Source organism: Hippopotamus amphibius, chromosome 9 (assembly GCF_030028045.1).
Source record: "Hippopotamus amphibius kiboko isolate mHipAmp2 chromosome 9, mHipAmp2.hap2, whole genome shotgun sequence".
NCBI lineage: Eukaryota > Metazoa > Chordata > Mammalia > Artiodactyla > Hippopotamidae > Hippopotamus > Hippopotamus amphibius.
The window spans coordinates 18,350,998-18,423,086 of record NC_080194.1 but is presented as its reverse complement, the minus strand read 5'-3'; the positions used below and the strand labels follow the sequence as shown (position 1 = coordinate 18,423,086).

The 72,089-nt window shown below is 37.6% G+C and overlaps 1 protein-coding gene across 2 annotated transcripts; it reads right to left on the bottom strand.

The window, feature by feature from the left end:
- Positions 1–35,695: 35,695 nt before the first annotated feature.
- On the bottom strand, positions 35,696–71,496 carry CCDC34 (coiled-coil domain containing 34). 2 transcript variants are annotated; one of them, XM_057695588.1, is made up of 7 exons: positions 71,109–71,491; positions 65,420–65,555; positions 49,396–49,503; positions 41,116–41,160; positions 38,234–38,392; positions 37,526–37,667; positions 35,696–36,093 (listed from the first exon to the last, which is right to left on the bottom strand). In XM_057695588.1, exons 1-7 carry the CDS (start codon positions 71,447–71,449, stop codon positions 35,879–35,881), a joined length of 1,146 nt encoding a protein of 381 aa, XP_057551571.1. In that variant the 5' UTR covers positions 71,450–71,491; the 3' UTR covers positions 35,696–35,878. The 2 variants fall into 2 exon arrangements, with proteins under 2 accessions (XP_057551571.1, XP_057551570.1); XM_057695587.1 differs by lacking the exon at positions 41,116–41,160 and having other exon boundaries at positions 71,109–71,496.
- Between the last annotated feature and the right edge of the window lie 593 nt (positions 71,497–72,089).

Sequence of the window (72,089 nt, the reverse complement as noted above, 5' to 3'; positions counted from 1 at the left end):
CTTTGAGGTTTGATTAAGAGCTGACTTCCTTCAGAAAGGATTTATATTGCTTTTGTCAGTGACTTGGAAACACTGTCGGTTGAAGACTATTTTTAAATTAAGTTCTTCACTTGAGTTGTGCAAACAGGTATGTACTTATAAATTCTCAGGGAGTATTCCCTGCTTCCACTCAGCACAGCTGTTGAGAGAAGAAAGGAAATGCCTCCTTCTGCATGGCAAGGTTCATTTCTTGTTCACCTTTATACCGAGTTTTTTGCCTTTGGAGTCCCAACTTTATGCGTGTTTTTCTACTGGGAATGCTGCGTAGGCAGGACCTAGGTGTTCTGCCTTGTACCCCACACCCCATGCAGGCATCAAAAGAGAAACTCAGTGCCTCCAGGGTACAGAAAACCTTAGGACAAAAGCCAGCTTTGGGGCTGATTTATAACCCAGGGTTCCTTTTTTCATATTTTTAGGTTCCTGTAGATTCCCTAATTCCATGTCACTTCAGCAATTTGTTTTTAAAAATTTCACTGTTGAATTTTATCTATTTCAGCTTCAGGATGTCTATTCTGACCTGCTGATGCAAACAGGGCTCTCACTTGTATCTACAGCCTCTTTTTTTCTACTGCGTCATTCTCATCAGCCAATAACACATTAAAGTATCTATCACTCTTCAAAAGCCCTGGCTCAGCAATGGAAGGGAAAAGCATTAAAAAAAAAAAAAAATGCTCTGCAATGATTTCCCCCTGGTTTTCTCTTTGTGGCATCATCTTTCACCAAGCCTCATGAACCATATGCTATATATTTAGGTGGCAACCCCAGAACCATCCTTCCTCTCTTCCTCCCTTATAAGTAAAAGTCCCATTTTTAATGTGGTACCACACTGCTCAGAATTACTTATTTCCCAGTCTTCCTAGCATTTAAATAGAGCCACATGACTACATGATGACCCATGATGTAGAAATGTTCCTGGGATTTCCAGGGAGACTCCTTAAAGAAAACTGATGTAGCTGGGAGGGGCTCATCTCTGTGCTTCTGTCTCTCCTCCATCTTCAGTCTTGAAATGTGGGCATAACGATGCCTGGAGGTCCAGTATCCATCTTGGAACAAGAGGTAACTTTGAGGTTGGAAGCTATGCAGTAAGAGAATAGAGCAGAAGGATTGGTACATGGGTCCCTACTAACCACATGGAGCCGTATCAGCCTAAACTGCTAGGCTGGACTCCTCTGAAGGAGAGAAGTAAACCTCGGTGTTTCATCCTCCGTTATCCTGGAGGACCGGGGGAGTGTTACACACAGCATCTCTAGGCCTAGGTAATACATCTGCCAACTCTGAAACCTCAGTCATCCTAAATTCTTTTCTTGCCTTTCCATCAAATAAATTCTGCTGATTTTTGACCCCTAAATATCTCCCAAATCTTCCCTTACAAACATAGTGACTATTGAAGTAACTTTTCTAAAACATAAGCCTAGCTTGTCCCTGAACCATTTAAAACCTACACAAGTTCATTATCTATGGAAAAAGTCTAAACCCCTTAGCACTGCTTCCTTGGCCCTTCACAGATAGCTACTTTCTTTTCCTTTTCCACTTCAAACTTTATTGCCAATAATATATATTATATGATGGATTCTTATTTATTAAACATACTGAGTGGGTCCATGCCTTTAGGCCTTGCTTCGCATTGTACATGTGGGATGCCTTTTGCCTTTTCCTCATCTGACTACTTCTTTTAGTCCTTTAATTCCCAATTGGTATATAAGCTCATTCAGCCCCTCTTCTTTGCACTGCATCCCTCTCCCACATTTCCTCCTCTCTGCCATCTCTATATCTTGCACATATCTCTATCACTGCATTTACTATGCAATAATTTTTTGTTTACCTTTTTACCTTCCCTCCTATGTAAAGAGTTCTGAGGATGGGGAAAATACCCCACTGATCTCTGTATGCCCAGTAAACAGTATTGTGAAATTCTTAGCTCATAACATTAGTCTAAAACTATGTACTGAAGAAATGAAAGTGTTTTATGAAAGTTAGCAGAAATTAATAAGCAAAGCATGATAATTGTGATGACTCTCAAGAAAAGACGTTTCCTCTAAAAACTAAAGAGGCAGGTCATGGCGTCCTAATGAATTTGATACAAACAAAAACAACCAGTAAGATAAATAAAAGAAAAGCACCTACCTAGAGGTGGTGTTGAATGAATTTTGTCAGCTCTGCTCATAAAGGACTTAGCATGGTGCTTGCAACACAGTCAGCTCCCATTAACGAGCTATCACAACCGTGATTATCATTCATGTGTAATTCTGTCATTGAGAACCAAAAAAATGTTATGAATGTTAGAGAAATCTTCATAGGGTAGGAAGACATCTAAGACACCTTTACGACGCTGTTGGGAAATTAGTTTCACAAATGTAAAAAAAAAAAAAAAAAGGCGGGGGGTGCTTTTCTTCCTAAACAGAGTTTACTACGTAGCTTCTTGAAGTGGTAGTTATTGCTTGGGAATAGAAAGTAACCATCTATATGCATGAGATCGTTTGGTTGTTGAAATCGAAGCCTTAAACCAATTATGTGACCTGCCTTTGTTTTTCAACCTGCATGAAGAGCCAAAACGCTGAATCAACTTTAAGAACTCAAACCATATTTCCAAGAAGTTGAGCTTGGGTGTTTGCTTGCCTTTTATATAAATGTATGTACGTATAAACAAAGCAATGTTTTAGCAGGATATGGGAGGAGTATGCGTGGGAATTTAAACAACAGACATATTGTCTAGGTTTTCTCTGGTATGAGAGATTAAAGGAATGATCATAGCTTCACACATACTGCATGTTTGTGCAGTAATTATGCTTTACAATTGGTTCTGGTTTCTCCATTAATGCCAAAGGTTCTTTTTTAGAATGTGATAAACCTTTTTGGCTCCAGCATACCAGTTCCAAACATTCCTTGGCCTTCTTATGCTTAATGGTGGAGTTTTAAAAGCTATACTTTGTATAACTCTGAAGTGTGTGTGTGTGCGTGTGTGTGTGTGTGTGTGTTTGTGTTAGAACCACAGGTACGACTGGAGAGAGGGAAGAGGAAAAGAGAAAATGGAGTTTGGAGGATGGACCACATTTTAAAAGTCAACTCAGGGGCTTCCTAGGTGGCGCAGTGGTTAAGAATCTGCCTGCCAGTGCAGAGGACACAGGTTCGATCCCTGCTCCAGGAAGATCCCACATGCCGCAGAGCAACTAAGCTCGTGCGCCCAAAAAAAAAAAAGTCAACTCACACGACAGTCATTCATAGTCCAAAAAAAAAGATAGATTAAAAAACATGCAAAAGAGGGACTTCCCTGGTGGTCCAGTGGTCGAGACTCTGTGCTCCCAATGCAGGGGCCTGGGGTTCAATTCCTGGTCGGGGAAGAAAGATCCCACATGCTGCATAGCATGGCGTAAAAAAAAAAAGAAAAAAAGAAAAAAAAAACTGCAAAAGAAAAGCAGTCCCAAAACATAATTTTAAGATTCTTAATTACTAAGTTCATTTAGGTGACAACAAAACCTGGTTACACACAAACATGTGGATACATGTCTAGGTCCGATTGTCTGTTGTTCTCCCTAGTTTGACTAGGTACGTCCACTTAATTGGCCCAGATGAGGAAAAAGTAGCAGCAATTGTTTTCTGTTTGTTTGTTTTTTAAGTATTTATTTACTTATTGGCTGCATTGGGTCTTTGTTGCTGTGTGCAGGCTTTCTCTAGTTGCGTGAGCTGGGGCTACTCTTTGTTGCAGTGCACGGGCTTCTATTGTGGTGACTTCTCTTGTTGCTGAGCACAGGCTCTAGGCCCGCGGGCTTTCAGTAGTTACAGCCCATGGGCTCAGTAGTTGTGGCACACGGGCTTAGTTGCTCAGTGGCATGTGGGATCTTCCCGGACCAAGGACCAAACCCGTGTCCCTTGCATTGGCAGGTGGATTCTTAACTACTGTGCTACGAGGGAAGTCCCACAGCAATTGTTTTGATGTATTGTATGCAACTGGGTTAAAATTGGATTTGCTCAAAATTAGTTTACTTCTTTTTTATTTCAGTTTGATGCTTAGGTTTAGGTTACCCTCAATAGGCCCCATGAACCTGGCATTTTTTTTTAACTCTTGTCCTTCTCCAGTATTTATTAGTAAAGGCATCATGATAAACAGGAAGCATTACTGATATTCTGATTCTTTGCCAACATTTCCCTTTCTCTAGGTACAAATATCCTAATATTATCAACGCCTATTATACGTCAGGTGTTATGCTAGGTATTTTTAAACCCAGTTCAACTATTAACTAGCAAGTTAGCTTCTCTACACTAATGTTTCCTTGAGCATAAAATTGGGGATGATAACAGTACCTACATAATGGAGTTGTAAAAATTAAATTAACATAAAGTGCTAGAATAATGCCTGGTATGTGGTAAACACCCAATTAATGTTCATCGTTATTATTATTTACTGTTATTTAAATTAATCCTCAAAACACCTTTTGAAGCAGATATTATAATCCCATTTTACAGATAAGGATATTGTGGCTCAGAAGCTAAGAAATGTGCTCAAAGTTACTCAGCTAATAAGCCTCAGAGCTGGACTATGAACCCATTTCTGCATGCCTTTGAAGCCCACGCGCCATATTATCCTACCTTGCCTCCTCAATCTGCTAACTTTTTACTCTTCCCTTGGGCATATGGTCTTAACCCCTCTGTGCCTCAGTTTCCTCATCTGTAAAATGGGGGATATAATAGTGCCTACTTCCCAGGGTTGTTAGAGTAAGCCCTCAATAAACATTATTATTCCCGTGTTTGTCCTAGTGATGACATTCCTTGCTAAAACTTAGGGCTACCTTGAGACTTTCTAAGCAAGTTAAGGAAATAAACGTAACTGGCTTCACAGTAAAGTGATGGCCAATTTTAACCTCATCTTTCACTCAGTGACATGATCATTATACTAAAGGTCCTTTTAATCTGCTTTACATTTTATTCTTAAATTTCTCTTTGAACCTCTCTTGGAAGAACCCTAACATCTTTATGTAAGAATAACAGACTCAAACCACCTGAAATAACAAAAGTGGGGACTTTTTTAAAGGGGATCTGTTTGTTCTGGAATACCATGAAAGAAGTCCGCTAATTCAGCAGATTACTAGCTTCAAAGCAGTTCATCTTGACCAGCTTGGAAGCCCAAACAGTCCTCACGGTCAGCATACAAATGTAAATTTAACGACTGGCCTGACAAGTACATTATAAAAGTTGTATGAAAGAGAAAAGAGTGAAGTGGGGGGCTGGGGTAAGAGTGAGGGCTTCGTTTTGACGGGAGTCTAGTTTATGATTGCTAACTTCTTATTTCAACAGCCATAGTTAATATTTTCTGCTGTCCACTCTGGTTTAAGTTGTTACTCCTGTTTGGAATTTTTTTTTTTCCTGAAACATGACTTCATCTTCCTTTTTCTTAAATGGCTAAAACTATTTCAAATGATATTCTAAAACCCAGAGGACTGAACAGGGCAGTCTTCAAAAATAGGCTTGTCACAACTAAAACTTGTAAAAACAAAAACTAAACTCCTACAAGAAATTAAGTATTGAATTTTTCATCAAAGAATTACTTATCATATGTGGCATCATCAGCTCTTGATTATACACATTAGTGGAGGGGACCAGTGACCCAGAAAATCCAAAACTCATTAATCATTTATTTGATTTTGAGGTGCTTTTTTATTTTTATTTTTTTGTATTTACATTTGATCCAGGGTATATCTAGAGTTCTTGGGATTGGAAGTGGAAAAAAAATAAGCAGGTCACACTATTTGACTCAAAGAACCAGGAAAAGCCATCCAGATTATTGACCTTGAACTTGTCTCCAGGTCTGCTTTCAGTTCTACCATGAGTTAAGATTTCTTTGACAGACTACCAACTTTCCATTTTTCAGCCTGCAATGCTTGTGGCTTCTATCTTTCATTAAGTAAATGAGAAAATAGTGTTTGGAAGCAGAGAAGCCTCCCTTTCTAGTGCCAGTAAAAGGACCACACAAGGTATGAAATAAGAAAAAAAACAGATACTGGATGATCTTACATGGGTTACTGCGCTCTGTACTCTGTTTCCTTCCTGCACAAGCTGATTCTAACAAGGGTTAAACACAAAGCCCTCAGCCTAGTCCCTGATACACACTTAGTTCTGTATAAATGACAGCTCCATTTTATTACTTTGACGTTGAAGGAAGCTCTACTTCTCCCAAATCACAGGGTGAATTATCAATCTATAAGAGAAGAATTAAATATAATCCTACAGGAAAAATGTAAACATTTTTGCAGAATAAAATGAAAAACACCATTGTACCACTACCCAAGTAAAACATTTAAAAGTGATACATTTAAAAAGTGCAAAACATCAAAAGGTCAAGAGGAAGAAAATGTTGAAATACAGATGAAAAACACACCCAGAAAACTCCTGGTTTTTCTAACAAAAAGTCCTCTCTCAGTTGCTTGTAATTATCCCCTTTGTTATCCAAAATATAACAAATTGTTTCAATTTAATTACTCACTACCAGCAAGCAATGTACTGTGTCACTTTTGTTTGGTGATTGTTTCATTATACTGATGGATTACATATTAATGGTTTGTTTATTTAACTCCCAGGACACAAATGTCTGCATTATCTGAATGCAATACTTCTGCTCAGCCCAGAGAACTTCTTCACAATACCAATAAATGATGCAGGGTTTTTAATATATCCATAAACATTAACTATACACTGGAGGGTGCCATGCAGTAATTCTTCTTCAACTGCATTTTCTGCTTTTGGAAAAGAAAGTAGCATTTTATTATCTAATTAGGTCTTAGGAGTAATGCAAGTGTTGATCATAGACAGTGGTGTTTTTCGATAATTTTATTGTTTCACCTCACTAATTCTCAGGTTAGTTGGGATTTGTTACACTTGTAGGATTTTAATTCCATGCCATTAAAACTATACAACTGTATTATTCATTTGTAGACTTGTGCCAAAAAAACGAACTTCCCAGGTATCAAATTGAAATGATCATTCATTAACGATGTGATTTCATTGTATATTGTCCCTGTATCCAACTTAAGTTGAACTTCCAAATCAACTTGAATTATTCCAAATGAAGGTACTAGCTTCTTGTCAAAAAATCCCAGTAGTTCTCAAAATTTAGAGTACATAACCCTCCAGGAGAGCTTGTTTATAAGGCAGATTCCTGCATTATATACCATCAGACTATATTAGTATATAAATTCAGGGGTGAGGAGCAAGGGTCTCTTTTTTTTCTTAACCAATACCATAGGCAATTCTCATTCAGATGGTTTGCAACACATTTTTAGAATCACCAACTTATACTAATGCATTGATTAGATATGAAAAGGAACTTAGTTGCCATAACTATAACACAAAACTTTTTTTCAATTTGCTTTCTCTTAATCCTAAGGATAAGCATTATACTGAAAAATGAATTTAAACACTTATAAACTTGTTCAACTTAATAATACTGAGAAGTTAGCTATACTTAAAGGGATTTTTTTTTTACTTCGTGAGTCACTACTTCGAATACTTACTGCACGCTTATTACATATGCTCTGCACTGAAGCATATAAAAAATAAACAAAACTAGATTCTGTTCAGCAGGGCTTTATAATCTAGTTAGGGAGGCAAGATACAACCATAAAGAAGTTAAATTACTTAGAGTGAATGATTAAATGGCAAATAAAGGGAAATCAGAGGGGCACTGATAGGCATTGAAGTGGTGGGGGGAAAAAAAGGCCTTCCCATGAGTGCAGGGGCGGGGAGAAGGAGGTAACAGACCTTGAGGTTAAAGTCAGAGGAGTGACTATACACTGGAGTGACGACACTCTTGTACTGCCAGAAACACATGGCATCTCAGCAATGCATATTTTGCTTCAGAGTTCAGAGATGCCCACCATAATTAAACCCAGATGCATATATCAAGTCACTGCTTACTGTAAAAGGGGCAAAACTCTACCCCCAACTTTAAATTTTCTTGATCTGCCCAATTTTTTAATGTCAAGAAAAGACGAAAACAAGCCTCACCCATAATCAATATTTATCAGAGAATGAACAAAATTGAGGAAGAAAAGGCCAAGAAGTCTAGTATAGAGGCACATTCTTAAGAAAAATGAAGAAAGGTTTTTATTAATTAGTTCAAGTTTCGTGCCAGAACTAAGTACAAGAATGGAGGGAAGAAGGATATTCCCACCCCCGTGACACAGACCCGAAAAGTAACTGCAAAATCCATTGGGAACAGTGTGAGAAAGCAAATGAGTGAAGCAGGCCAGTGTGGGGGGCAACAGGCAGTGTTAAGACCTGTGGCTGAAACAACCCTAATGTCCATAGAAAATATCAAAAATGTAGTATTCATTTGAACAAAACCCTGTACACAAATGTTCATGGCAGCAATATTCATAATAGTCAAAAGGTTAGAAATAGGCAAATGTCCACAACAACAACCTATGAATGGATAAACAAATGTGGTATGCCCATACAATGGAATATTACTCAGCCAGAAAAAAGGAAACATTGAAGCATGCTACAACATAACCTTGAAAAATTATGCTATGTGAAAGAAGCCAAACATAAAAGGCTATACATTATATGATTCCACTTACATGAAATATCCAGAATAGGTGAAGCCAAGGAAACAGAAGGCAGATTGGCAGATGCTGGGGGCTGGGGAGAAGGGGAAAATGAAGAGCGATGGCTTAATTGGAACAGTTTTACTTTGGGGTGATAAAAAGTTTTTTGGATATAGAGGTGGTAGTTACACACCATTATGAGTTTGGCACAATGTGAATGTACTAAATGCCACTGAATTGTTCACTTTGAAATGGTTGATTTTGCCATGTGAATTTCATCTCAAATTTAAAGATCTGTATACAACCACAACAACAACCCGGGCACTGTGGCACACGTCTCAATAGTCATCTACCTCCCAGTCCTTGCCAAGTGCTGCCATGTCACAATGTCTGCTTGGTGCTGTCAGATATTACTGTTTCAGAGAGAATGGAAACTCAGATTTTTATGTAAAAACTCATTATGTTAAATATTGGCAAGTAATTCAAAAAAACTTAAACTGTGCCGGCCAGTGAAAACATACCCCAGAGCTAAATGCAGTCTGTGGATCACTAATTTGTAAATTCTGGCATTGCACACCCCAATTTAAATCAAGACATTTTTAATAGTCTATAAACTCACTATATTGTTTCATGATTTAAATTATTAGAGATGGATTGATTTAAAAAACAGTTTAGCCTTCCAAATATATGTATAAATATACATGGACTTTTTTAATAGAAGACACTATCACATTCAAAAATGCTTTTTTTTCTCCCAAAGATGCCATGAAATGACAGTTCCCTTTCATGTATTTATCTGAAATTACTCATTTTTTCTTCTGTGGATAATATTCTGTTGGAAATATCCCAAACACAAGTTTTTCTCTGCTCAGCAAAAGCATTATGTTGACTGAAATGCAACCATCCATGTGCACTCACAACGTAACTTCCTTAGCCTTGACCATTATTCAGTTTGATCTTAGTTCTGTTTAAGACCTACAAATAAAGTAGAGTAAAAGCCCTCATATTAAATAAATTCCAGATATTTATAACCATGTTTAACTCCTCTCCTACCAAATGACAAGTTATCATGTTAAAATAGAAGAATAACAAAACATACAATGTTTATAAGAATAAACCAAAAAACTCAAAAGCTCTGAGTTTATAAGTATGAATTTCAGAAGCAGCAAATATTTTAACTTCTTATGTTAAAATAATTTTGGGGGGCTTCCTAGGTGGTGCAGTGGTTGAGAATCTGCCTACCAATGCAGGGGACACGGGTTCGATCCCTGCTCCAGGAATATCCCACATGCCGTGGAGCAACTAAGCCTGTGTGCCACAACTGTTAAGCCTGTGCTTTAGAGCCCGTGAGCCACAACTATTGAGCCCATGTGCTGCAACTACTGAAGCCCACGTGCCTAGAACCCATGCTCCGCAACAAGAGAAGCCACGGCAATGAGGAGCCCGTGCACCACAACGAAGAGTAGCCCCCACTCATAGCAACTAAAAAGAAAGCCCATGCACAGCAAAAAAGACCCAACACAGCCAATAAAATTAATTAATTAATTAATTAATTTTAAAAAAAGAACAATTTTGGGTTTACAAAAGAGTTGAAAACACAGCATTGAGGGTTTCCATATACCCTTCACCTATCTTTTCTTAGATATAACCATGGTATATTTATCCAACCATTTTAAACATTTATATAGTCAAGGTACATTTACCAAAACTAAAATATTAACGTTGGTACAATACCATGAACTCAACTAGAGATTTTATTCAGATTTATGTTCCAGGATCCAAATCTAGCAAACTGCCTTGCATTTGGTTTTTTCCTTAGTCTCCTCAGTCTGTGATGGTTTCTCTGTCTTCCTTGTCTTTTATAACTTTGACCATTTTGAGAAGTGGTCAGGTTTTTGTACCATGTCCCTCCATGAAGGTTTGTCTGATGTTTTATCATGAATAGACTGCAGTTATGGGTTTGGGAGGAGGATCCCACAGAGGTCATATCCCCTTCCAGATGCATCATATCAGGGAGTCCATGATGTCAACTCGTATTATTACTGTTGATACTAACTTTGGTCACTTGGTTAAGGTGCTGTCAGGTGTCTTTATATTCTCTTCCTCAAAAGTAAGACACTAAGTCCAGCTCACACTCAATGGGAGAGGAATTAAGCTCCACCTCCTAGAAGGAAGAGTATCAAAACGTTTTTAACTGTATGAAACCACTACAGTAACGAATGATAGTTTGATGGGAAGTAGTGTGAAAGTATGCAAATATCCTGTTTCTCCTTAAAGTTTCATCTGCTGACATTAGAACGTAGCACTGGATCTTGCCTGCAGTAATCACTACTGTGGTGTTCTAACAAGGATTTTGTTTCCCTCATTCCTTCTACATTTATTAACTGGCATTCTTTTTTTTTTCTAGCACTTTTTTAATTGAAGTGTATTTGATACATAATATTATATGTTATAGGTATACAATATAGTGATTCACAATTTTTAAAGGTTATATACTCCATTTATAGCTATTATAAAAGATTTGCTGTATTCCTAGTGTGGTCCCTATGTTGTATCCTTGCAGCTTATTTTATACCTAATAGTTTGTACCTCTTAATCCCCTACCCTTATATTGCCCTCCCACCTTCCTTCTACCCCCTAGGAACCACTAGTTTGTTCTCTATATCTGTGAGTCTGCTTCTTTTTTGTTATAGTCACTAGTTTGTTTTTAGATTCCACATATAAGTGATATCATACAGTATTTGTCTTTCTCTGTCTGACTTATTTCACTTAGCATAATGCCCTCCAAATCCATCCATGGACACTTAGGTTGCTTCCATATCTTGGCAATTATAAATAATGCTACTGTGAACATTGGGGTGCATATAAATTTTTGAATTTGTGTTTTTGGATTTTTTGGATATATACCCATGTGTAGAATTGCTGAGTCATATGGTGGTCCTATTTTTAGTTTTTTGAGAAACCTCCATACTGTTTTCCACAGTGGCTGCACCAATTTACATTCCCACCAAAAGTGTATGAGGGTTCCCTTTTCTCCACAACCTCATCGACATTTGTTATTTGTGTTCTTCTGATGATAGCTATTCAGACAGGCATGAGGCGATATCTCATTGTGGTTTTGATTTGCATTTCCCTGATGATGAGTGAGTGATGTTGAGCATCTTTTCATGTACATGTTGGCCATCTGCATGTCATCTTTGGAAAAATGTTTATTCAGTGTTTCTGTGCATTTTTTAATCAGTTTGTTTGTTTGTTTTGAGGTTGAATTGTATGAGCTGTTACATATGTTGGATATTAAACCCTTATTGGGTATATCACTTGCAAATATTTTCTCCCATTTGGTAGGTTGTCTTTTCATGCTTTCAAGCTTTTGTCGATGCTTTCCTTTGCTGTGTAAAAGCTTTTTAGTTTAATTAGGTTCCATTTGTTTATTTTTGCTTTTGTTTCCTTTGTTTTAGGAGATGGATCCAAAAAAAATATTGCTACAACTTCTGTCAAAGAGTGTTCTTCCTATGTTTTCCTCTAGGAGTTTTATGGTTTCTGATCTTACATTTAGGTCTTTAATCCATTTTGAGCTTATTTTTGTATATAGTGTTAGCAAATGTTCTAATTTCATTCTTTTATATGTAACTGTCCAGTTTTCCCAGTACCACTTATTGAAGAGACTGTGTTTTCTCCATTGTATATTTTTGCCTCCTTTGTCATAGACTAACTGGCCATAAAATGTGTGGGTTTATTTCTGGGCTCCCTGTTCTGTCCCATTGATCTATGTGTCTGTTTTTGTGTCTGTACCATATTGTTTTGATTACTGTAGCTTTGTAGTATAGTCTGAAGTCAGAGAACTTGATTCCTCCAGCTCTGTTCTTCCTTCTCAAGATTGACTTGGATATTCAGGGTCTTTTGTGTTTCTATACAAATTTTAAAATTGTTCTAGTTCTGTGAAAAATGCCATTGGTATTTTGATAGGGATTGCATTGACTCTGTAGATTGCCTTGGGTGGTGTGGTCATTTCAACAGTATTAATTCTTCCAGTCTAAGAACATGGTATAACTTTTCAACTGCTTCTGTCATCTTCAGTTTCTTTCATCTATATCTTACACTTTTCTGAGCATAGATCTTTTACCTCCTTAGGTAGGTTTGTTCCTGGGTATTTTATTCTTTTTGATGTGATAGTAAATGGGATTGTTTCCTTAATTTCTGTTTCTGGTAGTTCATTGTTAGTGTGTTGAAATATGACAGATTACTGTATATTAATTTTGTATCCTGCATCACTCATTGATGAGCTCTAGTAGTTTTCTGGTGGTATTTTTAGGATTTTCTGTGTATAGTAGCATGCCATATACAAAGAATGACAGTTTTACTTCTTTTCCAATTTGGGTTCCCTTTTTTTTTTCTTCTCTGATTGCTATAACTAGGACTTCCAAAACTACATCGAATAAAAGTGGTGAGAGTGAGCATCCTTGTTTTGATCTTAGAGAGAATGCTTTTAGCTTCTCACTATTGAGTATGATGTTAGCTGTGGGTTTGTCATATTATGGCCTTTATTATATTGAGGTAGATTCCCTCTATGCCCACTTTCTGGAGGTTTTATCATAAATGAATTTTTTAATTTTGTCAATAGCTTCTCCTGCATCTATTGAGATAATACGAGTTTTAGTCTTCAGTTTGTTAATGTGGTGTATCACATTGATTGATGCAAGAATATTAAAAAATCTTTGGATCCCTAGAATAAATCCCACTTGATCATGGTGTATGATCTTTTTAATGTATTATTGGATTCAGTTTGCTAATTTTTTGTTGAGGATTTCTGAATATATGTTCATCAGTGATATTGACTGGTAATTTTCTCTTTTTTTGTTATCTTTGTCTGGTTTTGGTATCAGAGTGATACTGGCCTTGTAGAAGTTTAGAAGTGTTTCTTCCTCTGCAATTTTTTGGAATAGTTTGAGAAGGATAGGTGTTAACTATTCTCTAAATGTTTGGTAGAATTCACCTGTGAAGTCATCTGGTCCTGGACTTTCATTTGTTGGGAGTTTTAAAATTACTGATTCAAGTACATTACCGGTAATTGGCCTGTTCATATTTTCTATTTCTTCCTGGTTCAATCTTGGAAGATTGCACCTTTTTAAGAATTTGTCCATTTCTTCCAGATTGTCCATTTTATTGTCATATACTTGCTTGTCATAGTCTTATGATCCTTTGTATTTCTGTGGTGTCAGTTGTAACTCCTCCTTTTTCATTTCTGATTTTATTGATTTGGGCCTGCTCCCTTATTTCTTGATGAGTCTGACTAAATGTTTATCAGTTTTGTTTATCTTCTCAAAGAACCAGCTTTTAGTTTCATTGATTTTTTTTTTCCCAGTCTCTATTTCTGCTCTGATCTATGGGTTCTTTTTACTAACGTTAGGTGGTGTTCTTTTTTTCTCTAGTTCCTTTAGGTGTAAGTTTATGTTGTTTATTTGAGATTTTCTTGTTTCCTAGGTAAGCTTGTATTGATATAAACTTTCCTCTTAGAACTGCTTTTGCTGCATCCCATAGGTTTTGGATCATCATGTTTTTGTTTCCATTTGTCTCTAGGTATTTTTTTATTTCCCCTTTGATTTCTTCAGTGATCCATTGGTTGTTTAGTAGCATATTATTTAGTCTCCATATGTTGGTGTTTTTTTGTGGTTATTTTCTCATAGTTGATTTTTAGTCTCATAGCATTGTGGTTGGAGAAGATGCTTGATATGATTTCATCTTAATGATTTAAAATGAAATCTTAAATTTATGGAGGCTTGTTTTGTGGCCTAGCATGTGATCTCTCCTGGAGAATGTGCCATGTGCACTTGAAAAGGATGTGTATTCTGCTGTTTTTGGATAGAATGTTCTATTATATATCAGTTAAGTCTATCTGATCTAATGGGTCATTTAAGACCTGTGTTTCCTTGTTAATTTTCTGTCAATGATTTGCCCATTTGTATAAGTGGGGTGTTAAAGTCCCCTACTATTATTGTGTTGCTGTCAATTTCTCCTTTATGTCCATTAATATTTATTTGTAACTGGAATTCTTTTATAAAGAAGATTTCTACCTCCCCACCCAGAACATTTATTTACTTAGTAATTTATTTTAACCTGTTGTATATATGGATCCATGGATATTTATTCTTTAGATCATAACCCATTGTTATTTTTATTTATTTTATCACTCACATTCCAGTTTTGGCCATCAGCAGCTCTTTCAGGTTGGCCCCTGTGTCCTTTTGACATGCTCTCATCTCCTCCTCACCCCCTTACTTTCTGATACTATATGATGTCCAAGCTTATCTTATATTTTTCCTGCCCCAGGCCTAGAATCAAACAGCCATTTCTACAAGGAAATCTGGCTTCCTTTATTGTTGAATGGCATATACAAACCAAGATCTTGGGTGTGTTCATTGCTACTGGGTACCAGTGCTTCTCAGCCCTCTCAAGGAATGGGGCTGGGAATTACATGTGTTATACTAACCATTGTAAACACACCTATCAACATTTATATCTGTACCTACCTGTTTGTATAGTAAACCCTAATTCCCACCTCCATCCCACTTATTTGTCACTTCTTTCTCTGATGGTGAAAAACCTGGCACCTTGCTCCCATTATCTACATTATCTATATTTACTTATTGGCCCAATCCTGGCAAATATGTAAGGCATCAGAATTGCTAAACTGTACCCCCAAGAAAAGAAGTTTTACTAGTGTTTTTGTACAGTTATTTTTGTCTTTATCCTTACAGGCTCTAGGCAAAACACTGTTTTCCATAGTTATTTAGGTCAACTCCTTTCTTTCCCTTCCCCTTCAGAGAGATTCTGTCCTGTATTTGTAATATAGTTGAATTCATTTGTCACAGTATGCATTCCATCCTGGATTCCCCTGGCATTCTGAGTTTTTTGTTTTGGGTTGTTTTTTTTTTCCCATGCAGTAGAAGTTATTCTTGTAGTGTATAATTCTGTGAGCTTTGAAAAATGCATAGTTATATAACTCAACACCACAGTACCATATAGACCAGGGCCATCATCCTAAAAATTCTATTGTGTTGTGGGGGCAGCATTTTTAATTCTTTATTCAGATTTGTATACCTTTAAAAGTCAAATATGCAGTTAACTAAAATAATCAGTTCTAGACTAATATTCTTTCACACTCTTTTTACTGTTTTTCACCCAAAGTTCATGTTTTACTTTAAGAAATCTCCATTATTTATCAAACTCTAAAATTCTCTCTTGGAGAGATATCAAGTCTCAATTACTGATAACACATATGGATCAACCAAAGCACATTTTTGTAGCCCAAGTCCATTTCCCAATGCACCTGGTCCATTCTCCATACATTCATTGCAAAAACATTTCTATGGTAAGCCAAAGAAAATCAGAAAAATAGATACAAAAATAACTTTATAAATTACAAATACAGTATTTTAAAAAATTCTCCAGTGCTTTGAATTCGAGTTTCCATGTTGCTGCTCTCCTTTGGGGCTGAGATTGGCAAAAGTTGACTGTAATTATGCTCCCTTTTCCCAGAAAAATTTAACAACCATTTTTCTACTTCTGAAAGTCAGAATGTTTTCATTGCTATCCTAAATTCTTTAATTTGAAGAAGGAATAAATGAGGGTGAGTCATTTAACAGAAGCAGAAGTCAGAAGCCAGACAGGTGGAAATGAGGTTAAGTCATGGTTGCTGGTTAAAATTCTGAAGGAGGCCTTTTCAGAAGGCAAGGTACAGAGAAGCAAAGTGGCTAGCAGGCCTAAATTAGTGACTTGGTTAGTCAACTAACAGGAATCCAGAAAACATTCAATTCTTTAGACTGGGCAAATTGAAAGCACCAAGGAATACCTCTCCTCAGCCTATTGCTCCTTTTTTTTTTTAATTGTCAACACCACACGGCATGTTGGATCTTAATTCCCCAACCAGGGATCAAAACCCATGCCCCTGCAGCTGGAAGCTCATCGTCTTAATCACTGGACCATCAGGGAAGTCCCAGACTCTTGCTCCTTAGAAGGGTGAAGTAAAAATAGAAGATTTCTACTAGAAATCTTAAACTAGCTAAGATTTGTGCAGGGGTGAAATAGCTTTTAATCTTAAAGTATATCACTTGTCCTCATCACCCAAGCAAGATTTGGTACCTGAGAGTGGAACTATGCATGATAATCTAGGGGGTTCATATATAGGGTTGAGTGGGGATGGGTGTGGGGAGGTGGTAGAATGAACCAGGAGAAATTGTATGTAAAATTGTATGTGTCTGTATGCCAATGTGTGTTTTTCTGAGGACAGAATCAATAAATTTCATCAGATTATCAAAAGTTCCTGAGTCATATAAAAAGGTCAAGAACTACGTGGATTTAGGTTCTAGTTGGAGGGTTTGGGGTCTCCATAAATGTGTCCAATCTGATTCCTCCTGGGATGCTGCTTCCCAAGAGCAGCTGTCCCACCTGAGAAGAGCATTACAGGACCACTGTGGTTTGAGCCTCATTGGAGTACTGGCCCCACGGTCACACTCTGCTTCTTAAAACACTCCTGGCTCTGATTTTTATAACACTCCTTCTGCAAAACTTCTGTCTCCTAAACTGGCATCTCTCAATCACTTCATGTTTCCTGAAGACTGATGTTGTCTAGTGATGGGTTGTCTGTCCTTTGTTTTCTTTCTACACTCTTTCCCTTGGATGTTTTAATCTATCCTTTTCTGTCAATTTCTCAGGTATGTGCTATAATTTTGTATTTCCAAAACATGCTGGGATATTTCTATTTGGATACATCACATCTTCCTCAAATTCACTAAATATAAAACAACAACAACGAAGTTTTGTGATTGAGTAAAATTACCTTTAAAGTTTCTCCCAATATTGATATTTTATGATTCTAGCTTCTGTTAATCATAATGCCCTACTCCAAATGACTTAGATTCAAATCTGAGTAAATGACATCAAAGTACTATAAGAATTTTAAATCTAGAAAATGTAGAGAACAGCGAATAGAGTACTCCTTAAAACACTAATGACAGCACAGCATTGCAAGATTAATGAGACAAGTATACAAGGTCCTTGATAATGAAAGAAGGGTCCCAATCTGGCTGGACATGGTGGTCAGGGGAGGCTTTGCTAATGTAACCCCAAAGTTGAGACTGCTGCTTTCAAAGCTTCAAGTTAGTTTAAAGGACAGCATTGCAAGAGAAGGCAAAGGTGAGGCATCCTAGAAAAAGGGGACAGAAATAAGCAAAGGCATAGAAGATAGGAATAATAAGGTTTATCCTGGGAACTTTCAGAAGTTGGGAATGTAAGGAGTAAAAATAAGAAGGTGAAAGATAAAATTAGGGAGAGAGGGCCAGATCAGAAGGTGGTCCTGTATTCTGCATTAAGAGTTAAGCCCCTTGGAGAGCACACCACAGAATGGGGAAAGGCAACAGAGAGAAAAAGCAGTGATGGGGAGAATGTATTTTTCAAATTGCCCAGACTGAGTCCTTTTCCTGTATTCGGACACTATTCTCCCAGGAGGAACACATCCAAAGAGGTTAGCAATCACCACATACAATGCTCACTGAAGGCCGTGTGTCATGCTGGTGGGTGCTGTGGAGGCGGTGAGGGCAAGGGGTGAGAAGCAATGCTGGAGGTGTGGGGGCCGTGGGAGAGCTGGAAACAGAGCAGTGACATGGTCAGAGTTGCATTTCTGGGAGGTCAACAGTCACCATGGACAGGATAAACAGGAGGGGATAAGATTAGAAGCACCGTGACCAGGTAGGAAGCTGGCGGGTGCAGGCATCCAAGTGAGAAATGACTGGGGCCGTGGGAGTAGGGATGGAGAGGAGTCAGATTTGAAAATTATTCAAGACAGTGGTTTCCAAACTTGTCTGCCCATTGGAATCACTGGGGGAGTTTCAAAAAGAACTTGTGATTTCATTGATCTGGGATGTGGCTTGGCCTTTGGAATTTGTAAAAGATTCCCAGATGATTCTAACGTGCAGACACTTGGAGGGAATCACTGGTTTAGGGAATAAAATCAGCAGCAATCAGTGACTGATTAGATGGTGTTGAGAATGTGGGAGAGGCATGTGAAGGATGGCTGGAGCCCAGGACACTTGGCAGAACTGGGAGAACAGGACAGAGGCCTGATCCCTACCCTAGCCTCAGTTTGCAATTAAGAGCCTTTTAGAATATGGTCAAGTGTGTCTCAGTGGAGCAATATGTGCTCCTTTCAAATATGTTGTGATGCTAATACTTGAGGAAAACAACCATCAAGGCCACTCTTCCTGCATGCTGCCCCCTCCTAACTGAGCACGGCAGGGGCTCTAAGGCAGATCTGTAGCTGCAGGTGTGGGCTCCTCTGGTGGGCAGCTTGGGCTGGGGGACTCACCAGCCTCACTGAACTTTTCTTAGAACTACAGTGCAACCTAAGGTTCTCCCTCCCCAACTTCCTTCCTTCCCTCTCTCCTCCACAGGGGTCAGACCCACATCATGGGCTGATGGTTCTCCTGGCCTTCTCTGGCTCTCTCCCTGTTTTCTCTCATAAGCTATTACTCAAATAATCTCTTACATAACTAATTATGTCTTGGTGTCTGTTTCTCAGAGAATCCAGACTAACATAAGGTTTTAGCTTTTTTCAATCTTAATCTTTCTCTTTGATGCTTATGAAATACGGGAAACAACTCTCCATCATTTCAGCCAAAGACAACTTAAATGAGATTCCAAGGAGCACATTGGGAAAGCTTCAAATTTAATTAGGCAAACCAACCTAGCCAGAGAAAAGCCAAAATGTGCTGGGATTTTCTTTCATCAAATTCACATGGAAAATTTCTGCTAAGTCTTAACAAAGAAACCAGCTACATTAAAGGCTCCACATCTTGAAAAGACTGACATCCCATAAAGCATACACGTATCTGAAAGTGTTTCTGCAACTTTCAAAGACCAAATGTTTCAAAAAACAATTGCAAAAAAATGGTACTACAATGCAGAAAACATCACAGTGGTAACCATGAGGAATTCCCCTTAATTATACAACACATTGGAAAATTTGTAGCCTCATATAATCTACAGTCGGGAACTATAATGTTATTTCCATCAATAAATAAATACACAAAATGATATATGAAGCATCTTCCATCTGTCAAGCATTATACGAGGTATTTTACATGGTATACTAATCTTTGCAATCATCTTATGGAGAAAGGATTATTAAGTCCATTTTTTAGAAGAATAAACTAAGCCTTAGAGAGGTGGAGACATGTCTAGTTCCTGCAGCCTCGGTAGCAGAGTATATATTCAAACTCCGGTGAGTTTCTACCGCCCCCCTGAGCCAGGCCACCTTCCATAGCCCATAGGAAGCCTTCCTGAAGTTAGTTGTTTTTATGTCACAGTCTAAGAGGGAAGGGACGTTGCCTTCACCATCCTTACTAGGGAATAAGCAGTGACCCAAGTCCTCATTCTAAAAATGCAAAAATGAACCACACAGAATAATAGAAGCTGAGAGCAGAAAGGAGTCTTTGAGATCATCTAGTCTAATGTTGGGCAGTTAAAGAATTTGGTGAGAATTTCTTCTAGTTTATTGAGAGATTTACCTATGTGGACACTTTGCATCTAAGCCTACACCCACAGAGGAAAGCCCTTGGCTGAGGGAGTGGGAGTTATAGACGGGTAGGGGCTGGATGGTTGTTTTGGTAAATTTATGCAAACTAAGAAAACACTCTGGTCCCAGCGGCAGCCACCAAAGAGAAACAAAGATGACTCCCGTCTTTGGCCTTCAGGTGGATCCCAGGACCCTGAAGCTAGTGGCAAGGGACAAGCTCCTCCTTTTTTCCAGGTTCTGGTGTTGGCTCTATCAGCTTAGAGCATGTGCGTGAGAAGGGCAAGGTACGTGGCTCTGTGGTTTCTGGGAAAGAAAAGAGCAGTGTTCCTTCCCGACTTTTTCTCCTGCACGTAAGGTACAGCTTTCTCCCTGCTGACATAAAGTTGACTATTTTCCCTTCTCCAGTGTTCCTACCCCTTTCCAATTTTAAGAGGAAATTCAAGATACCATTGCCCTTTCTGAAAAGTTTTCTCTCTCAGGCAGGCTGCCATCATCAACAGTAGTAGGTAAATATTCACTATAAGGCTGCTTCTGTATGTTTTATTTTTTTTCTCAAGCCAACATATGAATTTAATTTAGAATATTAATGGGCATGGTAAACACTTGAATATTATTTGCTGTGTTTTCTTTTTTGGATAAAGAAAAAAATTAAGTCATAAAGTATAATTTGTGAGCATAAAGTAAACTACTCGAAACTTTGTTCTCCACCTGGGCCATGGGTAGCATAACAAGAAAGTCTAAAAGTCCAGCCTTTGAATTGCTAATGAGATCGCCAGCAATGTATTTTTCAAATAAATAGCCCCATCTGTATTCAGATGCTGAGGCCACAGATGGAAGATTTTTATCATCAAACTTCAAGGTTTACTTTCCTGTGGAAGTCTAAAGATTTTCTTTAAAAATGACTAAGATTTTAGAAACTTCCCTTGTAACTTTGTAGCAGTGGTACTTGTATGCGAGCTGTCTGAAAGTCACTTAGATGTTCAAAAGCTGTCATATTCAACTATCCTCGTCTTGGAAAGAAAGGTTGCACATGGAATCACCATTGTTCTAAGCCCATTCTTTACTCTTCAGCCACCAAAATGATTAAATACTAAGCTTTGTTTATTCAGGTCATTTATTTGTGATTGCAGGTCAAAAACTGTCTCAGCTTAATCACTTCCTCCTGGAATCTTTTCCTGACCCCAACAAAGGTGAGCTTCCTCCTGAGTTGACCACATAGCTTGAGCTTTAGGATAAGAACTGGCTTAATGATCATCTCTGCTAGAATGTAAACTGTAACAGGTTCAAGATTATGTCAGTGTTGCTGACCACTGTACCCCCAGAACCTAGCACAGTGCTAGAAATGTAATAAGTACTAGTGGAATAAGCAAATAGAAGGCTTCGCTCATTCCATCCTAACCCTTATGTAGCATTTGATATCATAGAACCGTCAACTCTACCTTAAAACTTCCCTGTCTCACAGTGAGAGCACCTCCTTGTACCCTCTTCCTACCTTCCTCATTGCTTTTCCAATGGCTTCTCTCTCTCTTTATATCCTAATCCCCACATTTTTAATTGAAGTATAATTGATGCATGTTATATAAATTACAGGTCTACAATATAATGATTCACAATTTTTAAAGGTTATATTCTATTTATAGTTATAATAAAATATGTGATATTCCCCATGCTGTACAATATATCCTTCTAGCTTATTTTATTTTTTAATATTTATTTGGCTGCACTGAGTCTTAGGTGGGCATGTGGGATCTTTTAGTTGCAGCATTCCAGATCTAGTTCTCTGACCAGGGATCGAACCCATGCCCCCTGTATCGGGAATGTGGAGTCTTAACCACTGGACCACCAGGGAAGTCCCCCTCGTAGCTTCTTTTATACGTAATAGTTTGTACCTTTTACTTCTCTTCCCCTAAATTGCCCCTCCCCCTTCCCTCTCCCGACAGATAACCACTAATTTGTTCTCTATATCTGTGACTCTGCTTCTTTTTTGTTATAGTCACTAGTTTGTTGTGTATTTCAGATTCCACGTATAAGTGACATCATACAGTATTTTGCTTTCTCTGTCTGGCTTATTTTACATAGCATAAAGCCCCCAATTCCATCCCTGTTGTTGCAAATGGCAAAATTTCATTCATTTTTTATGGTTAAGTAGTATTCCATTGTGTGTGTGTGTGTGCGTGTGTATATATATACACACCACATCTTTATTCATTCATTGCTTGATGGACACTTAGGTGGCTTCCATATCCTAGCAATTGTAAATAATACTGCTATGAACATTGGGGTGCATGTATCTTTTCAAATTAGTGGGTTTTTAAAAAATATATACCCAGGAGTGGAATTGCTGGGTCATATAGTAGTTCTATTTTTAGGTTTTTGAGAAACCACCACACTATCTTCCACAGTGGCTGCACCAATTTACACTCTCACAAACAGTATGCTAGGGTTCCCTAACCTCCACATCCTTGCCAACATTTGTTATTTGTGTTCTTTTTGATAATAGCCATTCTGATAGATGAGAGGTGATATTTCATTGTGGTTTTGATCTGCATTTCCCTGATGATGAGTGATGTTGAGCATCATTTCATGTGCATGTTTGCCATCTGCATCTCCTCTTGGGAAAAATGTCTATTCAGTTCTTCTGCCCAGTTTTTTTTCACATTAAATGCATATTTTTTAATTTAATTTTTATTTTATATTAGAATATAATTGATTTACAATATTGTGTTAGTTTCAGGTGTACAGCAAAGAGATTCAGTTTTACATGTACATATATTCATTCTTTTTCATATTCTTTTCCCATATAAGTTATTACAGAATACTGAGTAGAGAGAGTTCCCTGTGCTATACAGTAGGTCCTTACTGATTATCTACTTATATATAGTAGTGTGTATATGTTGATCCCAAACTCCTGATTTATCCACCCTCAGGTTTCAACTTTGGTAACCATAAATTTGTTTTCCATATCTGTAAGTCTATTTCTGTTTTGTAAATAAGTTATTTGTATAATTTTTTAAAAATTTGATTCCACATATGAGTGATATCATATGATATTTGTCTTTCTCACTTCACTTAGTATGATAATCTCTAGTATGATAATCTCTCTGCCATGTTGTTGCAAATGGCATTATTTTGTTCTATTTTATGGCTAATATTCCATTGTATATATGTACCACTTCTTTATTCATTCCTCTGTTGATGGACATTTAGGTTGCTTCCATGTCTTGGGTATTGTAAATAGTGCTTCAATGAACGTTAGAGTACATGTATCTTTTCGAATTATGGCCTTCTCTGGGTATGTGCCTATAAGTGGGATTGCTGGGTCATATGGTAGTTCTATTTTTAGTTTTTTAAGGAACATCCCTACTGTTATCCATAGTGGTTATACCAATTTACAGTCTCATCAAAAGTGTAGGAGGGTTCCTTTTTCTCCACACCCTCTCTAGCATTTATTGTTTATAGATTTTATGATGATGGCCATTCTGATCAGTGTGAGGTGATACCTCATTGTAGTTTTGATTTGCATTTCTCTGATAATTTGTGATGTTGAGCATCATTCCATGTGCTTTTGGGACATCTGTATGTCTTCTTTGAAGAAATGTATATTTAGATCTTCTGCACATTTTTGATTGCATTTTTTATTTGTTTGTTGATATGGAGCTTCATAAGCTGTTTGTATACTTTGGAGATTTATCCTTTGGTGGTTGTTTCATTTGCAAATATGTTCTCCCATTTTGTGGGTTGTCTCTTTAGGATTTTCTATATATCATGCCATCTACAAAGAGTGACAGTTGTACTTCTTCCTTTCCAATATGGATTCCTTTTATTTCTTTTTCTTCTCTGATTACTGTGGCTAGGACTTCCAAAACTATATTGAATAAAAGTGGTGAGAGTGGGCATCTTTGTCTTGTTCCTGATCTTAGAGGAAATGCTTTCAGCTTTTCACCATTAAGTATGATGTTAGCAGTGGGTTTGTCATATATGGCCTTTATTATGTTGATGTATGTTCCCTCTATGCCCACTATCTGGGGAATTTTTATTGTAAATGGATGATGAATTTTACGAAAAGCTTTTTTCTGCATCTGTTGAGATGATCATATGGTTTTTTTTTCATGTCAAAGAAATCGATTTAAAAAAAAAATTTTTTCCAGATCTTTCCTGGAGTATAATTGCTTTACACTGTTGTGCTAGTTTCTGCGGTACAACAAAGTGAATCAGCTGCATTTATACATATATCCCCATATCCCCTCCCTCTTGAGCCTCCCTCCCATCCTCCCTATCCCACCCCTCTAGGTCATCACCCATCATTGAGTTGCTCTCCCTGTGTTATGTAGTTGCTTCCCACTAGCTATCTATCTTACATTTGGTAGTGTATATATGTCAATGCTACTCTCTCACTTTGTCCCAGCTTCTCCTTCCCCCCATCCCCGTGTCCTCAAGTCCATTCTCTCCATCTGCATCTTTATTCTTTCCCTGCCACTGAGTTTATCAGTACTACTTTTTTAGATTCCATATATACATATTAGCATATTGTATTTGTTTTTCTCTTTCTGACTTCACTCTGTATGACAGACTCTAGGTCCATCCACCTCACTACAAGTAACTCAATTTCATTCCTCTTTATGGGTGAGTAATATTCCATTTGTATATATGTGCCACATCTTCTTTATCCATTCATCTGTTGATGGACATTTAGCTTGCTTCCATGTCCTGGCTATTGTAAATAGTACTGCAATGAACATTGGGGCACATGTATCTTTTTGAATTATGGTTTTCTCAGTGTATAAGCCTAGTAGTGGGATTGCTGAGTCATATGGTAGTTCTATTTTTAGTTTTTTAAGGAATCTCCATACTGTTTTCCATAGTGGCTCTATTATGTTACATTCCCAGCAACAGTGCAGGAGGGTTCCCTTTTCTCCACAGCTTCTCCAGCATTTATTGTTCCTAGATATTTTTTGATGGTGGCCATTCTGTCTGGTGTGAGGTGATCCTTCAATTTGTTAATGTGGTGTATCACATTAATTGATTTGTGGACAATGAAAAATCCTTGGATCCCTGGAATAAATCCCACTTGATCATGGTGTATGATCTTTTTAATATCTTGTTGGATTTGGTTTGCTAATATTTTGTTGAGAATTTTGGCATTTATGTTTGGCATCAGTTATATTGGTCTATAATTTCTCTCTCTTTTTTTCTTTCTTTTTGATTTCTTTGTCTTGTTTTGGTATCAGGGTAATGCTGATCTCATAGAATGAGTTCAGAAGTGTTCGTTCCTCTGCAGTTAATTGCAATAATTTGACAAGGATAGGTATTAACTTGTCTCTAAATGTTTGGTAGAATTCACCTGTGAAGCCATCTGGCCTTGGACTTTTGTTTGTTGGGAGTTTTTAAATTACTGATTCAACTTCATTACTGGTAATTGGTCTGTTCATGTTTTCTATTTCTTCCTGGTACAGTCTTGGGATATTGTACCTTTCTAAGAATTTTTCTATTTTTTTCTATTGGCATATAGTTGTTCATAGTAGTCTCTCATGATCCTTTGTATTTCTGTGGTGTCAGTTGTAACTTCTCCTTTCTCATTTCTGATTTTATTGAGTTGATTCCTCTCCCATTTTTCCTTGATCAGTCTGGCTAAAGGTTTATCAATTTTGTTTATCTTTTCAAAGAACCAGCTTTTAGTTACATTGATCTTTTTTTGTTGTTGTTTTTTGTTGTTTAGTCTCTATTTCATTTATTTCTGCTCTGATCTTTATAATTTCTTTCCATCTACTAATTTCTTTAGGTGTAAGATTAGATTGTGTGAGATTTTTTTTTCTTATTTCCTGAAGTAAGCTTGTATTGCTGTAAACTTCCCACTTAGAACTGCTTTTGCTGCATCCCATAGGTTTTGGATCATCATGTTTTTGTTTATATTTGCCTCTAGGCATATCTTAATTTCCTCTTTGGTTTCTTCAGTGATCCATTGATTGGTTAGTAACATATTGTTTGGCCTACACGTGTTTGTGGTTTTTGCAGTTCTTTTCTTATAGTTGATATCTAGTCTCATGGCATCCTGGTCGAAAAAGATGCTTGATATGATTTCAGTTTTCTTACATTTACCAAGGCTGTTTTTGTGGCCTAGCATGTGATCTATCCTGGAGAATGTTCCATGTGCAATTGAAATGAATGTGAATTCTGCTGCTTTGGGATGGAATGCTCTCTATATATCAATTAAGTGTATCTGGTCTAATGTGTTATTTAAGGCCCATGTTTATCAATATTTTGTCTGAATGATCTGTTCATTAGTGTAAGTATGGTTTTAAAGTCTCCTACTATTATTGTGTTATTGTCAATTTCTCCTTTTATTTCTGTTAATATTTGCCTTACATATTGAAGTTCTCCTATGTTGGGTGTACATATATATATACACACACACACAAAACTATTATATATATCTTACTTCTTGGATTGATTCCTTGATCATGATGTAGTATCATTCTTTGTCTCTTGTAACAGTCATATTTTAAAGTCTATTTTGTCAGATATAAGTATTGCTACTCTGACTTTTTTTTAAATTTTAGTTTGCATGAAATAGCTTTTTCCATCCCCTCACTTTCAGTCTGTGTGTGGCTATAGATCTGGTGTGAGTCTCTTGTAGGCAGCATATGCACAGTTCTTTTTATCCGTTCAGCCACTCTGTCTTTTGGTTGAAGCATTTAGTCTGTTTACATTGAAGGTAATTTTTGATATGTCTGTTCTTACTGCCACTTTGTTAATTGTTTTGGCTTTGTTTTTGTAGGTCTTTTTCCCCCTTTTCTTCCTCTATTCTCTTGTGATTTGATGACTATCTTTAGTGTTTTGTTTATATTCCTTTTTCTTTCTTGTGTATATATCTATTATGTTACCATGAGGTTTTTTTTTTTTTTTTTTTTTTACCATGAGGTTTTTGAATAACAGTGTGTGTATGTGTGTATTATTGTTTTAAGTTGCTGATCGCTTACTATCAAATGCATTTTAAAACCTGCATCTGTACTCTCCTCCCCACACAATTACTGTTTTTGATATAATGTTTTACATAAAATTGTTTTGTATATCCCTCAACTGCTTATTGTGGATACAGATGATTTTAGTACTTTTGTCTTTTAACCACCCTAACTACTTTTGTGTGTGGATGATTTACTGCCTTTACTGTGTTTGTCTTGCTGTATGTCAGGCTAAGGGATTGTGGTTGTCTTAAGTCTGGTGTCTGCCCCATGGTGGGTGAAACTGGTCTAGAGGCTTGTGCAGGCTTCCTGGAGCACAAGGCCAGCACCTGCCCACTGGTGGTAGAGCTGGGTCTTGGCCCTCTGGTGGGCAGGGCTTTGTCTAGGACCATGTCTAGAGGTGACTGTTGGCTCAGGAGGTTTTTAGGCAGCCTGTCTGCTGATGGGTGGGGCTGTGTCCCTGCCCAGTTAGTTGTTTGGCCTGAAATGTCCTAGCACTGGTGCCTATAGACTGTTGGGTGGGGCCAGATCTTGGTGCTAATGAGCTAGAGGGAGGATCCCACAATAGCAGCCACCAGCAGATGTACCCATGTGGTAGAAAGCTCCCAAATATGGCTGCCACCAGTGTTTAGGTCCCAAGGGTAAGCCACAGGTGCCCCTCCCTCCACCTCTCCAGGAGACTCTCCAAGAGACTCTCCAAGACCAATAGCTAGGTCTGGCCCAAACTCCTATCAAATTACTGCTTTTGCCCTGGGTCCCAGTGCACATGAGATTTTGTGTGCACCCTTTAAGAGTGAAGTCACTATTTCCCACAGTCCTGTGGGACTCCCAAAATGTCCCTGCTGGGCTTCAAAGCCAAACGCTCTAAGGGCTCATTTTCCTGGTGCAGGACCCCCAGGCTGGGGAGCCTGATGTGGTGCTCAGAACTCTCACTCCTGTGGGAGAACTTCTGCAATACAATTATTCTCCAGTTTGTGGGTCACCCACCCAAGGGTATAGGACTTGATTATATCACAAGTCCACTCCTCCTACCCATCTTGTTGTGGTCCCTTCTTTATGTCTTTAGTTGTAGAAAATCTTTTCTGGTAGGTTCTGGTCTACTTCACAGATGGTTGTTCTGCAGACAGTTGTGATTGTGGTGTGCTCATGAGGGGAGGTGAGCTCAAGTTCTTTCTACTCCACCATCTTGGCCCCTCTCTCCCTATCCCTATGTTATGTCCTTTCTCTACATTCCAGCCTAGTCCATCTTCTCCCTGTCAGCACTGTAGGCACTTGATAAATACACATTGAATGAATGAATGTCATGCTTCAAACTTCTCCTGGGACATGTGATCCATCCCCATATCTTCAATAATTAGGTCAAACTGATGAGGTCTAAATATCTATCCCTAAACTGTATTTCTCACCTGGGCAATAAACTTGCATCTCCACGAGTACCCTCATGTCAATATGTTTACAACTAAACTTAAGATTTCCAATTAAACACAACAGAATAATCATACAAATTATCTTCTTTCCCTCCCCAATCTCTGCTAAAATGATGGCAAAGGAATTTCTTTAAGGAAGAAAGAAGTACAAATCCACAAGGGGAAAGAGAACAGAAGAGAATATAACCACTAACTAAAGATTTAAACAAATTTCTGGAAGGTGGAAAATGGACAGAGGTGAAATAACTTTGGGGACTAGGGGGGTTAGGACAGTAGGGATGTAGTGTTTTTTATCTCAACATTAACAATAGTTAAGAGTTGCAGTTCTTTTCTGCTTTTTAAATTGGCTCTTTTTTCTCCAAGTGCCTTTTCCCCCTTCCTTTTCTCTTTTCCTTTAAAAGGTTTCTAAATAATAAAATAGATACTGGGGGGTAGGGTGGGGGGCAGGGAAGAAAGCCGATTCAGCCCACAGAACCCTGGAAGGGCTCAGCATATGGTGATCCCAGGTACCAAGGAGAACAGATCTTACGCACTAGCTGAACTGAAACACAGGTAAAGTGACAATGTTCCATAATGAACAGTGATATACAGAGTCACCTTCCTAGATGTTACTCAGGAAAACTGCAACTGGTTTATATTCACCAGGAAGATTAGAAGAACCCTCTCTGAGAAACTAAATAGCCTAAGGGGAAGCCGTCCAGGTATTTGGAGGTTCCCGCAACAACAAAACCCACCATCAACAAGCCCTGCGTGTGCCCACATAGCAGCCATTCAGCTTTTTAATGCCCCATTCTTAACAGAGATTCACACTATGAACATAAATGTCAGACAGGGATTAACACACATTTGAGAACTGAAAAAGAGAAAATGAAGGGGAAAAAAAGGTACACAGAAGAAACAGCCAATTAAGAAAGAAGAAAAAAATGGCAATGTACTTACAGATGAGAAAATACATTACAACAGTAAAATAAGCATAGGATGTTATGAAAAAGGAAATAAACAGAAAAAAAAAAAAGAGTGCTTGGGATTTAAAATAAGATAGCTGTAAAAATTTATTCAAAAATTAGAAGATAACATCAAAGAAATCTCACAAAAAGTAGTCCCTCTTACCAGGGAAAATAAAAAAAAAATAAGATTAGAGGCAAAAAACAAACAAACAACACTTTTAAAAAAATAGAGAATTGATTCAGGAAGACTGATAATTCTCTAAACAAATCGCAGAAAAAGAGAACAGAGAATACTGTGGGGAGGAAATTATCACAGAAGTAATACAAGTAAATATCCCCCTGGAAGCAGGACTGTGAGGTAGTGAGAAGTGAGGCAAAGATTTTATTACTTTCTTATTTTTAAACTATGTGCATTTACTACCATGACAATCAAAAAGAAACAAACAAAAAAAACTAAAAAAACACCCTTAGTTTCTTACCCCCAAATCTGTCCTTTTCTGTATTCCCTTTCTCTGCTAATATTATCATCACCAGGCAGCTCTAAAACAAGTTCTACTTTGGACAGATTGTTCACACATCTCTTCTCTATCCCTACTGTCCTCATCTGATCCTGTCACCTCTCCCTGGAAAGGTTCCACAATATCTTTACTGCTGGCTGTCTTTGGCCTCTACCTCCACCCCTCACCTCTAATGCTGCTATTGAAATGGGGTTTTTTTTGTTTTGTTTTTGCCACATGGCAAGTGAGCTCTTAGTTCCCCGACCAGGGATTGAACCTTTGCTTCCTGCATTGGAAGCATAGAGTCTTAACTACTGGACCACCAGGGAAGTACCGCCCGACCTATTTTTTTTTTTTTTTTGAAATGCTTTTTAAAGCTTTTCATAGCTGCATGGACTCCTGACAATACTCTTCTTTTGCAGCCACCTACCTCTGGGATATATATACCTTGAGGCTTAGAGTTGGTAGGTAGGTATTGTCTCTACCTACCTTATTCCCCATTGCCACTTCCAAACCTCTCTACCTTCTTCAAAACTCCAAGTTCTTCTGAAGAATATTTCAACTGACCATACTAGCCAATACTGCTCTTTTCAACTATTGCTTGGCTAATAAGTTATCTGGATTCACTGAAATTCTAGCACCTGGCTCACTATCTTTCTTTTTACCACTGCTTCTATCATAATTCTTGGCAATTTCAATATCCATATTAAAAAAAAAAGATCCTTCCAATACTCTGGCTTCTTACTTTTGAAATTTCCTCAACTCCATTGATATACTCCATCTAGGTCACCACTGCCACGGTCATACTCTGGATCTTGTTGTCACCACCTTCTGACTACAAGCTCCTTCCTCTCCAGCTTCCCTCAAGTACCCCCGACCCAACATTCTGCAATGCAACAGCACTGCAAATGCTCATCAACTGAAGACCACTTCCTCACCACCCATCACTCATCCCCTTGTTGAATACCACGTTTCAGTGCTATGATCACTCCCTTGAAATGATTCTTTCTCTCTACGTCTTACTTGCCCTGCTTGTCCAACCCTAATTAAGCTTTACTCTGCTCCTAAACCCAAGTAGCTAAACCTTCTTCCAGAAATGGAGAAAAACATGACAGAATCCTGCTAAATGGTCCCATTTTGGACCCAAAATATCAAATGTCAAATAACATTGCCCATCAGTCAGTACCACTAATTTTCCTGGTAAATTTGTCTTGCCCTCTCCAAAATGCTCACTTCTCTGTGACCTTTTCCCTTTCCTACTTGCAACAACATATGCCATCCCTTGCCTGATGGCCTTACCTCCCTTTCTTGCCTCACTGAGAAACCAGAAGTTATCAAACACGAACTGCCTGTATCCTCCTCCTACCACCAATGCTATTAACCCAGCTATATCTGAGCCTATGTACTATGCATTCTCTCCTGAAAAAATGGAAATTTCTTTGCTCCCACATAAGCCATCATTTTTTTGCTATTTAAGAACAACACTCCTAAAACCCTCCTTGATTCATCCTAAATCTTCAAGTTCCCTCTTTCACCTAGATCATCAGCATCAGCAGGGACACCTGTTTAATATCACCCATTGTAAGCAAAACAAACAGAAAATGTCCTTGACCTTATGCCTTATTCCAGCTCCCACCCCATTTACCTTCTCTTCACTCTAAAACTTCTCCCAAGAGTTGTCTTCAGGTATGGTCTCTACTTTCTTACCTCCCATTCTCTCTTCAACCTACTATGATTGCACTTTATAACTAATTTTTCATATCATATGTATTACATAGGAAAATTGACTGGTTGTTAAGCTTAGAGTTTGAACTTAGTTCTTATGCCTATTCTGTAACACTTTTTGTATAAAAGCAGCATAACTTCTCTGTGCCTCAGTTTTCTCAACTATAAAATGGGGATAATAAAAGTATCTCATAGGGTTGCTGTGAAGATTAATGAGTTAGCACATATAAAAGCACAGAGAATACTGCCAGGCATATAGAAAGGATTCAACACATGTTATTGAGGTCAACGACCTTCCTTCACCTTACCACATACAACAAGGAAGGCTCTTTCTTGCTATTCCTTATTTCTCAGGTAGCACTGGACAGAGTACACAACTCCCTGCTTCTAACATTTCTATTCATGGCTTCTGTGGCATCATACTTTACTGGGTCTCCTTCTCCTTCATGGCTGCTCCTTCTCAGGATCCTTGCTAGCTGCTCAATTTCTAAATATCTGAATACTCAGCCCTCTCTTTTTACTATCTAAACTCTTCCTAGGTAACCTGATCCAGTCCCATGCTTTTAAATACCACCTACATACTGATGTTGCTTAAATTTGTATCTCCAATTCTGACCCTCTCCTAAGCATCAGACACAAATATCTGACTGCCATTTCTACCAGGATATTAAGTTGTACCGCAAATCTAACAGATCTAGGACAGAATTCTGAAGGACTCCCCTCTTCCCATCTCAGCGTATATACCTGCGCCTATCACATCTTCCAGTTCTGTGATAGTTAGCATCATTCACCCAGTGGATCAAGCCTAAAAACTAGAAGTCATATCTGATTTTTCCTCCTTCCCTCAATCTGACATCCAAATGTTTGTTTGTTCCACCTCCAAAATACATCCCAAACCACCTCTACTTCTTATCATGTCACTGTTGCCACGTTAATCCAAGCTATCATGATTTCTTTCCTGAATACTACAAAATCCTCCCAATGAGTCTCCCTGCTTTGATTCTTTGTTCCCAACAAACCAACTTCCTCACAAAGCCAGGGTAATCTCAAAGCATAAACCAGATCATATCAGTTCCCTGCTTAAAACCTTCCAAAGGCTAGTTCCTAATACAATTAGAATAATATCTGAACTACAGACCTCAGAATCCTGAGCTGGTCCCGCCTGACTCTCCAACCTTCACTCCTACTATTTTCCGCATTACCTTCTCCACTCCAGCCACACAAACGTTTCTTCAGACACACCAAATTCATCTCTGCCTTGGGGCCTTTGTACTGGCTGTTTCCTCTGACTGGATATCTCTTTCTCCAGATTTTAGCAAGGCAAGGCTAGTCAGCTGCATGTTATCACTTCAGAGATGTCCATCTATATAAAACAGTGGACCTGCTCCTCCATCCAGTCAATGATTTATCCCAATACCTTGTTTTATTTTCTTTATAGCGCCTAGAGCCACATAAATGATTTGTTTACATGTTTAATATCTGTTTCCTATCACTGTCGTGTAAGATCCCATATGGGCAGCAGGGATCCTCTCTTATTCACAGACGAACCTCCAGCATCTAGAATACTAACTAGCACATGGTAGGTATTCAATAAATATTTGATTCAATTTGAAGAAAATAAAAACAACAGTATTCACTTTTTACACTTAGCACAGGGGTAAATGAAGATCCACCTCAAGTACTGACAAAATAACTTATTTTTGATATATCACCACTCAAGATTGGTATGTTAACTGAAGTCAGTTATCACATAAAACAATCATCACTAAAGAATGAATACTGGTACATCTTATCAGAATTATCACCATACAAAAAAGAAACAAACTTGCATTTTTTGGTACTTCCACTTATTATTTTACATCTCTGCAATAAGTTTCTAAATTAGATAAGGTATTGAACATTGAAAAAAATGAGGCACCTTCCAGATAAGCAGACATAAAGCCAGGTGTATAATACCTGTAGTCTTTCTATCAGATCATGAATTTGTTGACATTATAGGTTACCTAGCTATTTTACAGCAGTTCCAATCAAGCAGTAGAAGTCAGAGATATTTTTAAAATCTCAATAGAAATTTCAAATATTCTTAGTATAGTTTATAATGCCTATAATACCAAGTATCTTGACTTTAAGAAAAACTGATTCAAGTTAAAAACACTAATCTCCTAGTAATAGGTGTATTGATTGGTCTGAAGAAGCCTTTGATGAACAAAAATGGAATTTTAGTAATATGTTTGGTAGTCAAAATCTTTTAAAAATGCATCATTGGGGTAGTAAAACAGGGTATCACAAGCCCACAGGATCAAGTCCAAATTCTGCAGTATACAGACCCTTTTTACTCTGACCCCTGCTTCTCTCCCAACTACTTCTCACCACATGTTCATGAGTGTGGTCAGCCTCCTAACCATCTAGAAAATTCCTGCTTATCTTTCACCAACTCAAATGTCACCTCCTCTTTGTAGCCTTTCTTAATCCTTTCTCAAGCTGAATTATCTCTTATCTATGTTCCCAGATGAACTCTGAGCATGATTTTAAGTACAGTGTATTACAGCATTCATTCTATGTTTTCCTGGCTAGGCTATACATGTTTACTGAATTAAAGAAATTCAGTAAATCAATATTCAAAACATCTGTCTCACAGAGTAAATGTTCAACTAACATAGGTCAAACTAATTAATTACTGATTGAATGAAAAGTATTAGGATTATGGTTATAGCTAAAAGTTGCCTAAATGACTTAATCCACTATGTGAAATTGAGGATTTTTTAGATATAACAACTACATCTAAAACCCTCAGGAACACAGGCCTATCTAATGCTATTTTTTTTACAACAAATTTATTGCTGCCCTGGCAAATTCTACATTCTCTCTACATAGGTGAATTTGCTCGAGTAGAATGATTACCTGGAAGTGTCACTGTATCTAAGAAGATCCGAGAAGGATGGTCAGGTCTTTAAATCTCACCAATATTTTGACCTAACAAACTCTGACTCCTCCCAAACTGTTCTGTGCTTAGAAGTGAAAAAATAAAATACAAACCAAATGGAGATATTGAATGATCATTCAGGCTGAGTGCTCAGTCCCTGCTCACAGACCCCCATGAGCAGGAAAAAAAAAAAAAAGAATTTTCCCAGATTTCTGACAATATGAATACTCTTCAAAGATCCCTTACTGTTTCCTGGAGTTGATCAACACCATTGCAGGTTAATCACCAGAAACATGGCAGATGACTAATCTAGCAGAAACATGAAATATAGTCTAAATAGGAATCACTTTTAAATGAACTTACTGAACTTTACATTGTCCCAACAAATTTTCATTTCTTGATGGCCCCCTAAAAAAAGACAGACTTTAAAATTTAATAAAAAGTGCTGAGTGCTGTTTTAGTAATCCCCTGATCTACTATCCTTAACATGTATTTATTAATAAGATTTTTTATTTTAACTTCAGTAAAATATCACTTAACATTTAACATCAAAAAATAATGCACTGATATTTATAATTTCAAAGTTAACAACCTAATTATAATGTAAAAGTATTTGTACAAAATATAGCAAAATATATTAGTGTCTCAAGATTACTATATACCAATTTAAGATCAAGAGCCAAAACAGTGTTTTTAAATTTTCCTTTCAAAACCCAAACTTCATTTCTCTGTTACCAAACATGACTCCAGTTAGTGATTTACAAATATTTATACAGGGAAAAATATACAAAAAGCCATCAACAAAGACTGTTTTTGATTATTCTGGGATTCTAACCCATTTAGATTCTTCTAAGAATTATCTTGAACATGCAGTTTAGAAATGCTCGTTTGAACGACTTAATCTTACTATGTACATAAACAAACACACAACAAATAGTATGAAAGAACCCATGAAAAATTAGTTTTATTGGTATTAGAGGGTAGTTTTAATATAAGCGAAATACAAACACAATCGTTAGATATTCAGTCACTTATCCTGCAAAACAGTAATGCCAAGATCCACCTTGAAGCATTTATAAATATGAAAATGTATAAAATACCTTCCTCAATTAACTCTAAGGACTCCATATACAAATGGAAAAATCTGAACTTATCAATAATACATCATATATTGAGCTAATTGAGCAGTAAAAAACCAATTTCTGATTTTAAAATTAAATAGCTGCAGGTAAAAGCATGTAATTTCTCACATCTACTATCTCTGTATTCTGCACAGAGTTCCAAGGCAAAGACTGCTTCTGGCTTTATGCATTACCAGAGAGGATGACCTGTGTGGCTGGCTTATCACAGGCCGTTTAGTCTTCTTTACTGATAGATCCTTTGCTTCTTTGGGAGGAGGCACAGGAATTGGTTTCCATGGAATTGGGTTATAAAAGGCTGGTTCTGGATAAGAAATTCCACTGTAAAAACCTAAAATAATTAAAAAGTCAGAACAAAACAAGAAAACTTTTTGAGATCAAAGAAACTACTTCTTTTAAAATTCATAGAAAAATGTTAAAATATTAAAAGGGTAAAAATATCACTTGATAAACCAATTTCACTCATTTAACTTGAACTCTCCAATATTTCCAAATACAGTAAATACTACAGTAAAAATTAAAATATGAATGATAATTCTAAATTCAGAGCATTAATGTCCAAATCTATATACATAAAAACTCATATAAAATTTCTCCTAAGAATTAATTTTAGAACCCTTAAATTGAACAAAATCTTCATTTTATTAACTCAGTCTGGGAAACCACTGATTGTGTACTAGCTTCCCTGAGTTGGACACTAAAGTTTGAAGGAAAAAAATGTATGTTGTATATGTAGTTAAAGTGAATCAAGATTCTTGTTTAGAACTGCTGAAATTCTAAATCACTGTCACTTGAGATTTCATACTATCACTGTAATTTTGATAATTAAGAGCAGTAGAGCATTTGCAAAGATGTTTATTAGAATAAAACTTATTTAAATGAAAAAAATTTAGTAAAATAACCCATTATTTCAGCAATTAACTTCTAGTCAATATGTATATTCTACCTAAGTTTTAACTTTACTATCTCCAATCATTTGATTAAAACCACTGCTTACTGCTCTTATTTCAAACAAGAAAGCAAAAAGAAGGAGCAGACCCTGCTCAGTAGCTGTAATGGATGACCTTTGTGACACGCAAGAGAGGCCTAAATCCTGACAGCAGGAATGTGTCATTCAGACACTGGCAACCCACTTTGACTGCATAGATATGTCAACACACACTTCACCACGATGGTCAAAACAAAGTCTGGAATATGTTCTATTGTGTGAACAAAACAGAATGGGAGTATTTTTAATAATAAATCACTTAAACAAGTGAAGGCAGCTGTCAGCGAGGTATGAGCTTCCAACATGAAGGACAAAGAAAAACATGCACTGCCATTTATAATCAGACCAAGCCTAAAGGCCAACCAGGTCTGTGTCTGGTTCACGTGCTGTCTAGTAGTCCACTCTGCAGAAGACTGTGCCGAAGACACCGGAAGCTCTGCCTCGGAGAGGGTTAGAAAAGGGAAAGAAAATGATCCCTTAAATATATCCTGATGAAGGCTTTAAAGTCCAAGTAATGTAAGAAAATTTTACTTGTTTCTTAATGTTAGAAATGCAGTTTTGCCACTATTGCCTTTAAAATGTATCTGCTTTTAGAGAATGACAACAAATTTGTAGTATCTCCACAGGAACATAGTATGTTATAATCTTACAGAAAATAGTAATTTGAAAGAAAAATGATTTTTATACATTTCTATTCCTGTCAAAAGGAAACATAATATATAATATTTGCTCCTGCAAGCCATATTTATGTAAGCCACATAACATAAAAACCAACCTGTGAGTTTTCCATTGGCATAACCATAGCTCTTTGCAGCTGGACGAGGTTTATTTTTTGCATTTTCCAACCATTCCTTAAACTTTTTTTCTGCTATTTCCTTTTTTTCCTGTAATTCAGCCTGCCGTTGTTTTTCTTTTTCCTTAAAATGACAAGACCAAAGAATCTCCTGGGATATTCTGTAACTGAAAATTCTATTCAAATTCTACTGACTCTTTTCCCTAGTAGCTCCCCATCCCAATGGCTTACTGATCAGAAACACTGAATCATATTTCTATAATTAGAGAGCAAAATTTAACATGATCAGGGATTTAATATGAAGGTGGTTTCCTCCAAACAATAAGACATTAAACCCAAGAAGAAAAAAACAATTTGCTGTTTTAAAATAGAATACTAATATACAATAATGTAATAAAACTTTCCATAAAAGTACACTGAATATTTAAAAGCATAAACAACAATAAAAAGTTTCTATCTGACTGCAGAAATATCAATAGGCTTATTAATATTTCTCAACCTAAGAAAACCACAAATGCATATTCATTTCTGAAGCTTAATCACAGCATAACAACTAGGGATAGTTACATGTAAAGATTTATATCATGCTAAGATAGTGCCAATTTTCTGTTAGAAACTCTTTATACAATATAGTTGACACATATAAACACCAAAGTTATATATTCTAATTGATCACTTTAGTGAAAATACCTTTTCTTTCTTCTTCTTCTCACATTCTTCAGCTTTTTTTTTCTTTAACCATTCTTGATATTTTTCTTTTGCTTTTTCTTGTAAATGTTCTTTCTCCAGTTCCTTTGCTGCTTTTTCCTCCATTTCTTTATTAATTTTTTGTTCCCTTTCTTTTCTTTTCTAAATGAAAATGAAGGAATTTTAATGGGAATATCTGTAATCATCCTCATACAAGGAAGGAGTGTTATATACAGTAATTTTCTAAAAATAGGTGATAACATAGTGGTTGACACAATGTGGCCTATGAAAATATGTAACATACCTGCACTTACCTGATCGATTTTAGCCTACCAGCTTGAGTATAGTTTCATGAGGGCCATAACAAACATCTTGCTCAACAAAGTATACTCAGAGCCTGGGACAGTGTTAAGTAAACAGTAGGTGTTCTATAAAGATTTGCTGAGTAAATTGGTGAACAGAAATTACAACCTGTTAGACTGTCCTGATTCTTAGTGTTTTTTAATGGATGTTTACCCTCACTCTAAAATAGGTGCCACACATGTATACATGTCCCAGGCAATTTGCCAATACGAATACCTGGATAAATCTCCACCATCAAAGAGTTATGGAGGACAAATTTTGGCCCATTAAATACTGCTGTAAGGGCACATACAGACCAGTCTCTGGCTATGGAATTCTTATAAGTCTTACATAGACCAAGGGTTGGCAAACCTGCAGGCCAAATATGGTCCATCAGCCCCCTGTAGTTGTAAATAAAGTTTTATTGAAATGTGGCCACACACATTTATTTACATATTTATTGTATATGGCTGCCTTTGCACCACACAGCAAAGTTAAATAGCTGCAATAGAGATTGTATGTTCCACAAAGCCAAAAATTTTATCTGGCCCTTCACAGGTAAAACTTGACATAGACTATAACTCAATGTTTTCTCTTTTTCTCATTCAAAAGATAATCTCAGCACAGCTAAATTCTAGATAACCAATGACATGGCTAGCTCTCTTTATCAAAGGTTTAGAAAATAATCTGCAAAGCATAAAGAGTGTGCAGTACAAATGCCATATACATCACCCTCATGGAGCCAACAAATTCTTCTTTTGAAAGCATCCTGTTGAATACTTTAATATAAGCAATTCAAATAAGATCCAAGTAACAAACATCAGTCACGTACAACATATGTCCAGTGCGGTGCAGGCAAGACAGGTCTTAGCAATCAAAGGCCAGGAATTCCCTGGAGGTCCAGTGGTTAGGACTGTGTGCTTTCACTGCCAAGGGTGTGGGTTCAATCCCTAGTCAGGGAACTAAGATCCTGCAAGTCTCTCAGCGAGGCAAAAAATAAAAATAAAAAAAAGAAAATCAAAGCCCTTGTCATTCCCCAACTGGCTATGTTTCCTTATTGCTGGGCAGCCAATAGCTGCAAAAGGAAATCCTTTCTTGCTAAGAATTCAATATCCATTGAAATAATACTGGAATTTAACTACTTCCTACAGTCAGAAAATCCACAGGATTAAAAAGGATCTCGGCACATATCTCACTCAATCTCTGTCTGACTCATGAGACTCCTCCACAAGCTCATCAACAAGGAGTCATCTGGTCCCTGCATTGTTTTCAATTTTAACAGCTAACATTTACTCAGTGCTAACTCTGCCTGTTACTATTCTGTACATTTTATACATATATACTAAATCAATTAATTCCTGTGACCATAATATGAGAAAGATACTATTAAGATCTCATTTTACAAGTGAGGAAACTAAAGCATAAAAAAGTTAGGTAATTTGCCCAAGGTCACACAGATGGTAAGTGACAGACAGATCACTAGAGATGATCTGTCATATACATATGAGAGAATGCTGAAAACAATTTTTTGCCAATAAATCCAATTTAAATAAGATGTCAAAATTCCTTAAAAATATACCACTTTCCAAAACTGATTCAAGAAGAAATAGAGTAACTGAATGACCCTCTACTTGTAAAAAAATTTCAGAGTTAAAAACTTTCCCACAAAGAAAACTCCAGCCTCCAATAGCTTCACTGGTAGATTCTATCACACATTTAAGGAAGAAATAGTACCAATTACTACACGAGTTATTTTAAAAAACAGAGAAAAAGAGAACACGTCCCACTATTTCTTCAAAACCAAATATTAAAATTATAAGATAATATTAGGTATAAGATAACTGCTCTCATCAAAAACATGAAATGATTAGGGATACATTTAACAAAAGATGTATAATACCCCTGTACATTAAAAACTGAAAAAACAAAACAAAAACAAAAACAAACAAAAAACCATTACTGAGATAAATGACCTAAATAAATAGAAAAGAAAAATTGTTTATAGATTTATAATTTTATATAATTAAGATAGTGATTTTCTCCAGAATGATCTATGTATTTACTGCAATCCCAATAGTATCAGGCACTATTCAAGCAAGTATGATTAGGAAAATTGATAAGCTAATTCTAACTGTATATGGAAAGGATGCAGAGCAACTAAAACAATTTTGAAATAGAAGAAAAAAGATGGAAGACTTACACTATTTGATTAGGAGAATTTTAAATTCAAGAATTACTGTATAAAGCTGAAACCAGATAGTGTATTACTGGCATAGCATACAGATCAATGGAACAGAACAGAGTCCAGAAATAGACTCAGACATATTTGGTCAATTAGTTTTAAATAAAAGTGCCAAGGTAACTGAATAGGGAATATATTATCTTTCAACACAGTGTTGGTACAACTTGATATCCATACTCCAAAAAAATGAACCCTGACCCTTTATGCATACCAACTTTAAAATTAACTCAAAATACAAATACAGGTAAAAGCTGAAGTTATAAAACTTCTAGAAGAAAACAATGGAGAATATTTTTACAACCTTGGCATAGGCAAACGTTTCTTCAATAGAGCACAAAATCCACAACTGTAAAAGAAAAAACAGAAATACAGAACTTAACCAAACTTTAAAATTTCTGCTCTTTAAAAAATACCACTAAAAATTAAATGGAGGAAGTATTTATAATACATGTTACAGGACTTAAAGGAATATAAAAAGAACTCTAACAACTTACTATTAAGTCACACAAAATGGGTAAAAATTTAAACACAGAACTAGACAAACAAAAAACCCTACAGGAGATGTAGAAATGGTCAATAGTGCTATGGACTGAATTCTCTCTCACCAAAATTCATATACTGAAACCCTAATCCTCAATGTATCCGTTTTTGCTTTTTTTTTAACTGGAGTATAGGTGATTTACAATGTTGTGTTTAGTTTCAGGTGTACAGCAAAGTGTTTCAGTTATACATATACACACATTCATTTTTTTCAGATTCTTTCCTCATACAGGTTATCAAGAATATCAAGTAGAGTTCTCTATGCTATACAGTAGGTCCTTGTTATATATAGTAGTGTCTGTATGTTAATCCCAAACTCCTGATTTATCACCCCACCCCCCTACATATCACCTTTGGTAACCATAACTTTGCTTTCAATATCTGTAAGCCTGCTTTGTAAATAAGTTCATTTGTATCATTTTCAAAAAAAAAAATTTGATTCCACATATGAGTGATATCATATGATACTTCTCTTTCTCTGACTTACTTCACTAAGTATGATAATATCTAGGTTCATGCATGTTGCTGCAACTGGCATTATTTCATTCTTTTTTATGGCTGAGTAATATTCCACTGTAAATATGTACCACATTTTCTTTATCCATTCTTCTATCAATCAACATTTAGGTTGCTTCCCTGTCTTAGCTACTGTAAACAGTGCTACAATGAACATTGGAGCACATGTATCTTTTCGAATTATGGCTTTTTCCAGATGTATACCCAGGAGTGGGATTGCTAGATCACATGGTAGTTCTATTTTTAGGTTTTTAAGGAACCTCCATACTGTTCTCTATAGTGGCTGTACCAATTTACATTCCCACCAACAGTGCAGGAAGATTCCCTTTTCTCCACACCCTCTCCAGCATATATTGTTATAGACTTTTTGATGATGGTCATTCTGAGCAGTATAAGGTGATACCTCATTACAGTTTTGATTTGCATCTCTCCAATAATTTGTGACGTTGAGCATCTTTTCACATGCTTTTTGCACATCTATATATCCACTTGGGAGAATGTCTATTTAGATCTTCTGCCCATTTTTTGACTGCATTAATTTTTTTTTTGATATAGAGCTACATGAGCTCTTTGTATATTTTGGAGATTAATCCCTTGTTGGTTGTTTTGTTTGAAAATATTTTCTCCCATCCTGTAGGTTGTCTGTTCATTTTGTTTATGGTTTCCTTTGCTGTGCAGAAGCTTTTAGGTTTAATTAGGTTCAATTTGTTTATCTTTGTTTTTACACTCATTACTTTAGGAGGTGGATCGAAAAATATCTTGCTGCAGTTTACATCAGAGTGTTCTGTCTATGTTTTCTCCAAGAGTTTTATAGTGTTCGGCCTTACATTTAGCTCTCTGATACACTTTGAGTTTATTTTTATGTATAGTTTTTATGAAATATCTAATTTCATTCTTTTGTATGTAGCTGTCTAGTTTTCCCAGTACCACTTACTGAAGAGACTATCTTTCCACCATTGTATATCCTTGCCTCCTTTGCCACAGATTAGTTGGCCATAGGTGCATGAGTTTATTTCAGAGCTTTCTATACTGTTCCATTGATATAAATTTCTGTTTTTGCACCAGAACCATATTGTTTTGATTACTGTAGCTTTGTAGTATAGTCTGAAGGCAGGGAGTCTGATTCTTCCAGCTCCATTTTTCTTCCTCAGAATTGCTTTCGCTATTGAGTCTTTTGTGTCTCCATATAAATTAAAAAAATTTTTTTTTCTATTTCTGTGAAAAATGCCATTGTAACGTGATACGGATTGCACTGAATCTGTATATTGTCTTGGGTAGCATAGTCATTTTGACAATATTGATTCTTCCAATCCAAGAACATGGTATATCTTTCCATCTGTGTGTGTCATCTTTGGTTTCTTTCATCAATGTCTTAGTTTTCAGAGTACAGGTCCTTTGCCTCCTTAGTTAGATTTATTCCTAGGTATTTTATTCTTTCTGATACGATGGTAAATCAGATTGTTTCCTCGATTTCTCTGTCTGATCTTTTGTTGTTAGTATATAGAAATGTGACAGACTTCTGTATAATAATTTTTGTATCCTGCAATTTCCCTGAATTTATTGATGAGCTCTAGTAGTTTTCTGGTAGCATCTTTAGGGTTTTCTATGTAAATATCATGTCATCTGCAAAGAGTGATGGTTTTACTTCTTCTTTTCCAAACTGGATGCCTTCTATTTCTTTTTCTTCTCTGACAGCTGTGGCTAGGACTTCCAAAACTGTGTTGAATAAAAATGGCGACAGTGGACATCCTTGTCTTGTTCCTGATCTTAGAAAGAATGCTTTCAGCTTTCTACCACTGAGAATGTTAGTTGTGGATTTGTCATATATGGCCTTTATTACATTGAGGTAAGTTCCCTCTATCTCCCTTCTGGAGAGTTTTTATAAATGGGCGTTGAATTTTGTCAAAAGCTTTTTCTGTATCTATTGAGATGATCATATGGTTTTCTATAGTTTGTTAATGTGGTGTATCACCCTGATTGATTTGTGGATACTGAAGAATCCTTGAATCCCTGCGATAAATCCCATTTGATCATGGTGTATCTTTTAATGTACTCTTTGGTTCAGGTTGCTAGTATTGGGTTGGACAAAAAGTTCATTCAGGTTTTTCCTTAAGATGTTAGCAGATGGAAAAACATCCATAAGATGTTACAGAAAAACCCAAATGAACTTTTTGGCTAATCCAATATTTTGTCAAGGATTTTTGCACCTATGTTCATCAGTGATATTGGCTTGTAACTGTCTTTATTTGTGGTATGTTTATCTGGTTTTGGTATCAGGGTGATGGTGGCCTCATAGAATGAGTTTGTGAGTGTTCCTTCCTCTTCAGTTTTTTGGAATAGTTTCAAAAGGACAGGTGTTAACTCTTCTTTAAATGTTTGATAGAATTCACCTGTGAAGTCATCTGGTCCTGCACTTTTGTTAGTTGGAAGCTTTTAAATCACTGTTTCAATTTCAGTACTTGTGATTGGTCTATTCATATCTTCTCTTTCTTCCTGGTTCAGTCTTGGAAGGTTTTATCTTTCTAAGAATTTGTCTTTCTTCTAAGTTGTCCATTTTGTTGGCATATAGTTGTTTGTAGTGGTCTTTTATCTTTGTATTTCTGTGATGTCCACTGTAACTTCTCCTTTTTCATTCTGATTTTATTGATTTGAGCTCTCTTCTTTTTTTTTTTTCTTGATGACTCTGGCTAAATGTTTATCCATTTTATCTTTTCAAAGAACTAGCTTTTGGCTTCACTGATCTTTTATACTGCTCATCTCTATTTCTTTCTCTTTTTTTGCTGCACCACATGGCATGTGGGATCTTAGTTAACCAACCAGGGATTGAACCCATGCCCCCTGCAGTAGAAGTGCAGAGTCTTAACCACTGGACCACCAGGGAAGTCCCATTGTCTCTATTTCATTTATTTCTACTCTGATCTTTATAATTTCATTCCTTCTAACTTTGGGTTTTGTTTTTTCTTTTTCTCTAGTTTCTTTTAAGTGTAAGGTTAGGTTGTTTGAGATTTTTCTTGTTTCCTAAGGTAAGACTGTATTGTTATAAACTTTTCTCTTAGAACTGTTTTTGCTGCATCCCATAGGTTTTGGACCATAGTGTTTTCATCGTCATTCGTCTCTAGGTATTGATTTCCTCTTTGAATTCTTCAGTAATCCACTGGTTGTTTAGTAAAATATTTTTTAATTTCCATGTGTTTGTGTTTTTTTACAGCTTTTTTCCTGTAACTGATTTCTAATCTCATAGCACTGTGGTTGGAAAAGATGCTTGACATGAATTCAATTTTCTTAAATTTACCAAGGCTTGATTTGTGGCCCAAGATGTGATTGATCCTGGAAAATGTTCTTTGTGCACTTGAGAATAAAATGTATTCTGCTGCTTTCAGATGGAATGTTTCATAAATACCAATTAAGTACATCTGGTCTAATAAGTCATTTAAGCCCTGTGTTTCCTTATTGATTTTCTGTCTGTATGATCTGTCCATTGATAACAGTGGGATACTAAAGTCCCCACTATTATTGTTACTGTTGATTTCTTTTTTTATGGCTGTTAGTGTTTTCCTTATATACTGAGGTGCTCCCATGTTGGGTGCATATATATTTGTAACTGTTATATCTTGGATTGATTCTTTGATCTTTATGTAGCGTCCCTCTTTGTCTCTCGTAACACTAAAGATAGACGTCAAATCACAAGAGAACAAAAGAGGAAGGGAAGAGAAAAGAACTATAGAAACAAAGCAAAACACATTAATAAGATGACAGTAAGAACAAACATATTGATAATTACCTTCCTTGAAGCTGGGGTTAGTTGGTAAGCAGCAGGGGCTGAATGCAAAGGAGCACAAGGGAACTTTTTTGGAATAAAGGAAATGCTGTCTATCTTGACTGTAGTGCCAGTTTCACAGGTACATAAACTTGTCAAACCTCATCAAACTTAAAAGAGGTGTATTTTATTCTATGTAGATTATAGTTCAATGAAGTTGATTTTAAAACATCAGACAGGCCCTCTGCAGCATTTAAACTATAGAAGAGAGAACAGAATGCCTTTAGTTAGCAAAAGGAGATCAGAGCAGGCATTCAGAGAGAAGTACTGAGAGAGAGTAGCCAGCCACTAAGTGGCTTCAGATTTTCTGGCACTGCAGTTCTATACCACACAGAGCACAACAATAAATCTCCCTTTTTTTCTCTTAAGATGGTGCCATGAGAGAACCTTTGTTTCTTCCAACTAAAGGAAACTAACAAACCACTGACTTCTCAAAGTTTCTGAATTTCTATTTTGGTTCCTTCAATAGTACCTGGCAAATAATAAAAGTACTGAAGTATGAATGATGCACTGATAACAGTTTTATCAATCATATGCTTGGTTCATTAGAATTAATTTTTTACATTGAAAAGGCAGTTCTATGGTTTAAAAAAATTGTTCAAAAACAAATTTATTTTTAATTAAACAATGAAGGCAAATACCCTTTTACAAAATATGTGGTAACACACTGTAAAAAACAAATCTAAAAAATGAATTAGTACGGCAATGCAAATGTCAGAATACCAGATGAGATAAGCCATTTATTTGAAAAGGATTTAACAATTTACAGTCACAACATAAGAAACTAGCCTTGATAATGTATACATAAATTCTTTTTGTCTGATTTTTTGATAGAACACAGTGAAAATGACTTAGAGAAAATAACGCCACAGATATAGCTAAAATGTGAATGAAGCTGGAGGCAGCAGAGGACCACACACCATGAAATGTAAACAGAGGAGAAAAAAGCTAGATGCCAGACAGGAAGAGAAGAACCAGAAGAGCAGTCTTTACAAATAGAGGTAAATGTAACCAAGATTGAAATAAGAAATCTGATAGTTCTTAAAGAAAAAAAAAAAGAGAGAGAGTAATCAATTATTCCTTAGCATGCACAGGAATTCTGTAGAATAATTTCTCAGGGTTCATTTTTAAACTCTTCTCAACCTTATGGAATTGTGCTTTCGATAATTAGTGATTTATGTCGGGGCAAGCCACTTCCCTCCAAAAGAAAGAAATTTTTTCTCAAATAATTGGATTAGATCTACCACCACTAATTAAAACAGAATATATCATCTCTACATTCTTAGACAAACAACAACTATGTTTGATTGGCATGGTAAAACAAGCTTAATGGAGACAGAAGATAAGAGAAGCTTTTACAGGAGACAGCATACTATTCAATACACGCAAAACTTATAGTTATAAACTTCAAAAAAGTATCACTCAAAGCTTGGTAGTGGTCACACAGGCTTATTTTGATTTTGGCATTTATTCACAAAGAACACTTTCTTGTATTATGAGATGTAGCAAACTTAAAAAAATAATAATTTACTTCTGAAGTAAAGAACAAATATATTTATGGTTATAACACACACGTCTAGCCAATTTCCTTCTTATAATACTTGGACTGAAGAAAGCTACATCATCTTCAATTAACTGGAATTATTTACTAGGTACTCATTAATACCATTAGGCATTACATTCAACAATAGTTAGGAACCAAAAATTAGAAATAATTTAAAACTTTTGACTTACAATTTAAACATTTGACTGAATTCATAAAATTGGATATTAATAATAAAAGCAGTATTGTTCTAAATATGTAAAAAATCACAATAGAAAGCAAAGTGACAGCAAGATAAGTATTTTTTAAATTTCTAATTTGTGATCCAATAGAAGAATGTATTAAAATTGAAAGGCAAATGATACATTTATTCACTCACTCATTTATTCCAAAAACAAATGTTTACTATATTATAAAGCATTATGTTAGATCCTGTAATGGATAAAAAGTAATATAAAATATAACTCCGGGACTTCCTAGGTGGCGCAGTGGTTAAGAATCTGCCTGCCAATGCAGAGGACACAGGTTTGAACCCTGCTCCAGGAAGATTCCACATGCCGTGGAGCAATTAAGCCTATGTGCCACAATTATTGAGCCTGCATTCTAGAGCCTGAGAGCCACAACTACTGAGCCTGTGTGGTGCAACTACTGAAGCCCATGTGCCTAGAGCCTGTGCTCCACAACAAGAGAAGCCACCACGGTGAGGAGCCTGCACACCACAATGAAGACTAGCCCCCACTCGCCCAACTAGAGAAAGCCCGTGCGCAGCAACAAAGACCAAATGCAGCCAATAAATTAATTAATTAATTTAAAAAATGAACAAATAAACAAAAAAAACTTCTTTAAAAAACCCTCCTATCAAGGGACGTAAAGATGTACGCATAATACAAAAGAGCAACAAAATATATCATATACTGCCTTGTATTATGTACAAAGATATAAATTAAATGAGGATTCAGAGAAGAAAAAGCATTTCCAGCATGTGATCAGCAAATGCTTCATGCAAGAAATACTTTGAGTTGGATAATAAAGGGAAAGGTAGGGTGGAAAATGTGATGAAATCCCATACTGAGGCGATATTACATTAAAAAAAAAAAGTGAGACACTGAAGTGTTCTCAATCTCATAAACATATATGCCTAGGGGCTGGGGAGTACAGTCCAAAGCCCATTTAATATAAAATTTATGTTCTACTCTGTTAAATATCTGTGCTTGCCTTAATATAAAACTAACATTTTTCCTCTCAAAATTTTCCAGCAAAACTAATACTCCAGGAAGACAGGTCATGCTTATCCTGAGTATGCTCCCCACAGATGCCAGTCAGAAGCTGACACTGTGGAATGAAGGGCAGCATGGGTGGAAGGAGATGTGGTGCAGAGAGCAGAAGGTATTTAACCAGCCAGGCTAGGACAGTTCAAATGTTATTCAGATGACAATGGGGAATCGTAAAAGATATATTTTGAACTGAGGAGTGACATTTAACTTTTTGGCAAGATTAGTCTGGCAAGGACAGAGGATGAAGTCATATTTGGGGGCATTTTTGAGCATCAGGTAGTGATCTAGCTGCTGGATAACTGAATAAAAGAGGCAAAAACCCCTGCCCTTATGGGGCTTACATTTTAGTATGGGGAAATAAACAACAAATAAGTTGAAAATGTAACGAGACCAAACAGGAAGAGATCACAAACAGGAGAGTGGTGATTGTAAAGGAAAGGCAAGGATGATTAGAAACAAGAGAAGAATTCTGATCATGCCTAGGTGACTGAGATGATGGTAGTACTAATACCAGAAATCAAGGGGTCAGGGTGATGCTTCTTAACACATGAGAATGGATAAAAATGGGTTGTTTTAGATTTGCAGGCCCAGAGGTGCTACCAACCTAACAGATGAAAATCCAAGACTCTGGGAGGTCAGGTCTAGAGATACAGATTTCATGACTACCTGCAGCCAGGTACTAGTGGAAGCCACATGAGGGAAAAGGGAGAGAAGCAGAGAGCAAAGGGCAAAAGATGTGATAAACGTCCCTGAGGGGAGAAAAAAAAAATCAGGTCAGAGAAGAAAGAATCTAAGAGAAAATAAGAAAAACAAAGGTGATGAGGAGGAGTAATGGGACGAAGACTTTGCAAAGGAGATGTCAGTTTACCTGTGTACTTTTTTTCTCCTTACCTGTTCATTCTTTTTCTGAACCCATTCCTTGTGCTTTTCTTCTGCAATTATCTTTCTCTTTTCACGTTCTTCCACTTCTTTCTTTTTTTCTAGCTGTTGATTTAATTCCTGTGGATTTTATTCAAACAAAAGGCTACATTTAATAGAAGCACTCAACCTCACATATTTCAAAAAAAAAAGCTGAGGTTAACCAAATTAAACAAGAATATAGTTTCCTTTATAGAAAATATACCATTAGTGACAATAACTTACTTAAGTAACTAGTCTATGATGAAAGGAAGGCAGTGGTAAAAAGTATAAGTCATTTTTTAGAAATGCAAATAATTGCTTGGCAGCAAAACACTAGTTTCTTAGACTAAACTTCAGCTAAATCACCCTCATTGAAATCAACTTTCCCACACATAAATTTTGGCATCACTGTACACTACTGGCAGAAGCTCAAGAGAAATGCAACTTTTTTACAGTTATCAAAAGCTTCTAGATTCTCAATGAAAATAAAGGATAGGAATTAAATAATCCCTAAATTAAACATTTAATTCAGAGTTACACCAAAAAAGAAATGTAAAGAAGCCATTCAATTTTCTGTTGGGAAAAAAAAAGGATCCAGATTTTTCTTCACTGATTTTATAGCTGCTGGAGTGTAAAACAAAACCACATTCATATCCTAGATTATTTAACTGCCTTGCTGTCACTCGAATCTACACGTTTGGGCATTTCCTCAGGAGAAAGAATGTGGAAAGTATGGCCAAATAAAACTACAAGCTGAATGCCACCACTCTGTCACTCATCAGTTAAATTACTGCATTAGTTGAAAATGCTGTTCAAACTAGACTCCTAGGACTCTACTACCATAATTATTGGTTATTTTTCTTCTTTCTCCTTAGATACCAGCAATCAGATACTTTTATACGTCTTCCACTGGACCTCATTCCTCATCCCCATGCCTCCTTTTCCCAACAACCTACCTACCTCAGCATGGGTAGCAATGGGAAGGACAATTTTTCAATTCTCATACAATTCCAGTGTGTTAAATGAAATGAAGATAAAACTTGATACCAAGAACATATCCTGTGCACTTTAGAACAATTGGTCTCAGGGTACCTGTCTTTCATGATCTCATCCTAAAATTTTGCTGCACAGGAAATAGCTGCCCTCACTCATTCAGTCTTCCAACTTTTAAACACTATACTCCCCCAAACCCCCAAAGTAAAGTATCCATCTTGGTTTTAAAAGGATTCTTCATTACCTCTGCAGCTGCTATCCCTTGATTATTCACTTAATACTTTTTTTTTTTTTAATGGAGCACCTACTATAAAGAACTGAGATGCAGGGATGAAATTCCAGAAGTCTCTGATCTAATCTGATTCTGTATACACAAAAGAATTAAGTACCACATTGTGAGGTACTGTGCAGAATAAGAGGTCAGAAAAGGGAAAGGAAAGGAAGGGAAGATGAGAGCAGAAAGAGTATGGTCCAGTGTAGTAAAAAAATAAGCACCATGAGAGGAACAGTTAGGAGATGGCCTGACTAGAAGGGGAAGTAAGGGTGACTAGAAAGTCAGAGTGTGGTACTAACTAGATGAAAGAAAGGCAGAGTAAATTAAACACTATGAAGCAGGACTACATGGTAAAAGGGATGACTTGGAAATCGCACTGATAAAGGTAGAAAACTGCATTTGAAGGGATCAGAACTATTCTGAGGGAGACTGACTAGGAGGTTGCCACAGTTGGAAGGGGACAAAAGTCTGGACCTGTGTCAGGAAACAAGGGGGAATATATGTGTATGACGGGCTAGATATAGATCTGACAACCACATTTTCAAAAATAGTCCTAAATTTTATTGTCAAGGAAAGTAATTATTTAAATATACAACTAAAGACAGGCTTTGATTACAATTATGTACCTCTTAAGATTCTTCACATAATTAAATTCAAAAGTTGGAAAATCAGACTTTGTATTCCTATCTTATAGTTCACAAATTTTAGTTAATGTTGATGTAAGAGTTAAAGATGAAGGAAGGGTCAAAAGTACCTAGAAAATACTACCACTGACAAAAACAGTGCTCTAACCTCAAGATGTCTGTTCAGGTAATTTGCTACCTCAGAATATACACCGCATTCTGAGAAACAACCCTCCCTTTCCAAGGCTGGCCCCTCACAGAGTTTTCCACCCTAAATGCCTCCATCTGCTTGCCACCAAGGCAAGCCTCTTCCAGACACAACTGGAGTCTTCTCTCACAAGGTCCCTATGTCGTCTTCTGGTACACCACTGAATTTCAACAGAATTATGTATCTTCCCACAGAGTAAACACTTGATAGAAAACCAAAATCCAAAGAGGATCCTAAACATGCATTTTTTTTTTCCAGTAGCTTTTGCTGACTTTCAAAGAAAGTTTTACCACTAAAGGTAACAATCAGAAAAACTGAGTTTCTGAGTTTCAGCAACTCTATGTCCTGCCCTGTTCCTACATTAAGGGCTGATGAATGAAAAGGCCAAAGCAAGACAGTGGAGGGAAAAAAAAGCACCTGGATTACTCACAAATTAGATAATTTTTACAATTCAGGACAGACTGTACTAAAATGTTAAAGCAGATGTTAAAAATTAAAATTAGCCAAAGGCCATAGAGAACTTAGGGCAGTCTGCTAAATAACTTTTTTAAATAATAAAAATTTAAGTAAAATTTATATGCCCTACAAAACCAACATGCTAGCTTTTCACAATACTAATGTTCAACATTTACCATATTTATCACCTCAGCATGGTTACAAATGTAAGAAAAACTGTAAGCATAATTTTGATGAGTTAAAATAATTTTTAACCCAATCTTACAGGGATATCTGAAATAAATCTAAATGTTGCTGAAATCAAATTTATGAGAGAGGATAATCTTTTTAATGACCGAACTACCTTTAAGTTTTCCTTTAAGATTTCAAGGAAGAATATAAGAAAGTCAGGGTAAATTCAAAATTAAATACTAAGTCTGACCCATTTGTTTTTAAAATGCATCTTGGTATTGTAAAAAAAAATACTTATTAAATTGGAAATCAAAAGAACTAGGATCCAGTCCCAGCTTTGCCACTAACTGAAACCTTGGCAAACCTACTCTCTGGCCCTCATGTTTTAAGAGGGATCTGAGAAGAACTGTTCCTTGTGGTTAAAAATCTGTGCTTTTAATGATAATGATTTGTAAATAAATTAGAGAATACAGTAAATAAGAACAGAAAAATAAGGAAAGCATAGCTTAGAAAATAAAACAAAGGAAAGCACATGAAAAAAAATGTGAACACTGGAATAGCTCAAAACAAGTTTATACCGAAGTGAGTAGTTTACCCACATGTTATGATTTCCCTGGCATAACTGATACAGTTAAGGCTCATGCTAAAATATTTTAACTGCTTCAGAGTTAAGTAATGATGTAGCCATAAGAAATGTCCAACTACTAAATACATGAAAAGGTTTTTATCTTTCAACCAATTATACTCTGCTACATGCTTAATCATTGAGGTGGGGATTTTATATTCACCATTTTCATCTGCTTTCAAAACAAATCCTCAGTAGTTACTATCATCTCCTTTAACACACAACAACTAACCTTAACTAAGTACTTCCTATATATTAGGCCACATCCTGCTGTTCACTTAGTCCCCAAAACACTATGAGGTGAATGTTATTCTCCCCTTTCACCAATAATGCAGGCAGAAAGGTTAAAGATTCAAGGTCTCAGTTTTGAATCCAGGATATACAACTCAAGAAGTTATGCTTTTAACCACTACTAGTGCCTCTGTAACATCTGGCTTATAGATGAAGAGACTGAGGCTCAGAGAAGTTAAGTAATTTTTCCAAGATCACAGATTCAGAACAGCAAGACTAGAACTTCAGCCTAGTTCCATCATGTTACTCCAAAGCCCAGGGTTTCTTATAATTTTCTGTAATTTAATTAACTTCATTTATGGTATGCTGACTCTAAAAATTACTTGAAGTGACCCTCCTTTTCTTAGTGTAACAAGTGATTTCTAGTGAGGCTGGAGATAAAGCTAAATACCATAAACTGAGCTCCACAATACCAATGATTCACTAGACTGGTGTTTTTCAACCTGTGAGTCTAAAACCAATATATGGGTTATGACTAGCCTTTAAAAAGAAAAGAAAAATTAGAATAGAATATTACCAGGTTCTACATGAAATTAAGATACTTCAGATATGTATGTAAGCAAGTATTACATATATATGGACGCATTTGTGTGTGACATGAAGCAAAGTAGATTTATCACTCTGAACAAATATTTTGAAAGCTACTAAACTAAATAATGGAATTAGCGTTAAAACTTGAGGTTGAAGTAAGAGAAGTAAGAGTCTGGGGTCTCAACAACACACTAATTTTGAAAACAAATGAAAAAGTATTAAGAAGGCTATGACTGAAGAGAGTGGCCAAGATGGTGGAGTAGAAAGACCCTGAGCTCACCTCCTCTCACGAGCACACCAAAAAATCACAACTATCTACAGAACAACCATCGATGAAAAAGACTGGAACCTACCAGAAAAGATTTTCTACCACTAAAGGCATAAGGAACCACAATGACGAGTAGGAGGGACAGACTCACAATACCCCTGAGGGCAAAGCAGAGAATAAATATACTGCAGAGTTTCTCCCATAGGAATGAGAGTTCTGAGCCCCATATAAGGCTCCCCAGCCCTGGGGTCCAGCACTGGAAGAGTCCCCAGAGTATCTGGCTTTGAAAGTCAGAGGGGCTTAACTGCAGGAGCCCCACAGAACTGGGGGGAAAGAGACTTCAATCTTAAAGGGTACATACAAAATATTATGCACATGGGAACCAGGGCAAAGGCAGTAATTTGACAGGAGCCTGGGTCAGGCCTACCTACTGGTCTTAGTCTCCTAGGAAGGCATCAGGTAGCTGCAACTCACCCTGGGGATGTGGACACTGGTGACAGACATATTTAGGGGCATTCAACTGCGCAAGCTGATGGCACCTGCCATCTTGGCTCACTATCACCAAGACTTGGACCCACCCAACAGCCTGTAGGTGCCAGTGCTGGGATGCCTCAGGCCAAAGAACTAATTGAACAGAGACAGAGCCTCAGCCATCAACAGACAGGCTGCCTAAAGACTTCCTGAGCCCACAGCCACCTCCAGGCAAGGCCCTAAACACAACTTTCCCCACCAGGAGGCCAAGGCTCAGCTCAGGACATGAGTGGGCAGGCACCAGTCCTTCACACCAGGAAGCCTGCACAAGCCTCTAGACCACCTCAGCCACCAGGGGGCAGACACCAGAAGCAAGAAAACAACAATACCACAGCTTGCACATTGAGTCAAGCGACAGCAGGCCAACCCTACTATGTGACCAACTGGGCCCTGGTCCTGCTCATTAGCAGGCCAATGCAACCACTGAGACATCCTGGACCCCACACAAACTATGTCAGGAACCACTACCCGCAACACCAATGATCTAAAATGAGCTCCGGGATCCCTGGGCCCTGAAGCCAGGCTCCAGGACCCAGCTCTGCCTGCCAGTAGCCTTGCACTAACCCCAGGATCTGGCTTCACCTGACAGTAGGTGGGCAACAGCCCCAGACTCTTTGGGACCCTGACTCCAGCCACCAGTGAGTAGCACTACCCCTGAGGCCCCCTACAGTTCTGCAACAGCTGCCTCATGACCACGCCCTGCTAAACAACAGCCAGCAGCATCCACACAAGGCAGTGTCTGGCAACCAACTAGACAACCAAACCTACCAGACCACCCACATAGTCAGTCTGCCACAACAGAAGGACCCACACAGGCATACAGCTTGGGTGATGACAGGGGAGTGCACTGCTGGAATACAGAGAACATCTCCTATAGAAGGCCACTTCTCTGAGGTTGAGAAAGGTAACTAACCTGTCACATACATAAAAATACAAATACCAACATAGACAAAATGAGACAGCAGAGAAATATGTTCCAGGTGAAGGAACAAGATAAAACCCCCAAAGAAGAACTAAGTGAAGTGGAGATAGGCAATCTACCTGAGAAAGAATTCAGAGTAATGATCATAAAGATGAGGAAAGAACTTGGGAGGAGAATGGATGCACAGAGCGAGAAGTTAGAAGTTTTTAACAGAGTTGGAAAATATAAAGAACAGCCAGAGATGAAGAATACAATAACTGAAATGAAAAATACACTAGAAGGAATCAACAGAACACTAAGTGATACAGAAGAATGAATCAGTAAGCTGGAAGGCAGAGTAGTAGAAATCACTGCCACTGAACAGAAAAAAGAATGAAAAGAAATGAGGACTGTATAAGAAACATCTGGGACAACATCAAGCATACAAATACTCACATTATAGGGGTAACAGAAGGATAAGAGAAGACATAGTAGCTAAAAACTTCTGTAACCTGGGAAAGGAAATCATCACCCAAGGCTAGGAAGCACAGAGCCTCCCATACAGGATGAACCTAAAGAGAAACACACCAAGACAAACTGTAACCAAAATGACAAAAGTTAAAGAGAGACTATTAAAAACAGCAAGGGAAAAGCAACAAATAACATCGGAGGGAACTCCCATAAGGCTATCTGCTGAGTTTTCAGCTGAAATTCTGCAGGCCAGAAGGGAGTGGCATGACATATTTAAAGTGATGAAAGGGAAAAACCTACAACCAAGAAAACTCTACCCAGCAAGGCTCTCATTCAGATTAGATGGCGAAATCAGAAGCTTTTCACACAAGCAAAAGCTAAAAGAATTCAGTACCACCAAATCAGTGTTACAACAAATGTTAAAGAAACTTCTCTAGGTGAAAAAGAAAAGGCCGCAACTAGAAACAAGAAGATTATGAAATGAAAAGCCCACTGGTAAAGGCAAACATAGAGTAAAGGTAGGAAATCATCCACTCACAAAGCTAGTAAGGAGGTTAAAAGACAAAAGTAGTAAAATCATCTGTATCCACAATATGTGGTTAAGGGATATCAAAACAATTAGATGTAAAATAAGATATCAAAAACAGTAACCATAGGGGAGGAGAGAACAACTGCAGGGTTGTTAAAATGCATTTGAAATAGAGATCAGTGACTTAAAACAATCACGTATATATAGAGACTGGCATCCAAAAACCTCATGGCAACCACAAACAAAAGAAATCTATAATAAGATATACACAGACTTCCTAGGTAGCACAGTGGTTAAGAATCCGCCTGCCAATGCAGGGGACATGGGTTCGATCCCTGCTCCAGGAAGATCCCACATGCCGTGGAGCAACTAAGCCTGTGTGCCACAACTACTGAGCCTGCGCTCTAGAGCCCATAAGCCACAACTACTGAAGTCCATGCGCCTAGAGCCCGTGCTCCACAACAAGAGAAGACACTGCAATGAGGAGCCTACGTAGTGCAATGAAGAGTAGCCCCCACTCGCCACAACTAGAGAAAGCCCATATGCAGCAACGAAGGCACAACACAGCTAATAAATAAATTAATTAATTAAAAAAAAGATATACACACAAAAAAGAAAAAGAAATCCAAACACTAAATAGTCATCAAATCACAAGAAAAGAGGATAAAAAGTGAAAAAAGGACCTACAAAAACAAATCAAAAACAATTAACAAAATGGCAATAAGAACATGCATATCAATAATTACCTTAAATGTAATTGGATACAATGCTCCAACCAAAGGACACAGAATGGCTAAATGGATACAAAAACAAGACACATATATATGATGCCTACAAGAGACTCATTTCAGAGCTAGAGACACACAGACTGAAAGTGAGGGAATAGAAAGGTGTTCCATGCAAATGGAAACTAAAAGAAAGCTGGAGTAGCAAAACTCACATCAGACAAAATAGACTAAAATAAAACTGTTACAAGAGACAAGGAAGGACACTACATAACAATCAAGGGATCAATCCAAGAAGTAAGATATAACAATGATAAATATATACGCATCCAACATAGGAGTACCTCAATATGTCAAAGATTAACAGACACAAAAGGAGAAATTGTCAGTAACACAATAGTAGATGATTTTAACATCCCATTTACATCAATGGACAGATAATCCAGGCAGAAAATCAATAGGGAAACAGAGGCCTTAAATAACACCTAAGACTTATAGAGAGCAAAGCAACAGAATACATATTCTTTTCCATCCCAAAGCAACAGAATACACATTCTTTTCCATCCCAAAGCAACAGAATACACGTTCTTTTCAAGTGCACATGGAATGTATGTATGTTTTTCCAGGAGATATCACACACTAGGAAAAACAAAACAAGCCTGGGTAAATTTAAGAAAACTGAAATCATATCAAGCAATGCCAAACTCATTTTATATGGCCACCATTGCTGTGATACCAAATTTGACAAAGTCAGACAAAAAAGAAAATTACAGACCAATATCACTGATGAACATACATGCAAAAATTCACAACAAAGTATTAACAAACTGAACCAATAAAACATTAAAAGGACCATACACCCAAAGAGAATATATTAAAAGTAACAAATAACATACAAGGGAATCCCCATACAGTTATCAGCTGATTTTCCAGCTGACACTCTGCAGGCCAGAAGGGAGTGGCATGATATATTTAAAGCGATGAAAGGGAAAAACCTAAAACCAAAAACGCTTTACCAAGCAAGGCTCTCCTTCAGATTGGATGAAGAAATCAAAAGCTTTGCAGACAAGCCAAAGCTAAGAGAATTCAACACCAGCAAATTAGCTTTCTGAAAAGTGCTAAAGGAACTTCTGCAGGCAGAAAAGAAAAGGCCACAACTAGAAATCAGAAAATTACACATGGGAAAGCTCACCAGTAAAGGTAAACATACAGTAAAGATAGGAAATCATCCACTCATAAACATGATATCAAAACAACTGCAAGAAGAGGAGATTACAAATGCAGGATATTGGAAATGCATCTGAAATTAAGAAACCAGCAACTTAGAACAAATCTTGAATATACATGGAGACTGCCATATCAAAACCTCATGGGAATGAACTGGGAGATTGGGATTGCCATATATACATTACTAATAAGGAAAAAAATACCAAATTATACACTTTAAATATATGCAGTTTATTGTATGTCAATTGTATCTCAAAAAAGTTCTTGAAAACTGATGGGAACCACAAACCAAAAATCTATGATACACACGCAAAAAGGAAAAAGCAACTAAACACAACTCTAAAGACAGTCATCAAATCACAAGAGAATGAAAGAGAAAGGGAAGAAAAAAATCTACAAAAACAAATCCTAAACAATTAACAAGATGGCAAGAAGAACATACATATTGATAATTACCTTAAATGTAAACAAACTAAATGCTCCAATGAAAAAACAGAAATATAAACAAACTATATGCTCCAAACAAGATACAGACTGGCTGAATGGATACAAAAACAAGACCCATATATGTGCTGTCCACAAGAGACCCACTTCAGACCTAGGGACATATACAGACTGAAAGTGAAAGGATGGAAAAAGATATTCCATGCAAATAGAAATCAAAATAAAGCTGAAGTAGCAATACTCATATCAGACAAAATAAACTTTAAAGACTGTTACAAGAGACAAAGAAGGACACTACCTAATCATCAAGGGATCAATCCACAAACATATAAAAACTGTAAATATACATGCACCCAACACAGAAGCATCTCAATATATAAGGCAACTAGTACAGCCAAAAGAGGAGAAATAGACAGTAACACAATAATAGTGGGGGACTTTAAACCCTCACTTACATAACTGAATAGATCATCCAGACAGAAAATCAAAAAGGAAACACAGGCCTTAAATGACACATTAGACAGATAGACTTAACTGATATTTATGGAATATTCCATCAAGAGCAGCAGACTACACATTCTTCTCAAGTGCACATGGAATATTCTCCAGGATAGATCACACACTGGGCCACAAAGCAAACCTCAGTAAATTTAAGAAAACTGAAATCATATCAAGCATCTTTTCTGACCACAATATGAAATTAGAAATCACAAGAAAAAAACTAAAAAACACAAACATGTGGAGGCTAAACCATATGTTACTAAACAACCAATGGATCACTGAAGAAATCAGGAGGAAACAAAAAAAGAACGCTAGAGACAAATAAAAATGAAAACACGATGATCCAAAGCTTTGAGATGTAACAAAGCAGTTCTAAGAGGAAAGTTTATAGCAATACAACCTTACCTCAGGAAACAAGAAAGATCTCAAACAACATAACCTTACACCTAAAGCAACTAGAGAAAGAAGAACAAACAAAACCCAAAGTTAGTAGAAGGAAAGAAATAATAACGACCAGAGCAGAAACAAATGAAATAGAGACAAAGAAAACAAGAGAAAAAGATCAATGAAATTAAAAGCTGGTTCTTTGAAAATATAAACAAAATTGATAACCCTTTAGCCAGAACCATCAAGAAAAAAAGGGAGAGGGAATTCCATGGCAGTCCAGTAAAGATTTAAAATGCTTCCACTGCAGGGGGCACAGGTTTGATCCCTGGTCAGGGAACCAAAATCTCACATGCCATCTGGTGCAGCCAACAAATAAATTTTTTTTTTTAAAAGCGGGGGAGAGGGCTCAAGTCAATAAAATTAAAAATGAAAATAAGAAGTTACAACTGACACCACAGAAATACAAAGGATCATAAGAGACTACTACAAGCAACTGTATGTCAATAAAATGGACAACCTAAAAGAAATGGACAAATTCTTAGAAAGGTACACTCCTCCAAGACTGAACCAGAAGAAATAGAAAATATGAACAGACCAATCACAAGTACTAAAATTAAAACTGTGATTAAAAAACTCCCAACAAACAAAAGTCCAAACCAGATGGCTTCACCGGTGAATTCTATCAAACATGTAGAGAAGAGTTAAAATCTATCCTGAAACTACTCCAAAAAAAACTGAAGAGGAAGGAACACTCCCAAACTCATTCTATGAGGCCAACATTACCCTGATACCAAAACCAGACAATAATACCACAGAAAAAGAAAATTACAGGCCAATTACCACTGATGAACATACACACAAAAATCCTCAACAAAATACTAGCAAACTGAATCCAACAATACATTAGAAAGATCATTTACCATGATCAAGTGGGATTTACCCCAGGGATGGAAGGATTTTTCAATATCTGCAAATCAATCGGTGTGATACACCACATTAACAAATTGAAGAATAAAAACCATATGATCATCTCGAAAGATGCGGAAAAAGCATTTGACAAAATTCAATACCCATTTATGATAAAAACTCTCCAGAAAGTGTGCTTAGAGGGAACCTACCTCAACAAACTAAAGGCCATATATGACAAACCCACAGCTAACATCATACTCAACAGTGAATGCATTTTCTCTAAGATTGGGAACAAGACAATGATGTCCACTGTCACCACTTTTATTCATCATAGTTTTGAAAGTCCTAGCCACAGCAATCAGAGAAGAAAAAGAAAATAAAATGAATCCAAATTGGAAAAGAAGTAAAACTGTTACAGTTTGCAGATGACATGATACTATACATAGAAAACCCTAAAGATGCTACCAGAAAACTACTAGAGCTTGTCAGTGAATTCAGTAAAGTTGCAAGGTACAAAATTATTATACAGAAATCTGTTGCATTTCTATACACTAACAACAAAAGATCAGAGAGAGAAATTAAGGAAACAATCCCATTTACCATAGCATCAGAAAGAATAAAATACCTAGGAATAAACCTAACTAAGGAGGCAAAAGACCTGTACTCTGAAAAGTGTAAGACATTGATGAAAGAAATTGAAAGCAACACAAACACATGAAATGATATACCATGTTCTTGGATTGCAAGAATCAATATTATTAAAGTGACCATATTACCCTAGGGACTCTAGAGATTCAATGAAATCCCTATCAGATTACCAATGGCAGTTTTCACAGAACTACAAGTAATTTGAAAATTTCTACAGAAATACAAAAGGCCCTGAATAGCCAGAACAATCTTTAGGAGATAAAAAAACAAAAACACAACTGGAGGAATCAGGCTCCCTGACTTTAGACTACACTACAAAGCCACAGTAATCAAAACAGTATGTTACTGGGACAAAAACAGAAATACAGATCAATGGAACATGATAGAAAGCCCAGAAATAAACTGCCACACCTACAGTCAATTAATCTATGACAAAGGAGGCAAGAATATATAATGGAGAAAAGACAGTCTCTTCAATAAATGTTGCTGGAAAAACTCTACAGCTACATGTAAATAAATACAGGACATTCTCTAACACCATATACAAAAATAAACTCAAAATGGATCAAAGACCTAAATGTAAAGCCAGATACTATAAAACTCTTAGAGGGAAACACAGGCAGAACACTCTTTGACATAAACTGCAGCAAGCTCTTTTTGGATCCACCTCCTAGAGTAATGAAAATAAAAACAATAAACAAATGGGACCTAATGAAACTTAAAAGCTTTCTCACAGCAAAGGAAACCACAAACAAAATGAAAATACAACCCACAGAATGAAAGAAAATACTTGCAAACAAAGTGACAAACAGGGATTAATCTCCAAAATATACAAATAGCTCATGCAGCTTAATATCAAAAAAAAGGAAACAACCCCATCAAAAAATGGGCAGAAGATCTCAGTAGACATTTCTCCAAAGAAGACATACAGATGGCCAAAAAGAGCACATGAAAAGATGTTCAACATCACTAATTATTAGACAAATGCAAATCAAAACTACAATAAGGTATCACCTCACACCAGTCAGAACAGCCATCACCAAAAAGTCTACAAATAATAAATACTGGAGAGGGTGTGGAGAAAAGGGAAACTTTCTACCCCGTTGCTGGGAATGTAAATTGGTACAATTACTATGGAGAACAGTATGGAAGTTCCTTAAAAAACTAAAAATTGAGTTACCATGTGATCCAGCAATCCCACTCTTAGGCATACATGCAGAAAAGATGAAAACTCTTAATTAAAGATACATGTATCCCAACGTTCAAAGCAGCACTATTCCTAATAGCCAAGACATGGAAGCAACCTAAATGTTCATCAACAGATGAACAGATAAAGAAGAGGTGGGATGGATATATATATACACTTATACACACATATATATACACATACACACACACATAATATATGAGTGAGTCAAAAATTATCCGTACTCTGGCTGTAGAATTTATTTTAATTAACTTTTAGAAAAGAAAAATACATCATTTTTCAACATAATCTCCTTGCTTTTCAATACACTTTGTCCATGTGTCAACAAGCTTTTGTATTCTCTCATTAAAAAATGTTTTTGGCTGAGCTGCAAGCCACAAATGCACTGCTGTCTTGACTTCTTCATCAGAAGTGAATCTTCATTGTTGTAGGGCTGCTTTCAGGGGACCAAACAGGTGAAAGTCCAGTGGAGCAAGATCAGGACTATAGGGAGGATGTTTTAACACCTCAAAATGAGGTTTTTGCAGAGTGTTGACAGTGTGGGCAGAAATGTGTGGATGTGCACACCCTCAGACCACAAAAAATGAATCACTGGATGTTGCTCTTCTTTCATGCAAGTCACAAGTGGGGCATCCATTTTTGCTCACACTGCAATTACAAATGAACTGATGTAACATGTTCACACCTGCACAGCAGTGACAGGGGAGACAGTAGCTGTGAAAGGAAAGTGCTGATAAGACAGTGCAGCCAACAGAAGTTTTAATATAATCAGAGTGTGGATAATTTTTGACTCACCTCATGTGTGTGTGTGTGTATATATATATGCGTGTACACATGCATGAGTGCACACACACATACAGATACAATGGAATACTACTCAGCCATAAAAATGAATGAAATAATGCCATTTGTAGCAACATGGATGGACCTAGAGACTATCACACTAAGTGAAGTAAGTCAGACTGAGAATTATATCACCTATATGTGAAATCTAAAAAATTGATACAAATGAATGTATTTACAAAACAGAAATAGACTCACAAACATAGAAAACCAATTTATGGTTACCAAAGGGGAAAGGTGGAGGGAGGGAAAAATTAGGAGTTTGGAATTAACAGATACATAGTATTATAAACAAAATACATGGGACTTCCCTGGTGGCGCAGTGGTTAAGAATTTGCCTGCCAATGCAGGGGACACAGGTTCAAGCCCTGGTCCAGGAAGATCCCACATACCATGAAGCAACTAAGCCCATATGCCACAACTGAGAATGCACTCCAGAGCCTGTGAGCCACAACTCCTGAGCCCACGTGCCACAACTATGGAAGCTTGCTCGCCTAGAGCCCATGATCTGCAACAAGAGAAGCCACATCAGTGAGAAGCCTGCACACCACAACGAAGAGTAGCCCCTGCTTGCCGCAACTAGAGAAATCCTGAGCACAACAACAAAGACCCAACATAGCCATAAATAAATAAATAAATAAAAATATATAAGCAACAAGGATTTACTGTATAGCACAGGAAACTATATTCAATATCTTGTAATAACCTATAATGGAAAAGAATCCGAAAATGTATATATATGTGTGTGTGTGTATATATATATATGTAAAAAACTGAATCTGATATATATCTGAAATTAACACAACACTGTAAATCAACTATACTTCAATAAAAAAGAAAAAAAAAAAGACTGTGACTAGCAATGATACCAATAACAATACCAATAAAAACACCAGCCATCTTTATACTTTGTCTCATTTGCCTCTAAAAAACCCTTATCCTTACTGTAGAGATGAGGAAATTGGAGTGTAAATATTTAAATAAGCCTGCCTGACATCAAACCATAAGGTCTTTCTCAAGTCCTGTGCCCTTCTAAGTAGAAACAAGTACTACTGTGTACTTTTCCAGGAATAAATTTGTATTTAGAATACAAAGTATATAGCAATAGGGAAAGAGCAGAATGTACTGGTTTCTACAATCATTTGAATCATGCCAAGTTTGCCTGCGTGGCTAGAAAGCCATCACAGAACACTAGTTTCAAAACTGAAATGTAAAGTTTACTCCAAGACGATTATGGAGGGCTAAGCTTTAATTCCAAGGATTTTTACAGCAACAGGGATAGTAACAGATAAGAATAAACTTACATATGCAATGGCAGGGAACTGGTTAACTATATTCTATTATTTATTTAATACATTTTAAGTCTATTTTAATAATCTTAGCCATTTTTAAATGATGATATAAAAATATTTAATGATATAGAAAAACAATAATGTAATAGGCAGAAAAAAAGAGGTTACAAAGAGTGATCCTATTTATTAAAAACAAGACATACCCCTCACCACTCAGATGTACCTTGTGTCTGTTTGGACAGGGAGAATGCTGATAGTCTGGAAACTGGAGGGCGCCCAACTATCCAAATTTATTTGGCAGCTAGGTTGTAAACAGCAAACAGTAAGTTCAAAGAGTGATGGATTCATGTGAAAATATGTCTCAAACTATTTTTTGAGTTTGGAGAGTGAGGGTTCAGAGAGAATCACAAATACAAAAATGTCCACAAGTGAGGCAGGGAGGCAAAAAGAAACCGAAGAAACCTGAAAGCCCAGTAGATTCCCATCTCCAGCACAAACTCACTCTGGGGCACATGCTCTGAGTGATATGGGGGTAGAGTTCCAGCCTCCACTTCACTTTTTACCTCTCCTCTCTTAAAAATTTTACCAAGTATACGCAGTTGATTTTACTTTAGTTAAGTGTACATATGGTGACACTATATGAATATACATTTGCACATACTTTTTTTAAATTTACATAGAAGAAAACCTGGAAGGCTACATGCCATAATATTAACGATAGTTATCTTCAGGGGACAAGATTAGAGATTTTAATTTTCCTAATTATGCTTAGCTGTATTTTCCAAATGTTCTTATAATGAACATGTATTATTTCTCCAGTAAGTTATTAATAACTATATAGCAAACCGATACCAAAAAATGCAATATTGTGAGGGATAATAACATTAGCATTTTAATTGCGACAGCAGCTCTACTTTGTGAGCTCATGGATTAAATAGAAAGAATATTGTCTAGTTTTACCTCTAGGGCCTTCTGTTGCAGACGGTCACGTTCTACTTTTTCTTTGCCAACAAACCACACTTCCCACGGTGTCAGGCTGCTTTCCGGTAAGTGCACCTGTTTCTGTTCTTCTTGGTTATCTTCAGATCCAACCACACTATTGCAAAAGAGAGGATATTACAGCACTTGTACTCAAAACTTTGGCTTATCAGTCAGAATGACTTAGTTGTACACTGAAAGCAGAATTCCATGATATATTTACAATATTGTGATTTTTATATATAAATATGTTGAATTAATTATAAATATACATTTGAAAAACCATGAACAGAAAGTCCAATGTTTGAAGTAGTTATCCTTCAGACTGCCTTTGAATTCTCTCATCTTCTAAAATCACACCCAGGCCATTTGCCTCAATCACAACAATTTTTTTATTCTTAAAAATCTTATACCTGGACAATAATTACAACACATGATCCTCACCAGATCCTGGGGCAGACTTTTCCCTTTTCCTCCTTTAGATAGTTCACGAAGGAAAGAATACATATCTACACAGCGAGGATGGTAAAGCCAATGTGGTAACAAGTAGAGTTTTGGTGTGAAGGGTAGACAAAGGTTTTTTTTTTCCCCCAGATCTTTATTGGAGTATAATTGCTATACACTGTTGTGCTAGTTTCTGCTGTACAACAAAGTGAATCAGCTACATTTATACATATATCCCCATACCCCCTTCCTCTTGAGCCTCCCTCCCACTCTCCCTATCCCACCCCTCTAGGTCATCACCAAGCATCAAGTTGATCTCCCTGTGTTATGCAGCAGCTTCCCACTAGCTATCTACCTTACATTTGGTAGTGTATATGTGTTAATGCTACTCTCTCACTTCGTCCCAGATTCCCTTCCCTCCCCTCCCCCAACCCTGTGTCCTCAAGTCCATTCTCTAAAACTGCATCTTTATTCTCGCCCAGCCACTGGGTTCATCAGTACCATTTTTTTAGAGTCCATATACATACATTAGCATATGGTATTTGTTTTTCTCTTTCTGGCTTACTTCACTCAGACAGAGTTTTTTTTTTTTTTAATGAATTTATTTATTTATTTACTGCATTGGGTCTTCATTACTGCACACGGGCTTTCTCTACTTGTGGCGAGTGGGGGCTACTCTTCATTGTGGTGCACGGGCTCCTCATTGCAGTGGCTTCTCTTGTTGCAGAGCGTGGGCTCTAGGCACACAGGCTTCAGTAGTTGTGGCACATGGGCTCAATAGTTGCGGCTCACGGGCTCTAGAGCACAGGCTCAATAGTTGTGGCGCACGGGCTTAGTTGCTCTGCGGCATGTGGGATCTTCCCAGAGCAGGGATCGAACCCATGTCCCCTGCATTGGCAGGCGGATTCTTAACCACTGTGCCATCTAGGAAGTCCCTCAGACAGAGTTCTTTATACTCTCGACTTTTCTGTAAGTTTGAAATTGTTTAGAAATAAAAAGGTACAAAAAATATATGGCCCTTGTTATTCTCCAATGTTTTGATAGACTCCCTTTTGCCAATTCTCAGACAGGGTGTCCACGACTCCTCAGAGTTGGGTTACCTCCTACCATAGTCCCCACCACGCACCTCTGTCAGTCTGTCTCCTCTGGGTACGTGGAAAAGTAACCACTCACTCAGGCTCAAGAGAAGAGGGCAGGGGAAGTACTGTGATTACATACATACATAAAGAACACAAGGCCTTGGCCAGATACACAAGCCCCATAAAACAGGAAAAGCTGAACCATGAGCACCCATGGAAAGAAAGGTTGTTCGGGACCCAACGCAGTTCGAAAGACTAGGTTATTACAGACTCAGCCCCTCTTTGTCTCTTTAACATTCCTGCTTCAGACAACCAACTGCCTCGCCTGCGGCCATGCTCAGCTTTTTCTGCCTCATAGCTTCCATTTACTTGTTTTTTCCTGCTATTTCTTCATTCATCCATGTCATTATGGAATTTGTACCCTAGTGGGAAAGGGACACTGCTGACGTGCTGTTTATTTCCTATATATGCTTCCTTCTCAGTCCTGCAGAACACCACCTCATCCTCCCATAGCTTCAACTCTCACTAGGTGCTGATGAGGCCCGGGTCAGGCATTCCAGGCTAGATCTTGCTCCTGAGCTCCAAACTTTTATTTTCAACCATGTGATAGATAGCTCCACTTAAATATCAAACTCAATCAGTCCAAAACAAGTCTAATCATCTAACACCCATGCACTACCCTCCCCATCAAGAAGAATCTTACGCCTCCTCTTATAATCCTACCTCAGTGAAGAGTTACCAACACCCACCCAGTTAGCCAAGCCAGAAACCCAGATCTTTTGACTCCTGCTCCCCGTCCACATTTGGTACCTCCCCGCCCACACACCCATATAATCACCTCATCCTATTTTACTTCTTTCACTTTTCTCAAGACATTCTTCTCTTCTACAACCTTACAACTGCTGTCTGGTCGTAATTGGCCTTTCTCCCTCCATTCAGACTATTCTCCACTGTTGCCAGATTCTTCCTTTAAATGCATCCTTCCAACATGTCACTCCCCATCTCAAAGTTCTTCAGTGGCTCCTCTGCCCATAAGATGAAATCCACATTCCACAGCCTGACACCCATGAATTGGCCCAGCTTATCTTCCAGCCTCTTCTTCCACCAGTGGCTAATCTGGACTCTCCATTTCAGTCTTGTTGAACTTACACAGGTTGATGAATATGTCACGCCCTTGTGCTCTGCAGCTGTGCCTAAAACTCTGAAATTCCTTTCTTCCACCTCTACACACAACCAAAGTAAGAGCTTAGATTTGAGGGTAAAATATTTGGGTTAATCTCTACCTGCTGCTTCCTAGCTATGTTCATCTTTTAACCTCTTTAGCCTCCATTTCTCATCTGTTAAGTGGAGAAAATAACAGTGGCTACCTCACAGGTACTGAGGCATGAATAACCCACACTAAAGCACTTAGCTCCATTCCGAGCACTCAGTAAGCATTTGGAACGGGTCAGTTAGTAGTACTAGGAGGAGTATAGCTAATATCTACTCTCCCTTCAAGATCCAACTCAGGTTTTAATCTTTATTGCCTCATAGTGAAACTCTGCAAAAAAATCTGGACTTAGTGCCTTGGGCTTTCTGTCACTTGTCCATCTCTGCCAGAAGCCATGAATTCCTCGCAGACAGAAAACATGTCTTAACTCATTTTTTATTTCAAGAGTCTAGCTTAGGGCCTAGAATATAGTAGGCACCTAAGAAATGTTTGTTGCAAGAAGAAATCAGTGAGAGCAGTGTTTTTTGTTTTTAAATGACACTTTAAATATTGCATTTCTTGCCTCATCAGTTTTAACAAATATATTCAAAATGTGCAGCACATATACTACAGCTCTACCCATACTGAAGAGAGGCTTGATAAGCAGCTTTTTATGACCAGGATATTTATTAAAGCATGGGTTTCCTAATGGATAGAATGATATAAAAACCAGGATAAAGTTAAATAAACAGCAGGCCCAATGCATATTACAGAAGACTCCAGGAAAAAACTTCTAATTTTCTTGTCTGAAGTCACCTGTGAGCTTCACTTCAGTCCTGTCCAACTTGAAGGTCAATGCATCCTCTAAGCACAGCTCTATACACCTAAAAGAGCTGGAGCTCAACTCCATCATGTGCAGCTGATGCCTGAGTCTAACCCAAAAGAGCCTCATCCTATTAGTTTTGCCACGGTCAGATCCCTGTGACAGGGGAAAGATGGAAAAAAGGCATAAAATTCCATGCCATGGTCCACAAGAGGATGCTCACTGCCCAGAACTTTGACTAGACTATGTATGGCTCAGGCACCTGCTCTCTTCATCCCATCACCCCCAAACTGTCAGGGCACCAACTGAAGGTGAGAGGCAGGAAGGAGGAATAAGGAAATGTTTTAAATACTTCTCTTTCCTGAAAAGAAGTGCTGGGTTTTCTAAAGCATTTGGAAACAATCACAGCATCTATTTCTTCTCTAGGGAGTGGGAAATAGACATTCCTTCAGCATACATTTATTGAACAGCCTAATAAGCATCTGACACTTGCCACACATGGGCCTGACAACTCCTGCATTCTTTCCAGACCACATCCTACCTATTGCTTTGACTCAGAGGGGATGAACTGTGATAAGACAGCTAGGGCCCTGGGGTGTTACCAGTCATTCCAGCTTTGGCTACAGTTTTACATAAATATGACTGGCTCCTCTCGTGGTGAGCTCCATTTGGTCAGGGCTTTGGCTCTTGGAATTAATGCAAGGTCTCAGTAGCTGAGCTGTAGTTTTGATGGCCGTAATTCCTTGGGTTGCTGATCTGTTTACATTACTTAATCCCACTGATTAGGCTCAGAAGGTAAAATTTATTTTAAAAATTACTGGGACCAACTCAGTCCTGAAGAATCTGTACAAATGCCTACATGAAAATGGACTCCTGAAACTATTTCCTGTTGTTTCAATCAGTCTGGACAAGTGGCTTGCTGATCTCCATTCCTACCAAAGTCCTAACTTTTACTTCTCATTCTTAAGAGACTCACCATTGTAACTGTGCATGTGAGTCACTTTATATGGTTCCATACTCCACTTACTCACTCTATGTATGCATGCCTCACAGTGAAGGGGGCTAACTGGTTGCTTACACATTAATCTCTGGTCTGTATTTCTTAGATCTCCTGTATTGTGCCCTGTACATCTTGGCAATCAGAAACTTACAAATGCTTTCTGAAGATGACTTAATGAGTCTACCTCATAATGGACCTGCATCACTCCATATGTCCCAGAAAAAGATACTCCTGAAGGGATAGGCCCTTTGCTCCTATTTCTATATACCCAACAATAGGCACGTAGCATAAGGAAGAGAAAACATCATCAGCATACCCTGGAACCAGGCCCAGCTCTACTAATAACTAGGTGTATGCCTTTTAATTAGACTTTTTAATTGTATTATGAGCCAGTTTTGTTATCTGTAAAACGAGTGGCTTGATCTAGGCTTTAATTCCACAAGAGTAGAGACAATAACTATCTTCTTTACGGGCCCCAAATGGCACAAGCTAAATGTCTGCTAAATGAACAACTGTAGAAACAAACAAATTAAGATGGCTTTACTAATCCCTTTGATTCTAACATTCTCTGATTCAATGACTTCTTTTCTACCATTAAGCGCTCAGAGCAGACCCAACGTTTTCTCTGGACCCTTAAGTTGACATTGCTAACCTCCATGCTTCAGCTCTTAATCTAATGACACAAAAAGTATACTGCTTACTACAACCTACTTCACTAACAATCACTTTCTCAAAATAGCTCCAGGTATTACTAAGGTGCAGTAAACCACGTTTTGGTGTTAAGGGTTTGGACAAGAGTTCTAGTGTCCCCAGTCTGACCTCTGAGTTTTCATAAAACTCCTGATATCACAGCAAAATTTTGTGTGTTTGAGACTAGGTGCGATTCTCTGGGGTGTGAGATTGTAGCAAGCATCACATGCTCAGGAAAAAGCATTAAGAACGATGGAAAATCTGTGGTCATGTGTAAGAACAGGCCCAGGGCTCTCTGTGCCAAAAGGAGCAGCACCTGTGGCTGCAGGTGCCCGTGCAGCCTTTGAGAGGGAGGACAGGAGGGTGTCTGGCCGCCAGAGGAAGGTATTTAGAAGGGTCTAAGGGATCTTGAGAGGGGCGACATCGGCCGGCGGCCTCGGGTTTACCTGGCGCACCCCCGTAACTCCATTCCTCTCAGGCTCTCCACCTTGGCCTCTGAGTCATGAGCATCTTCATCCACATCTTCCTCCTCCTCCCCGTCACCATCGTCGTCGTCAAACGGGAAGCTCTGGTGGCCGAGGGGAGACAACAGCGACATGGTGGAATTGCTACAGCTCAGCGGTGGCGACAGCGAGCACACCTCCACCGCCTCCAGCCCCTGCGCCCGGGCGCCCGCCATGAGGACAGAGAAGGAGCCCGCGGAGGGCCGGGACCTGAACCTGCAGCCGGCCAAGAACCCGCGGTCGGACAGGGGCGAAGCGGCCCCCCATTGCCCCGCCGCCCACATCCGGCCCGCCAAGTTCAAACCGGCGGAGCTGCGGCGGGGACGTGTTCTCCCAGCAGGCCCCGCGCGCGCCGGCGCCGCCAATCCGGGCGGGCGCGGACTTCGCGTTGCCATGGCGACGCGTGGAGGCGGCTCGGGCTTTGTCCCGGCCTGCAGAGCGTGGCTTCCTGCGCCGCTCAGGCTCTTGGCTGAGCTCGTCCTTCCCGGCCTGGGCCCGCATCGCTGCTTCTGACTTAACCCTTCGCTCGGTTTGCGGACGAGGTCCCGCTACCAGCTGACAGCTTGGAGGGCCCGTCCCTTGTTTGCTGTGGTTCATTCAGCACAGGAAGTGTGCTGTCACTGAACAAGGCAGATCATTTTAGGGGGAAAGAGGCAGAAACCAAAACTACCCCCCATATTATTACAAGGTCAGGGTTACAAGGAGCAGTCGTGCTATCTCTCAGCACATGGCCACACACGGCCGTATTCTAGGGGGTGGGGGGGCGAACTTTATCCAAGTTTACAAGTGTATCTAAGAATGCACTTTTGGTACAGTCTTTGTTTTTGGTAGCCCCTCGGCTGCCTGGCATCTTACAGGAACTCGTTTGTTTATGCATGTGAATACTGGGGTATCTCTGAAGGCTCTAGTGTACTAGGGTCTGTG

Excerpts from the sequence above, each read along its gene's own strand:
- CCDC34 (XM_057695588.1), bottom strand. The coding sequence starts at position 71,449 with ATGTGGGCGGCGGGGCAATGGGGGGCCGCTTCGCCCCTGTCCGACCGC. Across the intron at positions 65,556-71,108 it reads GAGTTACGGGGGTGCGCCAG|TGTGGTTGGATCTGAAGATA; the intron begins GTAAACCCGAGG and ends CTTTTGCAATAG. Across the intron at positions 36,094-37,525 it reads TGCCAATGGAAAACTCACAG|GTTTTTACAGTGGAATTTCT; the intron begins GTTGGTTTTTAT and ends TAATTATTTTAG.